The following is a 72089-nucleotide window of genomic DNA, read 5'->3' as shown; positions in this document are numbered from 1 at the left end:
CCATATGCTTAAGTCTGAATTCAGTTGAATGGGGTCAACTTTAGAGCTCTATATCTCAGAATTCTTGAGGATTTTGCTTTTGGTCGATATAGCAAACTTGTAGAGCTATGTAAGGAGAACAAATTTTATCAAGTAAGTAAGCCCTAGTGCTACATGAAAGTGGGAGAAAAACAGACCTGAAGTTGGTCTGTCAGTCGAGTACAACTCTGAAACTGGACTGATAGTGAACTAGGACCAAGTTTGGGAGCTATTTTGAGTATGATTTAGTGAGAATTGAAGTATGGTTGCTATAGTAAGATTAAAGCTGGATTATAGGACAACAACTTTTGTTAAAGGTGGATTACAAGTTATTACATGAAAAATGGAGATCTAGGCACTGCAAACCGCTCTGTCAGGCGTCCTGATAGAGTTTCTGATGGTACAGTGAACTGAATGAGATCATAGGTGCAGTGCACCTTCCCGCCGGCGACCCCCACGATGCGATTCGTGCCAGCAATGCGATTTGTGCCCACTGGTGCCCGGATAACGCCTCGGGGTAAAAAGATCTTCACCACGGATGAGACCAAGGGCTGGCCATCGTATCCACTTGCCTCACGGTCGGTTTGATAGCCTCGCCGGAGTTGGCCGCCTGTCGTGCGATGGCCACGTGCCTTGAAGCTTTACCACGCCACAGTAAGCTGCTTTAGATAGCTGGTTCGTCGTCGGTAAGCTTGCCACGGTGAAAGGCACGCATCCCTTGCACCAGTGACCTCCCCTCTCTCCGGCCTTCGCGCGTCTTATCAAAAATTAGCCGCCACCGCCGATGGAACCTATAAATTGCCGCCCGAGTGAGCTCTGCTAAGTAGTTTTGCACCCAGTGAACCAGCCCTCACCTCTAATCGTCCCCCATAGCTCCCCAATTTGGGATTTCCCCCAAATCTATCAAGAACACCGCAGTGTGTGAGCTCGCCGTGGCTAGCTCTCCACAGGTCTGATCACGCCCTCCTCGCTCTTGCTTCAGCACTCTTGTGTGCTCTTGATGCTTCTCGACCCGGCCAATTGAGCTAGAACACGTAGGATCACCGGAAACGCCTCGGTTCATCCGTAGTTCGCGCCATCACCGTGGACAGAGATATTAGGAGCTAGAACTTTGCGATTGAGTGAGGGGTTATGGTCATTAAGGGTAGAATTCGGTGTCAGCCACACCGGAGCACCGGTCGTTGCGTTTTTCGGCCGGTACAGGCTCGCCGGAGCCACTGCTCCGTCGTCCACGGTCGGGGACCTCACCTTGCGAAGGAATAGAAAGGAGAGGGTCTATATGCAATTGTCAGTGACACAAAGAAATAGTGCAATGGCCTCTTTAAAGGTTTTTCAAATACCTAGGTCCTCTGAGTAAACCTGACACCGCGGGCGTGCTTTCATCTGTATGTGGGCCGACTCGGGCCAGTTTCAGCCCACCACTGTTCACCATTTCTCTTTTTCTTTTTCTGCCAGGATTAGAGAAATCATAGAAAATTATAGAAAAATGCTAAAAATATAAGACCAATTTTTCTAGGTTCCTAAATTCCTCTAGTATTGAATAAAAATAGTTCCAAAATTTTTAGTCTGAACCAGGAATTATGTAGTATTTAAAAAGGCCAAAACCTAGACTTTTGGAATTTTAGAAATTATTTGAAGACTCCAAAAATCATAAAACTTTTTGGATAAATTTAATTTGATAATTAGAACCCATGAGTGAAGTTTGACTTGTTTTGAACATTATTTGATTTCCAAACCCAAAACCCTAGTCTTCTAGGTAGTATCTGCCTTATGAAAATAAAGTACTGACTCTGAAAACCCTAGTTTCCCTGGTGCGCCGTGAAGGAAAGTAGTATTCAAGATACAACTTAGTGTATCTTTATTATCAATGCATTTTCATAAGCATCATATGAGCATTCATGGTTATATATGGTGATGTATAGAAAACGAAGAAGAAGTAACTGTTGAAGAAGAGGAGACTGCTCCATCAACAGAAAATCCACCTGCTGGGAAATGTTTTTATTTTGATATTTGTGGAACAGAGCCCGACTCTCCTACAAAACAAGGCAAGCCCCGGTGCATTTGCCACCTCCTTGCTGTTTTAAATCTTTATCACCTTATATGATGCATTAGGTGATAGGAGTTGTGTGTTAAACCAATTGCTGCATTTCCTTCCTTGGAACTGTTTACCATTCCTGGATTACCTGTTTTATTAAAAGGTTTTCTGATGCTTAGTCCTGCTTTAGAAAAACAAATGTTTCGTTTTAAAACAAAAGGTGATGCTTCACAGTGGATGGGATGTTTTCAAAAATAAAACTTGATGGGGGATCCATCATGGCCGTGATGGGTTCAACATCAGAAAAGATGTACCTCTACCAGGTACCAAACTTTGGGTTTAAATGATAAAGCTGAGACCGGGTGGGTGACTTGCACGAGAAGAGAGTCTCGGTGTAGTGTCTCTATCTGAGTCGATTAAGGACCGTCTCGATGTAGGCTTGATGATTGAGGACCTTTTAACTGGTCACATGCCTCATCATGGGTAAGCTTTGCCTCGGGCAGACTAATACCAGAAAGGCCAACACGCAATGGGAGTGGAGAGATGGCGAGAGTAGCGTGTACCCTCTGTGGCAAGAGGCTGGACGGTGGTGTATATGTGCTCTCGGTTGGCGTGAACCCGGTCTGGTATTAAGAAACCTGGTGGTGAGTTGACATATGCAAGGGTTAAGTGCTGCATATGTCGTGTGATTGGAGATCCCCGACTGGGTATTAATCGATTCGGATCGCCGTTACTTCTCGGACATGAAGACTTGGTCACTGCCCTACACGTAGCATTCCAGTGAACTAAAAGGGGATGATAAAAGATGGCTATTATAGGCCAAGTGCTTGAACTAGGGTAGAAGGAACTCTAGATTCAGGTAATGACTTAACTTGCTAATAAAACTGGATTTTTAAGGATACACTTTTAGTAAGCATTTTTGCAAACAGAGTCTTTGCTACTTGATCAGCCTCACCTTGACTCCCTTAAGCCAGCATTTCCCTGAGAGTCTTTTATTTTGACGGGTAAGACTTGTGAAAGTACACTCCGTACTCAGGGTTTTCGAACCCATGTTGTTGTAGGTGAGGAAACATCAGACTTTTGCTGTTTTTGCTCTAAGGTGGTGCCCAAAGAAGAACCTCAGCAGTGAAGCCGCGGGAGGATGTTGGCCTCCCACTTGAAAAACAATATACTTTTATGCGGGAGGGGTTTTTTCCTCCCAAGTCTGTAATAATATTACTCTATGCACTCTTATAACCTGGTAATGTAATAATTACACTCTCTCTATATTTTGATGAATGTAAATTAAGTTATTGTAATTTGCTTCCGCTTATTCGTCCCTCCGATGTGTTGTAATATCTGCGTGACGGGTGAAACGCTCTTGGGCGAGGAAATAAGATACAGATACTGAACTTGTCAAGTGATTATGTGCATCTACCAGGTTGTCTAAGGTCCGTTGGACAAAGACAACTGTAGGTCGGCCCAATAACTTGGGAGGTTCCGTCACAGCTGGTATCGGAGCGAAGCCCATCTCTTCAGATATTACAAAGCATTTCAAAAAGAATTTTCAAATACTTATCCAAGAAATATTCTTTCCTTCTTACCTTGCCACTTTCTAGAAGCTCTCATCTTATAAGACCAGGTAATAGAGTGCAATATATAGGAAGTTGGGAATCAACGGGGGTTGATTCCGTAATTATTGGGTTATGCATGCATCATGTTTAAAAATTATACTAATAAATATTCCCCTCTTATGGAGATATGGCACGTATGAGGAAAACTGCACGCAAGTCCATTGGACCTATTGGCGTGCCTCGCCATCAGTTGGCTCCAAGACATGAAGGCAACAGTAGCGGCAGCAACGATCTAATCAAAGACTTGGAAGCCCAAGTGGAACAGCTTTGAACGGAGCTACGTCACAAAAACAGGGTGTGGGCACAAGACGATCAGCGTATTGCTGAGTTGGCAGCTGACGTCAGACGCCTGCAAGACGAGCTTGCTGAACGGGATTTGGCGATCGATTGGGCCGTCAACTCACGTTCAGTTGCTTGGGAACGTGAAGCCAAAGCTCGTTCTCGTGTGGCAGAGCTTAGTGCGGCCCTCGACAACTTGCAGCTGTCTTGCAATACTTTACATGAGGAAGTACATGTATTGTATGCGCGACTACACCCGGACATGCCTGCTGACCCTGTTGCAATGGGAGCCGAACCATCAGGGACATCAGGTGAAGAACCTGATGGGGAGTTGGACCTTTTTAGGCCTCCTCCTTCCATGAACCTGGCTAACGATCGGTCTCCAGCAGCAGAGAATGAAGAAAGCAAGGACGACGAAGACTAGACTAGTATAGTTTAGAGACTATACCTATGCAAAATAAGTAATGAAGTCATGTTGTACACTTGAGTCTGTATCATTACATTTTGGTAATATAAAATGATGGTGTGTATCGGCATGTTATATTTTTCCCAAATGTTTCTTTGCCTCAGATGCCATCACGGACTCATGTGCATGACGGTGTGGGGACTTCCCATGGTCGGGAAGATACTCCTAATCTGCCACCTGTACCACCAACACTGGCCGAGGCTATCGCTGCCTTGGTCAATGCTACTACAGATAATACTGTGACACCCCAGGTGTCAGTTTCGTGTTAAGTCAGGAGATTTATCCTAATCTCGGATGCTCAGTGAAAAATTCTATTTCTCGATCGTGTCTATCTCTGTTTATCAGGCTTTCTCATGGAAGTTCACCGAATTCGGAGTTATTCGATCGCGAGAAACAACCCATTTCGGAGCGTGTTAAAAACTTTTATTCTCGGAACGAATGCAAACTCGATAGTCAATCTCGAATTATAAATCTTATCTGAAGCTCATTTAATCAAACTCTCGACGACTGTTATTTGATCTGAGCCCTAGTCTAATTTCTCGAACTTCGATCGATGTCTGACTATTTTAATCCGAGTCCGTACTCTCAAAAATAATGCTCAATATGTCGTCCTCTAATCAATATTATCTGACTCGGCCAAATATCTCATGTGCGAACCAAATTCAAAATCCCGTATCGACAGCGATTTTAAAATGTCACGATCCGATTTCCCCGACTAAAAATCCAAAACCGATCAAATCTCAGGACGATTTATTTTTGAATCATGCGCGAGGAATTATTTCCGAGCAAAGTCAAATCCAACTCTCGGCCGAATTAATCGCTCAATCGTCCGTTCGTCCGAACTCTAGTTCGCTCTGTTTTGCGTACAGACGAAATCCGCAGGAGCATTTTTATTCCGGAAAATAAATTAGCGCAACCCGATAACGTGTTTGGGCCAGCCCAACCCAGCCCATTTGGCCCACTAAGGAAACCCTAACCCTAGCCATCTTCTATAAATAGGAGTGCTCACATGGAAATTTTCCACTCCCACCCCTCAAAAATTTCCAACCGCCACTCTCTTCTCCTTTCTCCTCTCACGCACAGCTTCCTTCTTCCCTGTCCCTCCTCTCCCACGGTTGCAGCCGGGAGCGCAGCCCCTCCCCGCGAGCTCTCTCCTCTTGCTGCCTGGCCGAGCTCGCTGTTCTCCCTGCTCCACGGCGAGCAGCAGCAAGGACTCCACAGCAACAGCGAGCTCGCCGGCTTCCATGGCGTGGCGCCTCTGCTCGGCCAGCCGCCATGGACGCCCCCTGCCACTGCTGCAAATGGTCGAGCTCCCTTGGAGCAGGCGCTCTCCAGCCAGGGCGCGACGCCCTGCTCCTCCATGGGCTCGACCCTTCCTGCGCCCTCCCTGTTTCCCCTGGACGAGCACAAGTGCAGCCGACGACCTCCCTTCCCCTGCTGTTCCTGCGTCCTTTTTATTTTTCCATGGACAGCAGTAGGAGCCATGCCGCCCCGGCCCCTCTCCTCCCCTCTTCCCCATAAAACAGCAGCCCTCCCTCCATGGCGCCCACCCTCTCCAATGGTGGTGCTCGCCCCTCCCTCCCTCCTTCTCCGTTGCTGCAGCTCCCCTTCGTGATGGCTGTCCCTCCCCCTACAGGAGCCCCTCCTCTGCTCTCCTTGGACGCCGGCCATGGCAGCCCCCTGTGCTGCTGCGTGATGGCTGGAGGTGGAGGTAGAAGAAGACCCCCCTGAGTCTATGACAAGTGGGCCCGAGGCGAGATGTGAGTGCACAAAGCTGCAGATTTTTGTGTTGTGTTCAAAAATTCATAACTCGAGTTTTAGAGCTGCTAAAATCGCGAAACTTGTTTTGTTGCCTTCCTTATGAAATTCTCTGTCTAATAGATCTATAGGTTGGCATGTTTTAGTGAAAAAGTTTTTCTGTAGAAATTCGTATTTAAAAACTGGTTTAGAGAGTAAATGAACTTGCTTCTCTCCATAATTTTATTTATAAAAATCCAAAAATGATGAAACTTGTTTTGTTAGTTAGATGTTGTCATACGCCATCTAGGAAAAATATAAAACTTACAGGTTGTTCACTGTTTTCTTGGTGTGTTAATTAAAACATGTTAAATAGTAAAAAGATGATTGTTTTGATTGTTATTTTTGGATCTGTAGCTCTGGTGCTCCAAATAGGTTGAAAGTTTTACAGTAGACTCTTGGTGTGATGTTTGGTGATTGGTAAAAAGTTCATGAATTGTTGTGCATGTATGATTAAGTTATTGATTTAACTTGTTTAATGCACCTTAGGTAGCTTTAAATGATTTAAAAATGATGTATAGATGCAAAAATGTAAAATGGTGTTCCACTGTCCTTACATGATATTATAGTAGCCTAAAGAAACTTAATATGGTCATGCATCCACAGAAAATAATTAATTTTAGATTTAACTTGCTCTCACATGCTTTATTGCATTAACAAATTGTTATTTTTGTAGTAAATAAAATATAAAACCTGGGTATGTGAAATTTATACCTTAGTCATAAATTGTTATTACCTATTCCTCATAAAAATGTCAGCCCCAAATTAGATAGTTTCATATGGTGCTAAAATAACACCTATTTTATAATTGCAAGACTTAGTGAAAAATTAGGAGTAAATAAAATCATGCATGTTCATGGAATGCTTGAGTTATACCTTAAAACTAATTAGATATTTAATGGTTATGTCATGGTGTTCTAAAAATAAATATTAATATTGCTTCATTATGATTTTGTGTGATGTCGGACATGTGTGCAGAAGTGTTTTATTTTGGTGAATGTGTTTGTTAATTGTGTGGTAATTCTAGCGCACGAAATAAATTGGATAAAATTTGTAAGTCTACTTGTTAGTGCTCATTTGGTTAATTTAACTCTAACAAATGGTAAAGTGTTAGAATAACTCAAGTCTCTAAAACATGGCAATTCTTGAATTATATAGAAGCTGAAATTTAGTAATTGCTGTTTTGGACTGCACGCACTGTTTTGGTTGTGCTGTATGTTTGATGAACCAAATTGTGTTTTCTGTAGATATGTGCTATAGAAAAGTGGTAGATAACTTTATTATCTTCCTGGTGTTAAAATTTGGCAGCCATTGGGTCTGACAGTTTAGGAGTTATGCTGTTTACAAATTCAGTAACTGAATCTGTCCAAATTCTGTACAGATTTCAGAAACTGCATTGTTTGCCTAATTTAATGTTGCAATCTGTTTATGGTCGTTATAAGAAAGTTGAAGATTCTTTTCTTATCTTGCTTGTGTTAAAAATTTCCTAACTATAGGCCTGACGGTTTAAGAGTTATGAATTTTACAAACTGCTTGCTGTGTTCTGTCCACCGTCAGAATAGATTTCGAAAACTGTGTTGTTTGATTTAGTTAAACATTGAATAACTTCTTAGTGATTATAAAAGTTATTTAGTACTTTTGCTAAGCTTTCCAAAAAGTCTTAGATCACTCTTTTTGGTGGTCTGAATCTTAAGTTATGAATGTTTCAAATATGAAGACTGAATCTGTCCAGTTCTGGGCAGCAAAGTCTTTTAGTGATGTTTATCCTTAGTTAAATATTGAATCACCTTGAGATGTTTATAAATAATTTGTAGAGCATTTAATTAGCTTTCCAGAAAGTCTAAAATCACTTTGTTTGGATGTCTGAATCTTCAGTTGTGAATTTTTGAAGTTGCAAGCCTGAATCTGTCCAAATCTGGACAGAGCTGCTGTGTTTGCACAATTCAACTTTGCTAAGTGTTGAATCATGTTGTGATGAAAATACCAAAATTGTAGAGCACTTTCTAAACTTTCTAGAAAGTCATAGTTTACTATTTTTGGATTAATATTTGAAAAGTTATGATTAAAACAAGTAACTGCTGTGCTGCTGTCCTAAAAATCTGCACGTGCTCAAATGAATGTTTAGTTCACCATTTTGGCTAAAAATGCTTAGTTAGCGCTTAACGGACATAGACTTGTGATGGCTAAACTTAGGTTAACATGTGTTCCGTGATTAATGTGCTTGCTTGCTGTAGTTGGTTGTGGATAGAAGTTTTGTAGTTATTGATGCCTATGTCCTGTTTAAACGTACGTTGTCTTGGTTGCTCTTGCGTGGTCAATAGGAGAACTAAGGAAAAGCCGTAACAAGTTAAATAAATGTTCATACGTGTGATGTCCTGTTATGTTGGTTAATTAAAAGTCGTGATCGTCGTCTTTCCAGTGGTAGTGTTTACGTGTGCCCAATGACACATAAATAACTAGTGTTTGAGTATAGTTGTTGCAGTGTCTTACTAATTAATGTTTAGTTCGCCACTGTGTGTTGATATATCTTGTGCTATTTTCGTGCTACTTTCATTATATTCATACATATGCATCTTGCACCTCATATAGGACCGCGAGATGATGATTGAGCCATTGATGTGGTGCCACCCACAAGATGCAGTTGGTGGACGACCCAAGGAAGGATGGACATAACCAGTGGATGCTCGCCAAGCGAGTACCCCCAGCAAACACTATCTGAGTGTTAAATTAAAGGCAAGCTCCGGTTTTATGCATAACCGTTATATATGCTATTTTACTGCACTTAATGTTTGTAGGCTTGTACTGTGCACTTAAGTGTAGGAGTTGCCTGAAACCCTAGTTGCATGATCTCAGGAATCCTTTTTGTGATGGATACTAGTATGCTAGGTCGAGTAGATGCTTTATTAATTAGGGATCTCGGTAGAAGTCGAGTGATTTTTCTAGCACTCGCTCGAGGTCAGGATTTGATTGTATCCATTTTGATATCATAATGATGGTGGTCTGTGGACAACGGTCCATGGGGATGCGTTGTCTACGAGACGGAAATTGGAATAAGGATTAAGGTGTGGTACCGTGTGTCAAGCGTTTGAACGTACTAAACACATACCGAGAAATATGGTAAATCGGTAAGCCTAGTACCTGAGTGAACCTGCCCGCAGACTTTACCCCTCACGCGACCTGAGACGTGGTCTCCCATTCCGGTTATGGTGGGTACAAGTGCAGTCACTGCACGACGGCAGTCGGGGTCAGTGAGGCATTGTACGCCAAGGCGGTGAGCCCTGATCTGTTGCCAGGGAATCGATGGGGACGGTTGATGTGTGTGGGGACGGAGTGCCCCTACATGTCGTGTGTTTAGGTTTACCTTGCAAGGTTTAAAAACTCGATTCGAATCGTCTGCTTCTCGCAGCTAATGAGACTGCTTGATCCATGCTGCTACATTGAGTAATAAGTGGAAATCAGTTGACTGCCAAAAGGTTGATTGCTTAAAAATGTTTGATATCATGTATGAGTAGCTAGGTACTCATCTAGTTTAAAAGGATCATACTAAAACTTGAAAAGCTAAAACTTGATTTTAGACTAAGCTAGTACTTTTGGCAAACCAAACCCCTCAGCCAAACAGCTGCATGTCTAGAGGTAGAGGAGTAGACTCCTCACACCGGGTAAGTCTAGCTGAGTATTAGTATACTCAGCCTTGCTTGTGGCACAATTTTTGCAGGTACTCCTTAGGATGATTGGTTGATGGTGTGACTTGGCCTCCATCCCTGCCACCGGGATAGATGGTCGAGTGGGTTACTGCTTCCGCAGGAGAGGACCAGGAGGAGTAGCTTGGCCAGGCTTCGCCATGTTACTCGGTTTCCTCCGTTAGTTATTTCCGCTGCATTAAAACTTATGGTTATTATTTCTGAAACTCCGATAATGTAATCACTAATTATACTTATTAAATTTGTGGTATTATGTTTTATTGTATTTCTCTGTGCCTCACCTTCGAGTGAGCTAGTGGTATTCGATCCTGGTAAGTGGATTTATCGGACTAGATCCGAGGGACTGACGGGTTATTCCTGTTTAAGTGCGTTGCTGCCCTGAAAGGTGCGACTTGGGCACTTAAGCTGGAATAATTCGGGCGGTTCCGCCACAGCTGGTATCGGAGCGAATACCATTACAGAGAAGTCAATAAGTCATGATTACCAACCTTTTCTAAAAGTAAAACTTGCTAGAAACCAATGTTGGATAGATCGTCAGGACGATAAGTTAGACCTAGGACGTGAAGCCTTAGGAAATAGATGGGTAGCTAGGTGGCTATGTATATAGGCCATAAAGGCTACTACTACTATTAATAAGGATGTTGTAGAAGCATCCGAACAATTAGTCAGGTCTGAGAAGACGACTAGAATGAGCATGCATCATGATTGTCGCATTATAATTTTCTCTTGTGCATCAACATGCTTCTCTCACCTTTATTCCAATAATAAGAACTTGTGAATAATGTGATGTACTGTTATGTTAGGAACTATAAGAAATGTTTTACCTTGTGCCAGATTGGTAAGTCTTGACTAGGTCGTGTTATGTGTTTCCCTTGCCATGCTGTCTAGGAGGTATGGTAACTATTTAGTACATTTTCCCTCTAACCAATAAAAATTGTTGCCTGTTTTCCCATAAAAGACCCCCACCCAAACAACCTTGAGTTTAGCAAGTGAAACCTCTTAAAAAATCATTCTTGTGTTGGTGTTTTCTAAACCTTGTGTGTTTTACCCTTGAATTTACACCTGCACATCTTATAGAACCCCACAACTTGACCGCTAGACCAACCCAAGTCTCCTTGTGCACTTATGTGTCAAAAAAAATTGTTGTTGATGTCTAGTTGCGCAAACCCTATCAAGGCCATGTTTCTTTCCCTAAATCCTTGCCCCTAAAACTTCATAGCACTTTTGTTAATCATCCTAGCTGATCCTATTTGCCTACCTCTCCTTTTGCCTGGATCTGGTAATCCTTTTTCTTGTGAATCGTGTTGGCCTTATCATCCGAATCTCGGGATCCCCTATGATTCTGCCCTATTATCTGGTTATCCTCTATAACCCATTCTCAAGTATCGGATGTCGATCAATCTAATCTCTCATTTCTAGTCTTTCCGATGCTCTTTCTCTAGGCATCATGACGTTGTTTTTGCCAACCTTATCTTTAAATGGCATATCCATGTGGATTAATGGATTTCGCTGTTGTCCTTGGTTCTCTCATGTCTCTAAAAGCTCAACAATATATTTTGATCTCATGGTCGGTTCATCCTCATATCAAATCTCGTGCTAATATCTGATCTGATAATCTCCATGTTGATCCTAAAATAGTTCTCTGAGTTGAAGAAAATTCTCATGTGATGCCCTTTTGCCAAAAATCTATGTTTCAACTCCTGTCATGATCTTATTTTTCTGAGCCATACTCTCATGGGCTCCATCTAATTATGCCACGTGAATTTTTCATTGGTTACGTTTGGTAATGGTGTCATGACTAACGACTGATGGTGCCGCGATGAGACCGAGAGCCTACTATGGTGCACACATGGTTGAGCTGCTCGGCACACGCTGGTATCGCGGTTAATAGTCGTAATCCATTACGAGACTATACTGATGTGCTATCTTTTGTGGACCTTATCTCAAAGTGGTCGCGACATTTTGTCTCGATATGTCGCGATATTCTAACCAAATCTATCTTCAAGTATCTTGTCAGATACCCTCTCATGAATTTGCATCTATCTTCAGTCTGGGAGTTACATGCTTCTCCACCCTTAAATATCCTCATTCGAATCTCGGGACGAGATTCTTTTTAAGGGGGGAAGGCTGTGACACCCCAGGTGTCAGTTTCGTGTTAAGTCAGGAGATTTATCCTAATCTCGGATGCTCAGTGAAAAATTCTATTTCTCGATCGTGTCTATCTCTGTTTATCAGGCTTTCTCATGGAAGTTCACCGAATTCGGAGTTATTCGATCGCGAGAAACAACCCATTTCGGAGCGTGTTAAAAACTTTTATTCTCGGAACGAATGCAAACTCGATAGTCAATCTCGAATTATAAATCTTATCTGAAGCTCATTTAATCAAACTCTCGACGACTGTTATTTGATCTGAGCCCTAGTCTAATTTCTCGAACTTCGATCGATGTCTGACTATTTTAATCCGAGTCCGTACTCTCAAACATAATGCTCAATATGTCGTCCTCTAATCAATATTATCTGACTCGGCCAAATATCTCATGTGCGAACCAAATTCAAAATCCCGTATCGACAGCGATTTTAAAATGTCACGATCCGATTTCCCCGACTAAAAATCCAAAACCGATCAAATCTCAGGACGATTTATTTTTGAATCATGCGCGAGGAATTATTTCCGAGCAAAGTCAAATCCAACTCTCGGCCGAATTAATCGCTCAATCGTCCGTTCGTCCGAACTCTAGTTCGCTCTGTTTTGCGTACAGACGAAATCCGCAGGAGCATTTTTATTCCGGAAAATAAATTAGCGCAACCCGATAATGTGTTTGGGCCAGCCCAACCCAGCCCATTTGGCCCACTAAGGAAACCCTAACCCTAGCCATCTTCTATAAATAGGAGTGCTCACATGGAAATTTTCCACTCCCACCCCTCAAAAATTTCCAGCCGCCACTCTCTTCTCCTTTCTCCTCTCACGCACAGCTTCCTTCTTCCCTGTCCCTCCTCTCCCACGGCTGCAGCCGGGAGCGCAGCCCCTCCCCGCGAGCTCTCTCCTCTTGCTGCCTGGCCGAGCTCGCTGTTCTCCCTGCTCCACGGCGAGCAGCAGCAAGGACTCCACAGCAACAGCGAGCTCGCCGGCTTCCATGGCGTGGCGCCTCTTCTCGGCCAGCCGCCATGGACGCCCCCTGCCACTGCTGCAAATGGTCGAGCTCCCTTGGAGCAGGCGCTCTCCAGCCAGGGCGCGACGCCCTGCTCCTCCATGGGCTCGACCCTTCCTGCGCCCTCCCTGTTTCCCCTGGACGAGAACAAGTGCAGCCGACGACCTCCCTTCCCCTGCTGTTCCTGCGTCCTTTTTATTTTTCCATGGACAGCAGTAGGAGCCATGCCGCCCCGGCCCCTCTCCTCCCCTCTTCCCCATAAAACAGCAGCCCTCCCTCCATGGCGCCCACCCTCTCCAATGGTGGTGCTCGCCCCTCCCTCCCTCCTTCTCCGTTGCTGCAGCTCCCCTTCGTGATGGCTGTCCCTCCCCCTACAGGAGCCCCTCCTCTGCTCTCCTTGGACGCCGGCCATGGCAGCCCCCTGTGCTGCTGCGTGATGGCTGGAGGTGGAGGTAGAAGAAGACACCCCTGAGTCTATGACAAGTGGGCCCGAGGCGAGATGTGAGTGCACAAAGCTGCAGATTTTTGTGTTGTGTTCAAAAATTCATAACTCGAGTTTTAGAGCTGCTAAAATCGCGAAACTTGTTTTGTTGCCTTCCTTATGAAATTCTCTGTCTAATAGATCTATAGGTTGGCATGTTTTAGTGAAAAAGTTTTTCTGTAGAAATTCGTATTTAAAAACTGGTTTAGAGAGTAAATGAACTTGCTTCTCTCCATAATTTTATTTATAAAAATCCAAAAATGATGAAACTTGTTTTGTTAGTTAGATGTTGTCATACGCCATCTAGGAAAAATATAAAACTTACAGGTTGTTCACTGTTTTCTTGGTGTGTTAATTAAAACATGTTAAATAGTAAAAAGATGATTGTTTTGATTGTTATTTTTGGATCTGTAGCTCTGGTGCTCCAAATAGGTTGAAAGTTTTACAGTAGACTCTTGGTGTGATGTTTGGTGATTGGTAAAAATTTCATGAATTGTTGTGCATGTATGATTAAGTTATTGATTTAACTTGTTTAATGCACCTTAGGTAGCTTTAAATGATTTAAAAATGATGTATAGATGCAAAAATGTAAAATGGTGTTCCACTGTCCTTACATGATATTATAGTAGCCTAAAGAAACTTAATATGGTCATGCATCCACAGAAAATAATTAATTTTAGATTTAACTTGCTCTCACATGCTTTATTGCATTAACAAATTGTTATTTTTGTAGTAAATAAAATATAAAACCTGGGTATGTGAAATTTATACCTTAGTCATAAATTGTTATTACCTATTCCTCATAAAAATGTCAGCCCCAAATTAGATAGTTTCATATGGTGCTAAAATAACACCTTTATAATTGCAAGACTTAGTGAAAAATTAGGAGTAAATAAAATCATGCATGTTCATGGAATGCTTGTGTTATACCTTAAAACTAATTAGATATTTAATGGTTATGTCATGGTGTTCTAAAAATAAATATTAATAGTGCTTCATTATGATTTTGTGTGATGTCGGACATGTGTGCAGAAGTGTTTTATTTTGGTGAATGTGTTTGTTAATTGTGTGGTAATTCTAGCGCACGAAATAAATTGGATAAAATTTGTAAGTCTACTTGTTAGTGCTCATTTGGTTAATTTAACTCTAACAAATGTTAAAGTGTTAGAATAACTCAAGTCTCTAAAACATGGCAATTCTTGAATTATATAGAAGCTGAAATTTAGTAATTGCTGTTTTGGACTGCACGCACTGTTTTGGTTGTGCTGTATGTTTGATGAACCAAATTGTGTTTTCTGTAGATATGTGCTATAGAAAAGTGGTAGATAACTTTATTATCTTCCTGGTGTTAAAATTTGGCAGCCATAGGTCTGACAGTTTAGGAGTTATGCTGTTTACAAATTCAGTAACTGAATCTGTCCAAATTCTGTACAGATTTCAGAAACTGCATTGTTTGCCTAATTTAATGTTGCAATCTGTTTATGGTCGTTATAAGAAAGTTGAAGATTCTTTTCTTATCTTGCTTGTGTTAAAAATTTCCTAACTATAGGCCTGACGGTTTAAGAGTTATGAATTTTACAAACTGCTTGCTGTGTTCTGTCCACCGTCAGAATAGATTTCGAAAACTGTGTTGTTTGATTTAGTTAAACATTGGATCACTTCTTAGTGATTATAAACGTTATTTAGTACTTTTGCTAAGCTTTCCAAAAAGTCTTAGATCACTCTTTTTGGTGGTCTGAATCTTAAGTTATGAATGTTTCAAATATGAAGACTGAATCTGTCCAGTTCTGGGCAGCAAAGTCTTTTAGTGATGTTTATCCTTAGTTAAATATTGAATCACCTTGAGATGTTTATAAATAATTTGTAGGGCATTTAATTAGCTTTCCAGAAAGTCTAAAATCACTTTGTTTGGATGTCTGAATCTTCAGTTGTGAATTTTTGAAGTTGCAAGCCTGAATCTGTCCAAATCTGGACAGAGCTGCTGTGTTTGCACAATTCAACTTTGCTAAGTGTTGAATCATGTTGTGATGAAAATACCAAAATTGTAGAGCACTTTATAAACTTTCTAGAAAGTCATAGTTTACTATTTTTGGATTAATATTTGAAAAGTTATGATTAAAACAAGTAACTGCTGTGCTGCTGTCCTAAAAATCTGCACGTGCTCAAATGAATGTTTAGTTCACCATTTTGGCTAAAAATGCTTAGTTAGCGCTTAACGGACATAGACTTGTGATGGCTAAACTTAGGTTAACATGTGTTCCGTGATTAATGTGCTTGCTTGCTGTAGTTGGTTGTGGATAGAAGTTTTGTAGTTATTGATGCCTATGTCCTGTTTAAACGTACGTTGTCTTGGTTGCTCTTGCGTGGTCAATAGGAGAACTAAGGAAAAGCCGTAACAAGTTAAATAAATGTTCATACGTGTGATGTCCTGTTATGTTGGTTAATTAAAAGTCGTGATCGTCGTCTTTCCAGTGGTAGTGTTTACGTGTGCCCAATGACACATAAATAACTAGTGTTTGAGTATAGTTGTTGCAGTGTCTTACTAATTAATGTTTAGTTCGCCACTGTGTGTTGATATATCTTGTGCTATTTTCGTGCTACTTTTATTATATTCATACATATGCATCTTGCACCTCATATAGGACCGCGAGATGATGATTGAGCCAGTGATGTGGTGCCACCCACAAGATGCAGTTGGTGGACGACCCAAGGAAGGATGGACATAACCAGTGGATGCTCGCCAAGCGAGTACCCCCAGCAAACACTATCTGAGTGTTAAATTAAAGGCAAGCCCCGGTTTTATGCATAACCGTTATATATGCTATTTTACTGCACTTAATGTTTGTAGGCTTGTACTGTGCACTTAAGTGTAGGAGTTGCCTGAAACCCTAGTTGCATGATCTCAGGAATCCTTTTTGTGATGGATACTAGTATGCTAGGTCGAGTAGATGCTTTATTAATTAGGGATCTCGGTAGAAGTCGAGTGATTTTTCTAGCACTCGCGCGAGGTCAGGATTTGATTGTATCCATTTTGATATCATAATGATGGTGGTCTGTGGACAACGGTCCATGGGGATGCGTTGTCTACGAGACGGAAATTGGAATAAGGATTAAGGTGTGGTACCGTGTGTCAAGCGTTTGAACGTACTAAACACATACCGAGAAATATGGTAAATCGGTAAGCCTAGTACCTGAGTGAACCTGCCCGCAGACTTTACCCCTCACGCGACCTGAGACGTGGTCTCCCATTCCGGTTATGGTGGGTACAAGTGCGGTCACTGCACGACAGCAGTCGGGGTCAGTGAGGCATTGTACGCCAAGGCGGTGAGCCCTGATCTGTTGCCAGGGAATCGATGGGGACGGTTGATGTGTGTGGGGACGGAGTGCCCCTACATGCCGTGTGTTTAGGTTTACCTTGCAAGGTTTAAAAACTCGATTCGAATCGTCTGCTTCTCGCAGCTAATGAGACTGCTTGATCCATGCTGCCACATTGAGTAATAAGTGGAAATGAGTTGACTGGCAAAAAGGTTGATTGCTTAAAAATGTTTGATATCATGTATGAGTAGCTAGGTACTCATCTAGTTTAAAAGGATCATACTAAAACTTGAAAAGCTAAAACTTGATTTTAGACTAAGCTAGTACTTTTGGCAAACCAAACCCCTCAGCCAAACAGCTGCATGTCTAGAGGTAGAGGAGTAGACTCCTCACACCGGGTAAGTCTAGCTGAGTATTAGTATACTCAGCCTTGCTTGTGGCACAATTTTTGCAGGTACTCCTTAGGATGATTGGTTGATGGTGTGACTTGGCCTCCATCCCTGCCACCGGGATAGATGGTCGAGTGGGTTACTGCTTCCGCAGGAGAGGACCAGGAGGAGTAGCTTGGCCAGGCTTCGCCATGTTACTCGGTTTCCTCCGTTAGTTATTTCCGCTGCATTAAAACTTATGGTTATTATTTCTGAAACTCCGATAATGTAATCACTAAATATACTTATTAAATTTGTGGTATTATGTTTTATTGTATTTCTCTGTGCCTCACCTTCGAGTGAGCTAGTGGTATTCGATCCTGGTAAGTGGCTTTATCGGACTAGATCCGAGGGACTGACGGGTTATTCCTGTTTAAGTGCGTTGCTGCCCTGAAAGGTGCGACTTGGGCACTTAAGCTGGAATAATTCGGGCGGTTCCGCCACAAATACCCGCTTCTTACGTGAGATGGCAGGTAATCAATTCCAGTAGCATGGCGGAAGAGCTCCTCCACAGGGACCGCGTGAAACCTCGTATCAGAAATTCTCTGAGATGCGTCCTCCACTCTTTGTTAAAGTAGAAGACCCTCTTGAAGCTGATGAGTGGATAAGGGTAATGGAGAGAAGTTCGGATTAGTCCGTTGCACAGAAACACAAAAGCCGTTATTTACTGCCCAGCAATTGAGAGGCCTTGCCAAGACCTGGTGGGCGAATTTTGTAGCAGTTCAACCAGCTGGACACCAGGTCACTTGGGATGAATTCAAGCTAGCATTCCGTGAACACTATGTTCCAGAGGGAGTACTTCACATGAAACAAGAGGAGTTCATTCAACTAAAGCAAGGAGGAGATACTGTGATGCAGTATCTCAACAAGTTTAATCATTTATCCCAATATGCTATTGACTAAGTAAACACTGACCTAAAGAAGAAGAATTGCTTCATGAGGGGACTCCACGACCGGCTCCAATGGAAAATGGCCACCTGTCTAGATCTTACTTACAACAGAGCTGTCAGCACGGCGCTGGCAGTAGAAGCCAAGAACACATGCCAGGGAAAATCAAATGGATTTAGAGGTGACAGGTCCAATCAGGGACCTGAGAAGCAAACCAGGTTGGTAATCTGACCTTTTAATCAGAATCGTTCTTCGCCTCGTCCACCCTCCTATCCGTTCAAACAGTCTGTTTTCATTCGTCCTGCCACTGCCCCCACTTCTACAAATCAGTCGAGTGCCCCTGGTGCTCGTTTCCCCACCCTCCGTAGTTCTTCTACTGGCTGCTTCAACTGTGGAAAGTCTGGTCATTTTATAAAAGATTGTCCATATCCGAAGCAGAATAAGTTCAACAATCAACAGAACTTTGGGAGCTCCAATCAAGGCAAAGGAAACATGGCTAATAATTCAGCAGACAAAAATGTCAAGAAGACTGGGCGAATTTATTATACTCAAGTGGCCACTACACTGGAAGGAGAGCCGATAATGATGGGTACGTTCCTTGTGGCCAATCACCCAGCAGTTATTCTCTTTGATTCTGGTGCTTCACATACATTCATAAGCAAGAAATTCGTGGAAAAGCATTGCATTCCTAGCACTGAATCAAGAGAAGGATTTATTATCCATTCACCTGGGGGACAAATATTTACTAAGGAAGTAGTCTTCCATGTGCCAGTAACATTGGCTGAATGGGAATTTCCCACCAACATGATTATTTTGAAAGGCCAAGACATAGATGTAATTCTGGGCATGAATTGGTTAGCCCAGCATAAAGCTATCCTCAACACTGACTTAAGGACTATCAAGTTGAGCCATGGTCATGAAGAGGTTCTCTTATCCATCCCTGTAGCTGTCCCAGCCAAACCATTTGGACGGGTCTATGAAGCTATCATCCCAGAAATCCAAGATATTCTGGTAGTACGTGAATTCTCGCATGTCTTTCCTGAAGATTTGCCTGGATTGCCTCCAGAAAGGGATGTAGAGTTTGTGATTGAACTGAAGCCCGGTACAACTCCTATTTCTAGAAGGTCGTACCGAATGCCACCAAATGAATTGGCGGAGCTCAAGACTTAATTACAAGACTTGCTTGAGAAGGGATTCATTCGGCTCAGTTCATCACCTTGGGGATGTCCCGCAATTTTTGTCAAGAAGGATCAAACACTTCGAATGTGCGTGGACTACAGACCCCTTAATGAGGTCACCATTAAGAACAAGTACCCTCTTCCCCGGATCGATATCTTGTTTGATCAACTTACTTGAGCTCGGGTATTCTCCAAGATTGACCTCAGGTCAGGTTATCATTATATCCGTATTCGACCCGAAGATATACCTAAGACTGCATTTACTACGCGGTATGGATTATTTGAATATTTGGTTATGTCCTTAGGATTGACAAATGCTCCAGCCCACTTCACATATCTAATGAACTTGGTGTTTATGCCCGAGTAGGATAAATTTGTGGTGGTCTTCATTGATGATATTTTGATTTATTCCAAGAATGAAGAGGAGCATGCTAAACATTTACGGATCGTGTTAACGCGCTTAAGGGAACACCAATTATATGCTAAATTCAGGAAATGCGCATTTTGGTTGGAGGAAATCCAATTTTTGGAACATGTATTGTCTGCAAATGGGATTGCGGTTAACCCCAGCAAGGTCAAGGATATTCTAGAGTGGAAACCGCCAACCACTGTACATCAAGTTCAGAGTTTCCTTGGGTTGGCTGGTTATTACTGCAGATTTATTCCAAATTTCTCCAAGATTGTGAAACCAATCACAAGTCTGTTGAAGAATGATACAAAATTTAACTGGTCCTCAAGATGCAACGAAGCCTTCGAGCAGCTGAAGGTATTATTGACCACTGCTCCGGTATTGGCTCAACCGGACATTGAAAAGCCTTTTGATGTGTACTGTGATGCGTCAGGCAGTGGTCTCGGATGTGTCTTAATGCAGGAGGGTCGAGTTATAGCATATGCTTCAAGGCAGCTACGCCGACATGAGGAGCATTATCCAACTCATGACTTGGAATTAGCTGATGTGGTTCATGCCCTTAAAATATGGCATTATTATCTGCTGGGAAATATCTGCCATATATATACAGATCATAAAAGTCTGAAGTATATTTTTACCCAGTCAAAACTAAACATGAGGTAGAGAAGATGGCTTGAGCTGATTAAGGATTATGATTTAGAAATCCATTATCACCCAGGAAAGGCCAATGTGGTGGCAGATGCACTGAGTCGCAAGGCTTCCTGCCATTGTCTTACAGTGAGAACCCCTGACATCACATTATGTCAAGAAATGGAGAAGTTAAACCTGGGAATGATTCAACATGGAACCTTGACCCAAATGAAGCTTGAGTCGATTCTTCTAAAATAATTATTGATGCCCAAAGGAATGATAAGGGTATGAAACTTATTCATGAGAAAATAGAAGCCGACAAAGCTAATTGCTTCAGAAAGGATGATCAAGGCATAGTATGGTTTAATGATCGCATAGTTGTGCCTAAGGATGCTGATGTCCGCCAGCAAATTTTGGATGAAGCTCATCTTAGTCGATATTCTATTCATCCCGGAAGTACTAAGATGTATCAGGATTTAAAGCAACACTATTGGTGGACAAAAATGAAGATAGAAATTGCACGCTATGTGGCAAGATGTGACACCTGTAGACATGTCAAAGCCATACATATGAAGACCGCTGGACCACTGCAACCTTTGCCCATCCCAACATGGAAATGGGAGGACATTAGTATGGACTTCATTGTGGGATTACCCAGGACAGTTAAAGGTTTTGACTCCATATGGGTCATAATTGACCGGCTTACGAAAATTGCTCACTTTCTGTCCGTCAAAACAAAATACACAGTGGTCGCATACGCGGAACTTTATATTGCTAATATTCTTAGTCTGCACGGAGTTCCAAAGATAATAGTGTCGGATCGCGGACCGCAATTTGTATCCAAGTTTTGGGAAGAACTACATAAGTCCCTCGGTACTAAGTTGCTCCACAGTTCAGCATATCACCCGCAAACAAGTGGACAAACTGAGAGAGTAAACCAGATACTTGAAGATATGTTGCGGGCATGTGTCCTGGAATTTCCGCAGAAATGGGATGACTGTCTACCCTTGGCAGAATTTTCATATAATAACAACTATCAAGAGAGTATCAAGATGGCACCATTTGAAGCATTATACGAACGACGATGTCGAACACCCTTAAATTGGTCTAAACCTGGAGAACGGTGGTACTTCAGGCCTGACTTAGTTAAAGAAATAGAAGCAAAGGTTCAACAAATAAGGCACCACTTGAAAGAAGCTCAAGCTCGGAAGAAGAGTTATGCAGACAAACGACGCCGACCCTTGTACTTTCAAGTCAAGGATTATGTGTACCGGAAAGTGTAACGCCCCGAATTTTGCAGTTGAATTTTTTTTCTTTCTTTACTCGCCAAAATTCGAGCGTTACCTTTTCTTTTTCTTTTTGCCCTCGCTACACCTTGACCTTTTCCAAAGTTCTAGCGGGAATCGGTTTGGATTTCCCGTGTAAGAAAAACCCTAAATACTTTATGTTGTTTGATGCACCATGCCGAACCTTGCATTTCTTTTGATTGCTTTGAAATTGCAAATGCATTCATGTAGAAAGATCGGATTTCGAAAATGAGGAGAAGATCTTTTCTTTCTTTTTCTCTCTCTTTCTCTCTCCTCTTTTTCTCTCTCTCCCGCGCCGTGGGCCGACCCCGGCCGGCCCAGCCGCCCCTGCGCGCCCCCCCTTGGGCCCAATAGGCCCAGCCGCCCCCCCCCTCTTTCCCTTATTCCCTAACCCTCTCCCTCTCCCCCCTCATTTTCTCCCTCCCCACCTAAGCCGCCGCCCCTACCCCCTACCCGCCCCCTGCCCTAGGTCGCCGCGCCGCCCCCTGCCGCCGGCCGCCCCTCGCCGTCGATCCCCGACACCGGTGAGCCCCCCCCTCCTCCCTCTCCCTCCTCCCCCTCTCCTCCCTCCCCTTCCCCTCGCCGCTCGGCCCCATGGCCGGTTCGGCCGCCCGCCCCACCCCGCCGGTTCGGCCGCCCGCCCCACCCCGCCGGTTCGGCCGCCCGCCCCGCCCCCCTGCTCGGCCGGCTCGGCCGCCCCCTGCGCCGCCCGCCCTCGCCAGCCCGGCCGCCCGCCGCCGGCTCAGCCGCCCCGGCTCGGCCGCCCCTGCGCGCCCCGCCTAGGGCCGGTTCAACCGCCCTAGGGCCGGTTCAACCGCCCCCCCCCCCTTCTGTTTTTTTTATTTTTTTTATTTTATTTTATTTACTTTCTGTGATCATAATTACTGTATTTTAAGTAGGCTAATCACTGTTCATGCTATGGGAAAATAGGAAGTTTAGTTTAAAATTCCGTTATGTTATTGATTCACATAGTTAATTGTTTACCCTGTGCAATGTTGATCAACTAAAAGTGATTAGGTTTCCATCAGTATATATAAATATATATAACAGAATTATTTTGTTAAAAACCAATTGTGTCATTAGTGCATAAGATTTAACCCCCTGCGAGACCTTTCCCGTTTCTTTCTAACCACAACAAATGCGTTATCGAATGTCATACTTGATGCATATTCGCTTTATTGGTTATCTTGTATGGTGTACTGTTCTTTTGTATTAAATATGTGGATGGATGTATGTATGTTTGCGCTCGCATAGAGAACGATCCGGTCGAAGAGCCCGAGGAATTCGCAGGAGAAGCCCCTGAGCAGCAGTCGTTTGGTGGAGGCAAGTGTCCTTTGACCTATCTATGTCCTATTCATTCTTTAATTCACCTCCCGCATTACACGTTTATACCTAAGGATTGACTAGCTTTTGTTATCCATGTCCTTGTTTACCTATTTGGGTCGGATTATTACTACTTAGTCTGATGCTATTGCTCAACTCTAATCAATGAACATGATGTGATTATCTATGATACGCTGTTTTCCCGTTCTTCTTTATGATTATACTTGTGGTTTTCAAGGGGACTCGAGCGGTTTCTCGAGTGCCTCTCCGTAAGGACCTGTTCTATGGATGACCGCCCGGGAAAACAGTGCAACCATGAGGGTGGAATGGGGTGCCCTTAGCTGAATAATTAGAGGATCCGGGATGTAGTTCACTTAGCCGTCGTGCCGTCAATGGGGCTCGGTGTATGCGGCTCGCTCTGCCAAGTTTGGGTTCGCCCCTTGGGGAGGAGTGCGGTGCATTTAGGAAACCTAACGGGTGGCTACAGCCCCGGGGAATCTTTGTAAAGGCTACGTAGTGAAACCCTGCCTATTCACCTTGGTAGTGTTTAAGGGTTTGATCGGCCCGAGGCAAGAGGGAATCACGGCTTGTGGGTAAAGTGCACAACCTCTGCAGAGTGTTATGAAACTGATATATCAGCCGTGCTCGCGGTTATGAGCGGCCAAGGGAGCTCCAGAGATTAGTGGTACTTGATCAGAGACATTGTGGTACAGGTGGTTATGAGATTGATGGTTTTGGTCATGCCTATGGTGCTGGTAAGTGGTATTCTTTCCGTTTGGAAAGGGTACATCGGGTTAATAACTTGGGTTAATGCTAAAACTTGGCTTTCTACTAGTAAATAATAATCTGACCAACTAAAAGCAACTGCTTGACTTATCCCCACATAAAGCTAGTCCACTACAGCCAAACAGGATACTTGCTGAGTATGTTGATGTGTACTCACCCTTGCTCTACACACCAAACCCCCCCCCCAGGTTGTCAGCATTGCAACCACTGCTCAGGCGAAGATGAAGCTGTGGAAGGAGACTTCCAGGAGTTCCAAGATTACGACGAGTTCTAGGTGTGGGTTAGCGGCAACCCCCAGTCGGCTGCCTGTGAAGGCCGCGTTATCTACGTTTCTTTTCCGCACTTTGATTTATTGTAAGAACTATATGGACGTCTCAGACGTATGATGTAATCGACTATTTTCCCTTATTAATACTATTTTGAGCACTGTGTGATGATGTCCATATTATGTAACTGCTGTGTACGTGAATAACTGATCCTGGCACGTACATGGTTCGCATTCGGTTTGCCTTCTAAAACCGGGTGTGACATAAGTGGTATCAAAGCCGTGCTGACTGTAGGACCGCTAACCTAGAGTAGAATGGTCGTTCTAAGGATTATAGACCTCTGTCTCTTCCTTGACTTTGATATCCCTTCAAAAGTTGGTCTTACTGACCAAACCTATGTTCTACTACATATTATACCTTGCTGAAAATTATGTTTTATTCTAATCCTTCATTTACTTATGATTCATTACTTGCTGGTCATATTAATTCTGTTCTCACCCTTTTGCTTGCGATGTCTTTTGTAGATGGCTCGACTTAGACACACTGCACGAAAGTCAGTCATCCCCTTCTTACCCTCCCGCCTTGCTGAGCGTCCGCTTCGCCGTCCTGTGGCCGGACAGTCCAGCCACTTGGAGAGACTACACCACCGCCTGCGTGAGGAGCAGGAGCGTCGACGACAGGAGCAGCAGAGCTCTTCTTTCTCGCTCCACCAGGAGATAGAGTCTGTGAGGAGCTGCTCTCCTGTGCTTCCTCTGGAGCCGCCCCCTGCACCACCACTGGGCGTCCCAGCCTCTGGAGTAGCTGCTGGAGGAGACCCAGACGACGGAGATGGCGACGACAGCTCGAGCCACGACACCGACTTCTCTGCTAACCCTGAGCCGGAAGGATGGGTTGCTCGACCCATCACTCGCGACGCTGCTCGCGGGTGTCACTTCCATGATGCGCTCGACACCCTGCTACGTCGGGCATTTGACCGACATACTTGGTCCGTCGAGTATCGCTGTGTGGTCTACCAGCATAGTCGCGGGGTCTACCCGGACCGCTGGGAGGCGACTTGCTTGGTGCGCTGCCCGGAGGACAGTCTCCAGGGTGCAGAGGCCTGTTCAGAGCACTATTCTATCTCTGAGCGGGACTCAGCTGAGGCAGCCATGCAAGATGCTGCACGGCGTGCGCTTTCGCACTACTGCTCGGTTTTCGGTGGGGCAGCTGACGGTCTTGACCTGAAGTATTACCCCCGCCGTTCATCTGGCAGCACAGGAGGCGTGATTGTCTCACCTGTCGGTGAGGGCAATCCTAGGTTGAGCAGCACAGTCAACCTAGCCGCCGTGCTAAACACGGAGCTGGACCATGCATTAGACGAGCTGAGTAGGGCTCGTGCTGAGATCGCCTAGCTGCGGGCTGAGCGCGCGGAACGTCGTTATCTGGACGGTGGTTCCCCCGCTCCCGTTGGGACTCAGCACCCGTACCGCTCACCTCAGCGTGGACACCAGTCTTATGGCAATCCCGCCTGCAAGACCAAGATAAATCTAGAACCATAGATCGTTAGAGTTGGATCTTGTAATTAATACGAAATAAATATATACATGGAAGCTTCAGTCTTAGCGTTAGTCTCGGTCTTAGTTAGTTTTAGTTAGACAGGGTAGTCTGCTATATCCTGTGCATTTATGTTTGTCATGATGAACTATGTTTGATTTGGATCTTTGTAATGATTGTCACCAGAGTGTGGGTATCCCCTGCATTTTGGTTTACATACTATGTCAATAAAGTTAGTTATATAGTTGGGAAACCCATTATTCTCCTTTCCTCTTTATCTGAGAAGCTGTGTGGTCTGTGTTGGAGATCAGTGAAGATGCTCATCTGTTCAGTGCTGTTGGAGAATTCTATACTCTTTTCTTATGCTGCAAGCTTTGCCAGATCAGTTCTGATGTGTGGTTGCGTTCTGCAGATGTCAGAGAACAGGCGTAGAGGAGGAAGGCGTGCTCAGCAGGAGCGAGCCGCTCCGCAGGATGAGGTGCCCCAGCAGCAGCACCTGCCGCCCCCGCCCCCGATGTCGATTGAGCAGATGTTTCTGATGCAGACTCAGGCAGTTCAAGCCATCGGTCAGACTCTGGCCGCCATTCAGCAGCAGCAGCAGCAGCAGCAGCAAGCACCACCCCAGCCTCAGATGCCTCAGATGCCTAGAGACAAGCGTGCTGAATTCATGAGAGGTCATCCACCAACGTTCGCTCACTCTTCTGACCCCATGGATGCTGAAGATTGGCTGCGCACTGTGGAGCGGGAGTTGCATACCGCTCAGTGCGATGACCGGGAGAAAGTCTTGTATGGTCCCCGTCTGTTGAGAGGAGCAGCCCAGTCATGGTGGGAGTCTTACCTCGCCACCCATGCCAACCCCGACACCATCACCTGGGAAGAATTCCGAGGCAGCTTTCGTCAGTACCATGTGCCTGCAGGTCTGATGACAGTGAAGAAGGAGGAGTTCCTGGCCCTTAAGCAAGGGTCATCGTCTGTCAGTGAGTATCGAGACAGGTTTCTGCAGTTGTCTCGCTATGCTCCTGAAGATGTCAACACCGACGCCAAGCGACAGTACCGTTTCCTGAGAGGCTTGGTTGACCCTCTGCAGTATCAGCTGATGAACCACACCTTCCCGACATTCCAGCACCTGATTGACAGAGCAATCATGACGGAGAGAAAGCGCAAGGAGATGGAAGACCGTAAGCGCAAGATCAGTGGACCCCAGCCTGGAAGCAGCAGCCGTCCCCGTTTCTCAGGCAATCAACCTCAGCAATTCAGGCAGAACCAGCGTCCACCTCAGCAGCATCAGCAGCGTCAGCAGTATCAGCAGTTCCAAAGGCAGTATCCTCAGCATCAGTACCAGAACCGTCAGAGCAATCAGTCAGGAGGTCAGTTTCAAAAGCAGAATCAGCAAACACCTCGTCTTCCTGCCCCAGCAAATCAGCAGAACAGTCAGGCAGCACCAGCTCAGGTTGGAAACAGGGCATGTTTCCACTGTGGAGAGCAAGGCCATTGGGTGATGCAATGTCCGAAGAAGGCAGCCCAGCAGCAGTCAGGCCCCAATGCCCCAGCAAAGCAGAATGTGCCTCAGCCTGGAGCAGGCAATCGCTCTCAGCAGCGCTATAATCATGGAAGATTGAATCACTTGGAGGCTGAAGCAGTTCAGGAGACCCCCGACATGACAGTAGGTATGTTCCCAGTCGATTCCCATATTGCAGAAGTGTTATTTGATACTGGAGCAACACATTCTTTCATTACTGCATCATGGGTAGAAGCACATAATCTTCCAACTACTACCATGTCAACCCCCATTCAAATTGACTCAGCCGGTGGTAGAATTCGAGCTGATAGCATTTGTTTGAATATAAGTGTGAAAATAAGGGGGATAGCGTTTCCCGCCAACCTTATAGTAATGGGTACTCAGGGAATAGATGTCATCCTAGGGATGAATTGGTTAGATAAGTATCAGGCAGTTATCAGTTGTGATAAAAGGACAATCAAGTTGGTGTCCCCACTAGGAGAGGAAGTGGTGACCGGGTTAGTCCCGCCTGAGCCAAAGAAAGGAAGTTGTTATCAGATGGCTGTCGATAGCAGTGAAGCAGACCCAATTGAGAGTATCAAGGTTGTGTCTGAATTCCCAGATGTGTTTCCAAAGGATTTACCGGGTATGCCACCAGAGCGGAAAGTTGAATTTGCTATAGAGCTTCTTCCTGGAACCGCCCCTATCTTCAAGAGAGATTACAGAATATCTGGACCAGAGTTGGATGAACTTAAGAAGCAAATTGATGAGCTGTCAGAGAAAGGTTACATCCGGCCAAGCACCTCGCCTTGGGCCGCTCCTGTCTTGTTCGTAGAAAAGAAAGATGGCACCAAGAGGATGTGTATCGATTATCGAGCTTTGAATGAGGTCACGATCAAGAACAAGTATCCCTTGCCCAGAATAGAAGATCTGTTCGACCAGTTGAGAGGAGCCAGTGTGTTCTCCAAGATTGATCTGAGGTCAGGTTATCATCAGCTCAGGATCCGACCTTCGGACATTCCGAAGACGGCATTCATTACCAAGTATGGTTTATATGAGTTCACAGTGATGTCTTTTGGTTTGACCAATGCGCCAGCATTCTTCATGAACTTGATGAACAGTGTATTCATGGATTATCTTGATAAGTTCGTGGTGGTATTCATTGATGACATTCTGGTTTATTCTCAAAGTGAAGAAGAGCATGCAGATCATTTGAGGATGGTATTGCAGAGATTGCGAGAGCACCAGTTGTATGCAAAGTTGAGCAAGTGTGAGTTCTGGATCAGTGAAGTCCTGTTCTTGGGTCACATAATCAACAAAGAAGGATTGGTTGTGGATCCGAAGAAAGTGGCAGACATTCTAAACTGGAAAGCGCCAACGGATGCTCGAGGAATCAAGAGCTTCATTGGAATGGCCGGATATTATCGGCGATTCATTGAAGGGTTTTCGAAGATTGCGAAACCTATGACAGCGTTGCTAGGCAACAAGGTTGAGTTCAAGTGGACCCAGAAATGCCAAGAGGCCTTTGAAGCGCTGAAAGAGAAGTTGACTACAGCGCCCGTCCTAGTCTTGCCTGATGTGCACAAGCCCTTCTCGGTGTATTGCGATGCTTGTTACACAGGTTTGGGATGTGTGTTGATGCAAGAGGGAAGAGTTGTGGCTTACTCGTCCCGACAGTTGAAGGTTCATGAGAAGAACTACCCAATCCATGATCTAGAGTTGGCAGCAGTGGTTCACGCACTGAAGACATGGAGGCACTATCTGTATGGACAGAAATGCGATGTTTACACAGACCACAAGAGTCTGAAGTACATATTCACTCAGTCAGAATTGAACATGAGGCAACGAAGATGGTTAGAATTGATCAAAGACTATGAGTTGGAGATTCATTACCATCCAGGCAAAGCAAACGTAGTGGCAGATGCTCTGAGCAGAAAGAGTCAAGTCAATCTGATGGTTGCTCGCCCGATGCCTTATGAGTTGGCCAAAGAGTTTGACAGGTTGAGTCTCGGATTTCTGAACAATTCGCGAGGAGTCACAGTTGAATTGGAACCTACCTTGGAGCGCGAAATCAAAGAAGCGCAGAAAAATGATGAGAAGATCAGTGAGATCCGGCGACTGATTCTAGATGGTAAAGGCAAAGATTTTCGAGAAGATGCGGAAGGCGTGATATGGTTCAAAGACCGCTTGTGTGTTCCCAATGTCCAGTCTATTCGGGAGTTGATTCTTAAGGAAGCTCATGAGACAGCTTATTCGATTCACCCTAGCAGTGAGAAGATGTATCAGGATCTGAAGAAGAAATTCTGGTGATACGGAATGAAGAGGGAAATCGCAGAGCATGTGGCTATGTGCGATAGTTGCCGAAGAATTAAGGCAGAACACCAGAGACCTGCTGGATTGTTGCAACCGTTGCAGATCCCTCAGTGGAAATGGGATGAAATTGGTATGGATTTCATAGTCGGATTGCCTCGCACTCGAGCCGGCTACGATTCCATTTGGGTAGTAGTGGACCGCTTGACCAAGTCAGCCCACTTCATACCTGTCAAGACCAACTACAACAGTGCAGTATTGGCAGAATTGTATATGTCTCGGATCGTTTGTCTTCATGGTGTGCCAAAGAAGATAGTGTCAGACAGAGGAACGCAGTTCACCTCTCATTTCTGGCAGCAGTTGCATGAAGCCTTGGGCACGCATCTGAATTTCAGTTCAGCTTATCACCCGCAGACAGATGGTCAGACTGAAAGAACCAATCAAATTCTTGAAGATATGTTGAGAGCCTGTGCGTTGCAAGATCAGTCCGGATGGGACAAGCGATTGCCTTATGCAGAGTTTTCCTATAACAACAGTTATCAGGCCAGTTTGAAGATGTCACCGTTTCAAGCGCTGTATGGAAGGAGTTGCAGAACTCCGTTGCAATGGGATCAGCCTGGAGAGAAGCAGGTGTTTGGGCCAGATATTTTGCTTGAAGCCGAAGAGAACATCAAGATGGTCCGAGAGAATCTGAAGATAGCGCAATCAAGGCAGCGAAGCTATGCAGACACAAGAAGAAGAGAGCTGAGTTTCGAAGTCGGAGACTTTGTCTATCTGAAAGTGTCACCGATCAGAGGAGTCAGAAGATTCGGAGTGAAAGGCAAGCTAGCACCCCGCTACATTGGTCCGTATCAGATTCTTGCAAAGCGAGGAGAAGTGGCCTATCAGCTCAGTTTGCCCGAGAATTTGTCTGCTGTGCATAATGTCTTTCATGTGTCTCAATTGAAGAAGTGCTTGCGTGTGCCAGAAGAGCAGTTGCCAGTGGAAGGTCTTGAGGTCCAGGAGGACTTGACCTATGTTGAGAAGCCAGCTCAGATCCTTGAGGTTGCAGATAGAGTCACCCGAAGGAAGACCGTCAGAATGTGCAAAGTCAGATGGAGTCACCACTCTGAGGAAGAAGCAACCTGGGAGCGTGAAGATGATCTGATGGCCAAGTACCCGGAGCTCTTTGCTAGCCAGCCCTGAATCTCGAGGGCGAGATTCTTTTAAGGGGGATAGGTTTGTAACGCCCCGAATTTTGCAGTTGAATTTTTTTTCTTTCTTTACTCGCCAAAATTCGGGCGTTACCTTTTCTTTTTCTTTTTGCCCTCGCTACACCTTGACCTTTTCCAAAGTTCTAGCGGGAATCGGTTTGGATTTCCCGTGTAAGAAAAACCCTAAATACTTTATGTTGTTTGATGCACCATGCCGAACCTTGCATTTCTTTTGATTGCTTTGAAATTGCAAATGCATTCATGTAGAAAGATCGGATTTCGAAAATGAGGAGAAGATCTTTTCTTTCTTTTTCTCTCTCTTTCTCTCTCCTCTTTTTCTCTCTCTCCCGCGCCGTGGGCCGACCCCGGCCGGCCCAGCCGCCCCTGCGCGCCCCCCCTTGGGCCCAATAGGCCCAGCCGCCCCCCCCCTCTTTCCCTTATTCCCTAACCCTCTCCCTCTCCCCCCTCATTTTCTCCCTCCCCACCTAAGCCGCCGCCCCTACCCCCTACCCGCCCCCTGCCCTAGGTCGCCGCGCCGCCCCCTGCCGCCGGCCGCCCCTCGCCGTCGATCCCCGACACCGGTGAGCCCCCCCCCTCCTCCCTCTCCCTCCTCCCCCTCTCCTCCCTCCCCTTCCCCTCGCCGCTCGGCCCCATGGCCGGTTCGGCCGCCCGCCCCACCCCGCCGGTTCGGCCGCCCGCCCCACCCCGCCGGTTCGGCCGCCCGCCCCGCCCCCCTGCTCGGCCGGCTCGGCCGCCCCCTGCGCCGCCCGCCCTCGCCAGCCCGGCCGCCCGCCGCCGGCTCAGCCGCCCCGGCTCGGCCGCCCCTGCGCGCCCCGCCTAGGGCCGGTTCAACCGCCCTAGGGCCGGTTCAACCGCCCCCCCCCCCTTCTGTTTTTTTTTATTTTTTTTTATTTTATTTTATTTACTTTCTGTGATCATAATTACTGTATTTTAAGTAGGCTAATCACTGTTCATGCTATGGGAAAATAGGAAGTTTAGTTTAAAATTCCGTTATGTTATTGATTCACATAGTTAATTGTTTACCCTGTGCAATGTTGATCAACTAAAAGTGATTAGGTTTCCATCAGTATATATAAATATATATAACAGAATTATTTTGTTAAAAACCAATTGTGTCATTAGTGCATAAGATTTAACCCCCTGCGAGACCTTTCCCGTTTCTTTCTAACCACAACAAATGCGTTATCGAATGTCATACTTGATGCATATTCGCTTTATTGGTTATCTTGTATGGTGTACTGTTCTTTTGTATTAAATATGTGGATGGATGTATGTATGTTTGCGCTCGCATAGAGAACGATCCGGTCGAAGAGCCCGAGGAATTCGCAGGAGAAGCCCCTGAGCAGCAGTCGTTTGGTGGAGGCAAGTGTCCTTTGACCTATCTATGTCCTATTCATTCTTTAATTCACCTCCCGCATTACACGTTTATACCTAAGGATTGACTAGCTTTTGTTATCCATGTCCTTGTTTACCTATTTGGGTCGGATTATTACTACTTAGTCTGATGCTATTGCTCAACTCTAATCAATGAACATGATGTGATTATCTATGATACGCTGTTTTCCCGTTCTTCTTTATGATTATACTTGTGGTTTTCAAGGGGACTCGAGCGGTTTCTCGAGTGCCTCTCCGTAAGGACCTGTTCTATGGATGACCGCCCGGGAAAACAGTGCAACCATGAGGGTGGAATGGGGTGCCCTTAGCTGAATAATTAGAGGATCCGGGATGTAGTTCACTTAGCCGTCGTGCCGTCAATGGGGCTCGGTGTATGCGGCTCGCTCTGCCAAGTTTGGGTTCGCCCCTTGGGGAGGAGTGCGGTGCATTTAGGAAACCTAACGGGTGGCTACAGCCCCGGGGAATCTTTGTAAAGGCTACGTAGTGAAACCCTGCCTATTCACCTTGGTAGTGTTTAAGGGTTTGATCGGCCCGAGGCAAGAGGGAATCACGGCTTGTGGGTAAAGTGCACAACCTCTGCAGAGTGTTATGAAACTGATATATCAGCCGTGCTCGCGGTTATGAGCGGCCAAGGGAGCTCCAGAGATTAGTGGTACTTGATCAGAGACATTGTGGTACAGGTGGTTATGAGATTGATGGTTTTGGTCATGCCTATGGTGCTGGTAAGTGGTATTCTTTCCGTTTGGAAAGGGTACATCGGGTTAATAACTTGGGTTAATGCTAAAACTTGGCTTTCTACTAGTAAATAATAATCTGACCAACTAAAAGCAACTGCTTGACTTATCCCCACATAAAGCTAGTCCACTACAGCCAAACAGGATACTTGCTGAGTATGTTGATGTGTACTCACCCTTGCTCTACACACCAACCCCCCCCCCCAGGTTGTCAGCATTGCAACCACTGCTCAGGCGAAGATGAAGCTGTGGAAGGAGACTTCCAGGAGTTCCAAGATTACGACGAGTTCTAGGTGTGGGTTAGCGGCAACCCCCAGTCGGCTGCCTGTGAAGGCCGCGTTATCTACGTTTCTTTTCCGCACTTTGATTTATTGTAAGAACTATATGGACGTCTCAGACGTATGATGTAATCGACTATTTTCCCTTATTAATACTATTTTGAGCACTGTGTGATGATGTCCATATTATGTAACTGCTGTGTACGTGAATAACTGATCCTGGCACGTACATGGTTCGCATTCGGTTTGCCTTCTAAAACCGGGTGTGACAGAAAGTATCACCAATGAAGGGTGTGAACCGTTTCGGGGTAAAAGGAAAGCTTGCACCCCGATAAATTGATCTGTTTCCTATTCTTGAACGATATGGACCGGTGGCATACCGACTCCAACTGCCAGAAACACTGTCTGCAGTGCACAATGTGTTCCATGTATCCCAATTAAAGAAGTGCCTTCGGGTTCCTGATCGAACCATTGATTTTGTGGATGTTACCTTGGAACCAGACTTAACATATTCAGAACATCCCATTCGAGTCCTAGATTAGAAGGACAGGGTCACCCGAAGAAAAACTCTTAAATTCTATAAGATACAATGGAACCAACATACTGAAGATGAAGCTACATCGAAAACCCATGACTTCTTAGAAAAGAATTTCCTTGGCTTTTTAACTTCATGTAACTTGTAAGATGTGTATATTGGATTGTAAAGGAGAAGTAAACCCCCATACTACCCCTGCCTTGTAAGACAAATAAGGAAATAAAGATGTGACATGTTTCCTTTTCCACTACTTGCCCTAGGACTTTAAATCTCGGGATGAGATTCTTTTATGGGGGGAAGGATGTAACATCCTTGGTGTTACTATCACTAAAACTTGAGCATAACATCATGAGCATTATCATATCATGTGTTTGTTACACTTAGAGTGCATTCACTAGGAAAAAATTTCAAATAAGTTATAATGATGTGATTTGATGTGTGATTAACCCTAAGGTAGAGTGCTTAACCCTAGATCATGGCTTATGGATGTGAGTGAGGCCCAAATAAGTTAAAACCTCAACAGACATGAGAAATGATCATAAAGTATCACATTTGATGTACTTTGGTGGCATCAAAACCCTAATGTGCCCAAAACCCTAAAAACAAACCCTAGAAACACTACTAGAAAACCCCCTTGTAGCTATGCTTTTTTGGACAATAGGCACGCTTTAATTCGTCTCTATATGAATGTACGCACGCTTTCCAAAAACGTGTTAGAAGCGTCTTCGTATGGACCGTATCAGACTTTGTAGAAACGATTATTGTAAGCGTATATATTAGATGAATAGACGTTTCATAGACACGTTAGATGCATGTTTAGACACATTGATACGCTTTTATAGATGCGCATATAACATGTGTCTATTATTGTTGTTACGTCATATAGTAACGTTTCATTATGTGTGAAAAAATATAGATACGATATTATAGATACATTCATAATTCATGTGTATTACTATAGTCACGTTTTATAGTGACGCTTTATTGCGCATTAAGGAGTATAGAGACGATATAGTAGGTGACACGAATGATGACATGGCAGGTGATGTGGATAGGTGACATGGCAGGTGATGTGGAAAAATGACGTGGTAGGTGATGTGGAAAGGTGACGTGTCAGCTGAACTGGCGAGTGACACATTTTATAGTAATGCCAAAACGCGTGTTAACAAAAATAGAAACAATAATATAGCCACGTTTGTATTGTGTGCCTACGCATATCAATACGTTATATAGTAACGTCAAAGTGTGTATTAAGACCTGTAGAAACGATTTTGTACATACATCTATATTTGTTTGTAATAATATAGACACGTTATACTGTAACACTTTATTACGTGCCAAAAAAAGTTGTTTTCATTTATATATTTATATATATAAATGTGCATCGAGATGAATGTTAAAAAAATCAAATTATAAACCCTCAATAATATTGCTTTTGGCCTTGGCAAAATATCAAGAAGCTAACTAACTCGATAGGAAACATGTTCAGTAACTGCCAATTGTGTTCACAAAGAAGCAAAGCCAAAGTGGCAATATCATACAAATATCACTTAAAATTTTTAGTAACTACTAGAATCTAACTGATTCACTTTGCAATTATACTAGGCTTCACATCTAGCTTTGTCCACGCCATCTAGCTTTGTCCACGTGCTGCAGGTACCAACTTGTTGCGGGTACAAGATGAGCTTCTAGCTTGCTTCACCTATGAAGCATGTGTTAGATCAATAACTCAATTTGAAGTTCTTATGGGGACACATGTACTATTTCAAATAAAAAAGAAACTTACATGTGTAATTGGCCAAGGAATAACATAGCCAATAGCATCAATTAGTGTACGAATCTGATTAGATGGTCTAGGTACCTCCTCATTTGTAATATTGCCAAGTTCAATATTTTCAAGGCCTTCAACAAGAACCCCACAATATTCTGGTCCAAGCTTTGCTCCTAATATTTCTCTTTGGCTATCTGTAGTCACTAACTTCCCTTTGGCCACAACTCTGCCTTTGTTTATGAGTGAAATAAGGTAGACTTGCTTTTGTCTCTACAAATTACAAAACATGAACATATGATCTTTTGGTAAAACAACGTCATAATTGGAAAGAAATAAGGCAAATAAAACCACATACTGATTCTGATATGCCCATGCTGGCAGCTTGAACCCTTCGAGTTCTCTATAACAAACATCAAATCATAGCATCACTTAATCAAATTATGCTTTATATTTTAATTGAAACAATAATACAATTAGCTTAGTCATACCATGTTGTGCAATATAGGATCACTTGGCAAATCTGTGACTACATTGCCATCAAGTTGTGCCTCCTATAGGCATAGTTTCACTCAATTATTATAGAAAAAGAAAATTATAAATATTAGATTTTAACAGGGAATGTAGACGAACAGGAACCAATTACTGAACCCTAGAGTTGCAAAAGAAAGCTAATTAATTAGGCAACTAAACTAAAAGGGAGTTTTTAATGCTTTTCACTTAAGTTTATATAGGCTAAATGAGACGGATTAACAACTGAATGAAAGCAGAGTACATGCTACTTCAGTACTTCTTAAAAAACTACACAAAATCAAAGAGCAATAAATCAACAGGTGAAAAGAAACTTTGCAAAAACGGACTTGTAGATTTTGGAAAGTTGAACAACTTTCATGTATGGAGAATTCCAAGTTTTAGAGGAAAAGTTGGAGTAAAAAGCTTAATTCAGTTTTGAATCAGACTTGAAGTTTGCTGAAAATAATATCAACTAGCTGTTTTTGGGTCTTCATAACTTTTGATTTATAAACAGTTTGAAGATGGTCATTATAACAAAGTTATAGGGCCACATGAGGAGTACAAGCTTTGTTAAGTCACCTAGCTCTAAAGTTATATGGAACCTGGTGTAAAATTAGTCCAAAGTAGAGCTAACAGAGTTTCTGGATTTCAGACTTAGTAGATTTCAGAGGCTGAATTTCAGTATTTGGATCCAACTTTGGGCCTTGATATTTTGGAATCCAGGGGGTTGTGGTTAATGAACACTATACCAAACTCGTAGAGAGATGATAGAAGAACAATTCTTATTAAGTGATATAGCCCCAAAGCTATATACTACTGGTAGAAAAGATAGTCCAAAGATTGATTGGCAGATTTCTGAGTTTTCAGACTTACAACAGTAACTGAACCTGAAGTTAGTGTTTGATAGCAGTTTTGGGCGCTTGTTTGTGACTAATCCCTAAGTATTTGGGCTGAGAGATCCATAAAGGGATTGAAGACCGTATGTTGGTGAATCACTTTCCTTAAGTGAGCTTGACATAACCCCATGCAAAATTTGGAGTATAGCTTGCCTAAAAATGGACTGTCAGTGTATTGGGGACTTAGTGGTTCAGAGCTGAAACTCTGAAAAACAGCCAATGGTGCTCTGTTTGGAGCTCAGTTGTGATTAATCCATATGGTTTTAGACCAAGAGCTGTATAGCAAAATGGAAGACCATATATAGGAGAAAAAATTTCTTTAAGTAAGATTGGTTTGGTGCTACACAAAAAAAGGAGTAACAGTGGCTCAAATTAGGACTAGGTGGCTGAATTCTGAATTTTCAGATTTGGAATTGTATAAGTCTGAATACCTGTCTGTCTGCTCCACTTTGAGGGCTTGTAAGGGCTGTTCTGTGTAGCTTTGTGCCAGAATGTCTTAAGCAAAGTTGAAGAGGTTGTATCCATAAGCAAAGTTTATTAAGGAACCCTGGCTTGACATTGTGTAAATTTGAAAGATTTGGGCACCCCAAAAAGCCTCTGTCGAAAGGGGGATGAATCAACTGAACAAAGCTGAAAATGGGTTCAGGAAAACAGAAATGGTAATCAGATTTTGTAGTCAACTTTTGGATGCCATAACTTCTATTCTAGGAGGTTTGGGTCTATGAAATCTATAGACTTGGTAGACCTTGGACTAATAAACAAGTTCTATTAATAGTGATTAATCTGTCTTACTCAAAAAATGAGAGAAATGGCTAGCTGAAGATGGGTGGATCAGTCAAGAGCTGTAGATCCAAAATTGCAGAAATATCTAGCTGTGATCTTTGTTACTCGAATTTTGGATAATGGTAAAGTAGAGATATTTAACTGAAGGTCTAGAGACCTCACTAGCTGCTGGGAAAATATCTAGTTTGGACTAACTTGGGAGCAGTGGCAGTGAGGTATTTAATTGTGTTGTTTTGCTGTCTGCAGTAGGGGACAAAAGAGATACATGTATGTGTATAGTTCAGATAAGTGTGGAGGGTATAATTGAGGTCTAGAACCCATCTTCAGCTAGAAAGAATATCCAGTTCTTGGACATATTAAAGCATATCCCCAACAGATATTTGGCTGGATTGGGGCATGGAAGCCACGTTGGTCAGCCCATATGCTGCTAGCACCTCAAGAATACTTCCTCACTGCATTCTAGGTATATCAAGCAGTTAATGCAAATGCTTATGATGATATGTTAGAGTTTTAGTTAACGTAACACCAGGGGTGTTACAAAAATCCTTTATATCTCTTCTATTCCGCAAGAACAATCTATATCCAACTACAAGTATTCAGATTTGCAAAATAACAACTTTGAAGCAGGTAACAAAATACAAAAAAATACAAGATACATGTGCATTGGTAATTGAGTAGGCCTTTCTAACATACCTTTGAAGATGTTTGCTCATGTGGTGTACATGTATGGACTTGAGTTCGTCCAAGACTTCTATGGACAGATTGTTGTTGCTGCTGCTCGACATGAACCATGTTCTACAAGCCATTAGCAAGAGCTTGAATATTATTATATAGTAGCTAATGATATTTAATAATTGAAATAAAGGAAGTATACATGCACTTCATTTGTTCGAGAGGTCACGTCAGCATTTGAATCTTCTTGGATACTACTCATATCTTTGGCAGCATAATTTTCAGATTTGTCATCTTCAGTGCATTGGTCATAACTATCACCACCCTGAAATATTTGAACCAACATACTGTTAAAAATATGCTCTTATTCTAGAGAGGGAGGGGGGCCATGGTTGAATGCAAGCTTACTTCATTTTGTAAAGCTTCTCTCATCTCTGGGGTTAAATCTTCTGGATACTTTTTTGACATAAAAGTAAGCCAATGCTTCATGAGACCACTCACGGATTCCATTTTATTGTCAATTTCATTTACTTTCTCTTGGTACATTCTTTCTTCCTCCGTTTGAATCACAAACGGTAAACCTTGAAAAGCTTGTACTTGACTCCAGTACTTATCATCATAGTACCCACGTGCTTTGAAATCCTTGGCAACAATATCATTGAACACTTCATTGTAATCTTTAGATGAAAGATGATTACCATCGTTGTTCCTTCGCCTTTTTTTAAATTCCTCATAAGATGCAGCCTATTGAAACAAGTATATAGGAAGGTTAAGGAACTATAAGCTGATTTTTAGATCAAGCATAAATCATTTATACCAGAAAATGTACGTACCATCAGTGTCTCTGCCTTTTCTGTTGTGTATCTACCATTCTTCTTTTTATGAGCTTCCTCCCATAGTTATATCCTATGAACCTTTCGTTTAGTTCTGGTTTCCTGCATAATTGAGTTATTTGGCTATCATTTCAATCCTCAGATAGATGATAGTGAAATTTAAAAAATATGGATGAATATTTATCACCATCTCTTTTTTTAATCTAGCAAGGCTTTTCCTCCCACATGTGTGTGCAGTCTTCTGTTCTTTTGCACAATGAGAGTTTGTGGAACATAATTTCTGCAAAGACAGGCAATGATTAAGCAATAATGTAACATTCCTTGATTAAGAATTGATATAAACGTGTTGAGTAAATAGATGGCACCTTATGTTGCTCTTGGCACCAAATTCCAACTAGAGATCTCCATTGATGTTCATTAGTCGTTAGTGGCTTCTCTCTTAGGATTTCTTCTAGAGTTCTCTCGTCACGATTGAAGTATTGTTTCTTCAACTTAGATTTGTACGCTCGCCACCTATTATTAACTATCCTTAAGATCCAGTCCCTTGTAAGATGTATGGTTTGCCTTGGGAAGGCAAACTTTAGCTATATACAGGAAGGTAAATGTTAGTACATATATAAAAAATGAAGGTACATGCTTGCACCGATAACAAAAAATTACCTCTACATCCTTTATTATTTGTTCCTTGTGTGAATTAAACCTGCGATTGTCAAATCTTGGGATGTCTAAAGGGGCTAAGGTTGGGCTTTCTGCTACATGGCCAAGGTGCTGCCCAAGAATGGAGGCTGACCTTTCATTTAGGACACCATTTTCATCTGTCTCTACAATTACCTTTCCTCCTTGTAATGCTAGTAAATTTGAAAGTGTGAATTCCCCTATAATCTGTCTAACCTCTCCATTTGGCCCTGCATATATGAAAATGTAAGATTTCACATTGTACCAAGATATACAAGAACAAACCTGAAACTTACATATGATCTTAATTGGACTTCGAGGTTGGTGTGGCAGGCGGACTAATAAACCATCAACATCAGGAGGGGACTGTAAACTTTCATTGTTCTCATTATCTGCCACATTTTCGTGCTCCTCCTGAGGAGCTTCTGCACCATCTCCATCAATGTTCAAATTCTTTAATCTTCGAAGTCCTCTTGTCATGATTGATTCTGTTTATTACATATAGGAGATCAACAAAATCCATTTATCCAAACCAGTTTAATTTATCTGTCCAAATCCCTACAAGCAATCTATCAAAAACTCCAATCTATAATACTTGTTATCTGCCTGCTATAGTGGTGGTGCAGTCTCATCTGCCTACAACGGTGGATCGAGCTGCTTTATTGGCTCAGATGCAGCAGGCTATAATGGAGAAACAGAAGCAAAAGATGTTGAGGTTTTCAGGCCAATCTCGGTCCTATGGGCAAGGAGGGAGGACTGAGGTGAAATTATCTTCTGGAGTCGATTTGTCCAAGGAGAGGGCAGTCAAGGAGTATCGAAGACAGCACGGTTTATGTTATACCTGTGGTGAGAAGTTTGAGGCCGGTCATCAAAGCAAGTGTCCCAAGAGATTACAAATGCAGCTTAATGCTCTGACTACAGAAGAGTTGGGTATGGCTTTGACTGATGAGGTCCTTTCTCAGTTGAAGCAGGATGAGTCGGAAGGAGCAGATGGTCCCAATCTTTCTCTGAATGCCATCAGAGGTACTGCTAAGGAAACATGTATGAGGGTCAGAGCTTTGGTGGGTAATCAGACCATGTTGATTTTGGTCGATTCCGGTAGCTCCACCAGTTTTATTAACAAGATTTTTGTGGAGCGTGGTGGAGAAATATGGAGTCAGCACTTCAAATAGTGTGTGTTGAGCGCCATATTGAGCGGCCGGACGGTCCGGCCTTGAGGCCGGACGGTCCGCGGTCCGAACAGTCCGCGCCTGTGGCCGGACGGTCCGCGCATGCGCAGAGCAGTTTAGGGTTCCGAGTTTTGTGCTATGTTTGTTGGCTAGATTTGCGGAATTAACCCGGAATCCAGTCGTGTAAAGGGTCCAGCCCCCCTCCTCTATATAAAGAGAGGTCTACGGCCGATTTGAAGTAAAAACGATCGAATCAATACAACTTCTATTCACATTTATTTCCAGTACAATTAGGAGTAGTTCTAGTCTAGTTCTAGTTTAGCCTCTCAATCCCCAAATTCTTCGCCTCTCTTCGACTCTACGCCGATTAGAGGAGTCTAGGTCGGCCGGCCCGAGCCTAGACAACCCCTAGGATCTCTCCTCCCCGACGGGGTCCCTCCCGGGAGCGAGATCCAGGCGCCGTCGGCGATCTTCCGCCGCCCCTGCACACGCGCGGACCGTCCGGCCCCAGGGCGCGGACCGTCCGGCCGTCAGGCAGGAAACCGTAGCCCCTGCGCCAGGTCGCGGACCGTCCGGCCCCAGGCCGCGGACCGTCCGCGCCTAACCAGAGAGCACCGCCGCCGGTTTTCTTGAGTATTTGGCGCTCCAAAAAAGCGTCAACATACTTTTTGGCGACTCCGCTGGGGATAACACATCTAGGCTCATCAAATCGGCCCTCAAATGGCCGGTTCAAGGGAGAGCTCTGATATTTCTCCAAGCAACATCATAGAGCCGACTTGGGAAACCTTACCGGCTGACGAGCAGCTCCAGTTTGAGGAGCACAAGGAGCGGATGATCCAGGAGGCAAAAGCAAAATTCTTGGCCAACTTCAAAGTGGACAGGAACAACAAGGTCGTCCGACATCGGGCGACGGATCCGGCTTCGCTCCAACCCACGCCAGATATCCCCAATGTAAGTGATACCAACGAGCTACAATCTCTTAGAAATTATGAAGAAGAGCAGCGTGAACAAATGCAGAACATCATAGGGGGTATGCAAAGCAATGTTAAGAGACTAGTACGTGCATTCGATAAATCTAACATCGCAAATTTTCCTTCACACGAGGTTGAGTTAGGAGGTAACACGCGTAACACATCGGCTACAGGTTGTCACGACCAGTCACAACCCCTTTATGGGATGTCGATGGACACATACCCTGAACAACCGCAAATCGGCAGCAAATCAGTCGATCTGCACATGCCCGGACCATCCGCACGTGAGCGCGGACCGTCCGGGCCAACAACAGTTAGGCCTATTTTTAATGAGTTACCTAGATATGCGCTCGAACCACCACACGCGACACAGAATCTAAACTACCCAGTTGAACCATCCGCGTACAACGACGGACGGTCCGGACATAATCACGGACGGTCCGGGCCAATGTCCGGACAGTCCGCACATGACCTTTTTGAGGAGGATTGCTACCTGAATCCTCACCCGTCCCAGCAACACTTCCCATCGCACTATACAATGCATCAACCTATTAATTCGAGATCTAGAGCCCAGGAAAACTTTCCGGCCCCACCTAGAAGGCCGGAAAGGAACGATCAAACACACGAACCATATAGGGCAAGTGGCAATGCACCACGTAGCTCAAACCAATGGGGGGAACGACAACATACCAACATGCAACCAATCCCACCTATGTTTGACCAGAGAGTCGGTGGTCTTGCACCGGCTGCCATTGATATAGTTAGGGAAGAAATAGCCAGTGCGTTCTGAGATAAGCTCGGAGTAAGCATGGTCCCTGGGGGGCACTCATATCGGAAACCTTATGACAGCCGATTTGATCACCACCCATACCCACAGGGAACTAGAATACCCGAATTCGCAAAATTTTCGGGTGACCAAGGGAAAAACACGCGTGAACATATAGGCCAGTTCTTAGCACAATTGGGAGAATTGGCCGACACAGAGGCATTTCGCGTGCACTTATTTTCATTATCTTTAACAGGAACCGCGTTTGCATGGTATGCCACTTTACCTCCTAATTCCATTTCATCATGGGGGGATCTAGAACAAAAATTTCATGATCATTTTTTCTCTGGTGACTATGAGTTGGATTTGGTAGATTTAGTGTCATTGCGACAGACAAAAGATGAATCGGTTAATGATTACATCCGGAGATTCCGAGATACAAGAAACCGATGCTTTCAAATTCATTTAGCAGAAAAACAGTTAGTAGGATTAGCCTTTAATGGTCTACGATATTATTTAAAAGAAAGATTAGAAGGCATCCAATTCTTTACACTAGCACAATTACACCAGAGAGCTTTGGCTTGTGAAAGCCGAAGCAAAGAAACTGCTAAAACAATTCGTCACAACGTACATGTAGTAGAATGCGATCAAAGTAGCTCAGAAGACGAATCAGCAGAGGTGTATGCTGCTGAAATGGTTTGGCCAAAGCAGGCCAAATCTTCGGCTTGTGCCTCCTTACAGCCGGTTCAAAAGAAACGGCAAGAGGAGGTTAAGTTTACATTTAATGTTGGTAAGTGTGATAGAATATTTGATGAATTACTCAAAAATGGCAACATTAAAATAAATCACACTGTTCCATCCGCCGACGAGCTAAAACGTCGTGCATATTGCAAGTGGCATAACTCATTTTCTCATGCCACTAATGATTGTAATGTATTCCGTCGACAGATTCAATCGGCCATTAACGAAGGACGATTGAAATTTCAGGAAATGCAGGTGGACACGGAGCCCTTTCCAATGAACATGATCGACTTTGAGGGCAAGAAAGTCCTGACTCGGCCAAACACAGCCGATGAAGGCAAAGGCAAAGAAATAGTCATCGGCAATGCAAGAGAGGCCGGTGGGAATCATAAAACTTCTTGCAGAAAAGTGGTGGCCGAGAAGACTCCTGATGGAGGAGAGACCTTGAAGGTGACCATCACAGCCTCTGGCACTGGGGGGCAAACACAGACAGGGAGACAGGCGCAAGAACCCATTTTGCGCATCGCGGACGGTTCGCCATCCAAACGCGGACGGTCTGACGCTTCTCCGGACGGTCCGGCGAACTCCAGCGGACGGTCCGGCCGTGCTCAGGACCCGCAGCAACCACGTACCTTCAAACCACGACGACCCGAGATAGGTACGTGGAAAACAAATACATTTAAAGCAGCTGGTCGGCTGATCAAGCCTGGCCCGACTTTCGATCAATTGTTGTCTAAATACGTGAAAAAGAAGGCCGGCCCTAGTGACCGGCCACCAAAGCGACCCCTCTCACCCATTCATGAGCAACGTCAGGTCAGGCCGATTGGACCACCTCACCAATCGGAAGAAGTGAAAGGTCCTATTGTACAATTGAGACCTAACATACCGACATGGACCCCTCCACCCCCTTATCCATCTATGCCATATCCATACACATACTTACCTCCACCATTTGTCCCAAATCAAATGTGGGGCATGCCACCATATCCATTTGGGATGCCACAGTACCCCGCCTGGGGGGCACCCCAAACATCCGTTTTTGATAGGTTGGCGCCGCCAGTGCAAGACCGATTGAGCGCTGCTAAATCTGGTCACCAGGCACAGGCCCAACAAGATTGCCGGACTACTCGGCCTCCTAGGCCGACCAATCCGGCAGGGGGGCATATGCCTGCAGCAACTCAAAAAACAACAAAAAAGGACATCATCAAAATAGGCACTGCAGATGTTGTCATACAAGAAGATAATAAAGGGCCGATGATTTTCGGCGAATCGGCCAACACAACCGAAAAGGATACGGCTACCATCAAAACAGCCGATCCAAAATACTCCATGCCTCGATGGTGCCCAGCGGGATTGACACGATCCCAAAAGAGAAATTTACAGCGCCTAAGAGCAAAGGAGAGCCAGGAGAAGGAGGCGGAAAATACATTTAATGACACACATCCACTATACCCGCCACCACAAAAGAAATGGAGACCGAAGGCCGTTGAGAAAAAACAAACGGCCACAAAAATAGAAAGTCAATCTGCACCAGGCGCGGACCGTCCGGCCGCTGCGCACGGACCGTCCGCCGTTCACCAGGAAGTCTCTGGACAACCTGCACCAGGCGCGGACCGTCCGGCCCCCGCACGCGGACCGTCCGCCGTTCACCAGGAAGTCTCTGGACAACCTGCACCAGGCGCGGACCGTCCGGCCCCCGCACGCGGACCGTCCGCCGTTCACCAGGAAGCCTCCAACGACACGACAACATCAATGGAAGAGGACGACCTGCTGGGAGAAGACCTGGTCGACTACGAGGCTTCTCCAGAACACCCAGGTATGGATGTAAATATTATTACATTTTCTGCCGATTGTACTATTATCGGCGACGATGAACCTGTTGTTGCCCAGTTTGATTTTGGTCCTAAAGAAGCCGCCTTTACTAAACCAAAAGAATCGGTAAATCATTTAAAGTCGCTCTTCGTGCGTGGCCACATTGATGGGATACCGATTGCTAAGATGTTGGTAGATGGAGGGGCGGCTGTAAATCTAATGCCTTATTCATTATACAGAAAATTAGGTAAACAAGATGACGAACTTGTCAAGACCAACATGACCCTCAGCGGTGTTGGAACTGATAGTTCGATCAAAGCCAGGGGAGTCACGTCCGTTGAATTAACCATCGGGACTAAGACCCTTGCTGCTGCATTCTTCGTCGCTGATGTAGAAGGAAATTACAGTTTAATCCTAGGCAGAGATTGGATTCACGCCAATCAATGTATACCTTCTACATTATATCAAATGCTGATACAATGGGTAGGCGATGACATAGAACAAGTACATGCTGATGTATCGGCCTGCATCGCTGTGGCCGATGCCCCTGTACTCTGGACTTATGAGACTGCTACATGTCTCACAGGAGTAGACTTTTCTGATTATCAATTCATAAGTATAGATAAGAAAGGTTTCATTCCTGTAATGCTAGAGCCGATGGAGAATCGGCTAAATCCTAAATGAAGTTAAATGATGAATACACACAAAGATCATGAGTCTTTGGTCACGGACAGTTCGGCCGCCAAGGCCGGATGGTCTGGTCTTTCACAAAAGAGTTCGGACTTTAAGACCGAACATCTACCACAGCGAAAAAACAGTATTACGGATGATTCGGTCCCCGAGACCGGAAAGTCCGCCATCACACAAAGATCATCTAATTCCTCTGTGGGGGACATGATAGAGGAATTCAGAGATCTTGATAAACTAGGACAGGGTTTACATCGGCCGATCCTTTGGAGGAGATTGACATAGGAGATAGTAAAACTCCAAGGCCGACTTTTGTAAACAAGACCCTGGAGACCGATTCTAGAAATGAGATGATCGGTCTATTGAAGGAATATTCAGATTGTTTTGCTTGGAATTATACTGAGATGCCTGGATTAAACCGAGAGATCGTAAAGCATCGGCTGCCTATTAAATCTGGTTTCAGACCTTTCAAGCAAAGAGCTAGAACATTTCATCCGGATCTTCTCCCACGCATCAAGGACGAAATCCACCGGCTGCTAGAAGCTGATTTTATCAGACATTGCAGATACGCAGAGTGGGTCTCCAATATTGTGCCGGTGGAGAAGAAGGAGACAGGTAAACATAGAGTATGCATTGATTTTCGCAATTTAAATAGAGCAACTCCTAAAGACGAATATCCCATGCCCATAGCCGACACATTAATCAATAATGCATCAGGAAATAGAATTATTAGCTTCCTTGATGGTAATGCCGGATATAATCAGATTTTCATGGCCGAAGAAGATGCGTCTAAAACGGCCTTTATATGTCCAGGCTTCATTGGTTTATTTGAGTGGGTTGTCATGACATTTGGTCTGAAAAATGCTGGTGCTACTTATCAGAGGGCTATGAATTTGATCTTCCATGAACTGTTAGGAAACACTGTGGAAGTTTACATTGATGATATTGCAGTCAAATCGGCTGAGTTTAGTTCTCATATAGCTGATTTGCGCAAGGCCTTTGATAAAATGCGTCAGTATGGTTTGAAAATGAACCCACGTAAATGTGCTTTTGGAGTGTCGGCTGGTAAGTTTTTAGGATTTGTCATACATGAACATGGTATAGAGATAGACCCTGACCGAATCAAGTCTATTCGGAATGTGGGGCCTCCGACCTGTAAAGTCGAGGTACAGAGGTTCCTCGGCAAGGTGAATTATTTACGAAGGTTTATTTCTAACCTAGCCGGGAAGATTGATGCGTTTACCCCTATTCTTCGGCTTAAGAATGATGCCGAATTCGCTTAGGGGGCAGAACAGCAAGAAGCATTTGATCTCATCAAAAAATACTTATCTTCGGCTCCCGTATTAAAAGCACCACAAGCAGGAGTGCCATTTCGATTATACATTGCAGCTGAGGATAAGGTCATTGGGGCTGTTCTGACACAAGAAACTGAGGGGAAGGAGCATGTGTTGGCATATCTAAGCCGAAGGTTGGTGGATGCTGAAACAAGGTACACTTTTATTGAAAAGTTATGCTTATGCTTGTTTTACGCATGCGCCAAATATAGATGTTATTTACTGTCTAGTCATTGCACTGTTTCTGGTCAAGCCGATGTGATCAAATACATGTTGCATAACCCAATTATGAGTGGTAGAATTGGTAAGTGGGCTTATGCACTAATAGAATATGACTTGGCCTATGAACCATTGAAATCTATGAAAGGCCAAGTCGTAGCGGATTTCATTGTAGAACATCGGGTTAATGATATTCATGAGCTAGACATGTCATACCTCACTATTACTCCTTGGACTTTATATTTTGATGGATCGGTTTGCAATGAAGGGCAAGGAATTGGCATTGTACTTGTTTCACCAAGTAATGTCTCCTTTGACTTCTCTAGCCGATTGAAAACTTATTGCACTAATAATCAAGCTGAATATGAGGCCCTCCTATTCGGTTTAGAACTTTTAAATGGTATGGGAGTAAAACATGTGATGGTATTTGGTGATTCTCAGCTGGTTGTCCAACAAGTGTTAGAAGAATATCAATGTTTTGATGGTACTCTAAATAATTACCTTGAGAAATGTTGGAGCATAATCCATTCTTTTGACGAATTCAGTATTCGGCATATCTCTAGAGTTGAGAATCATAGAGCTAATGATTTGGCACAAGATGCATCAGGTTATCGGATAAAGAGAGGGAAGTTTCACAAAACTGAAAATCTGATAACCAGTGCAAAGCCAAATTCCCAGGTCGCGGACCGTCCGCGTGATGACGCCGGACCGTCCGGGGTTACCAGAAATGTTCTTTTCATTAATTCGGCTGACAATGAAGCCGATGCAAGTGATTGGAGGACACCTATACTTAATTATTTACGAAATCCCAATATCAGGATAGATAAGAACATTCGGCGAACAGCTTTCAAGTATGTTTTGATGAGTGATGAACTTTACCGCCGAACAGTCAATGACATCCTGCTTAAGTGCTTGGGCCCAGATGACGCTATATTAGCCATGGCCGAAGTACATGAGGGAATTTGTGGTACTCATCAATCAGCTCCAAAGATGAAGTGGTTGTTGCGAAGGTCTGGTTTTTATTGGCCTAGTATGATAGCTGATTGTTTCAAGTACTACAAGGGTTGCCAAGTGTGTCAAAAATTCGGCGACCTACAGTTGGTCCCTGCAGCCGAATTACATCCTATCATCAAGCCTTGGCCGTTCAGAGGATGGGGATTAGACTTTATTGGGGAAATTCATCCTTCATCATCAAATGGGCATCGGTTTGTGTTAGTTGCCACTGACTACTTCACCAAATGGACTGAAGCCGTTGCTCTAAAGAACATGACACACAAGGAGGTAATTGATTTTATAATTGAGCATATCATTCATAGATTCGGCATTCCCCAGACCTTAACTACAGATCAAGGTACTTCTTTTATGTCAAAGGAGGTACGTGAATTTGCTGAATTATACAGAATTAAGCTGCTTAATTCATCTCCATATTATGCTCAGGCCAATGGTCAGGCCGAGTCTAGCAATAGGACATTGATTAATTTGATAAAAAAGAAAATATCTGATAATCCTAAACATTGGCATAAGATTTTGTCTGAGGCTTTATGGGCTCATAGAATATCTAAACATAGGGCTACTAAAGTATCTCCTTTTGAGCTTGTCTATGGGCAGGAAGCAGTGTTGCCTGTGGAAATAAGTTTGAACGCTATCAGGTTCGCCAAACAAAATGATCTAACTGCTACCGATTATTATGATTCAATGATGGATAATATTGATGAGGTGACTGACAAAAGGATGATAGCTTTGGGAGCTATAGAAAAGGACAAAATCATGGTAGCCAGGGCCTACAACAAGAAGGTCAAAGCAAAATCATTTCAAGTAGGGGACCTTGTGTGGAAAACCATTCTGCCTCTAAGGAGTAAAGACCGGAAGTTCGGGAAATGGTCACCAAGCTTGGAAGGCCCTTATAAAGTAAAACAGGTGATGTCTGGCAACGCCTATTTGCTACAAACATTACAAGGCAAGGACTTGCCTAAGGCTTTGAATGGGCGCTTCCTCAAATAGTACCATCCTAGTATGTGGCAGGATGCCTAAGAGAACCGATGTAATCACATCGAGTTAGTTGCTTTTGGTTTTCTCAGCTCCACCAAAAGGCAGGGGGCATATGTTGAGCGCCATATTGAGCGACCGGACGGTCCGGCCCTGAGGCCGGACGGTTCGCGGTCCGGACAGTCCGCGCCCGTGGGCCGGACGGTCCGCGCATGCGCAGAGCAGTTTAGGGTTCCGAGTTTTGTGCTATGTTTGTTGGCTAGATTTGAGGAATTAACCCGGAATGAAGTCGTGTAAAGGGTCCAGCCCCCCTCCTCTATATAAAGAGAGGTCTACGGCCGATTTGTAGTAAAAACGATCGAATCAATACAACTTCTATTCGCATTTATTTCCAGTACAATTAGGAGTAGTTCTAGTCTAGTTCTAGTTTAGCCTCTCAATCCCCAAATTCTTCGCCTCTCTTCGACTCTACGCCGATTAGAGGAGTCTAGGTCGGCCGGCCCGAGCCTAGACAACCCCTAGGATCTCTCCTCCCCGACGGGGTCCCTCCCGGGAGCGAGATCCAGGCGCCGCCGGCGATCTTCCGCCGCCCCTGCACATGCGCGGACCGTCCGGCCCCAGGGCGCGGACCGTCCGGCCGTCAGGCAGGAAACCCTAGCCCCTGCGCCAGGTCGCGGACCGTCCGGCCTAGGCTGCGGACCGTCCGCTCCTGACCAGAGAGCACCGCCGCCGGTTTTCTTGAGTATTTGGCTCTCCAAAAAAGCGTCAACAGTGTGACCAGGAGAATTTTTTTTACTGCATGTTGGACAACACTTGAAACAGTTCAAGCAGCTGAGTCATCACTAGATGGTTCTCCAAGTTGTGAGCTGCATCTTCAGTAAAAAAAGGCTACACCAGATGGAAAATATCCCCCCTTCAACCCCATCTATTCAGGCCTATGGCTGCACACCAGAATCACCTAGAAAACTAGTGGAGCTAAATAATTTACCAATATGTACTCTTCAGCTTTTCTATAAAGAACCCAGATTCAAACTGTCCAAAACAGCCACTTTTTATGTAGTACTGAGTCCATCTCCCTTCAACAAAGTTGCACATTCATAGATCCTCTACCATTTTGATATCATGGTCCTAAGCTAAAACCCAATGGACTGAATAATAAAAGGACTTCAAAGTTGGCTTAGGCATAAAAGTTCAGAACCCAGAATTATCACTAAGTCTGAAAATTCAGATTTGAGGATAGGAATTTTGGGTCAAGTTCTCTAACAGATTCCATATGGATTTAGGGCTTCAACAATTTGGTATTTTGATTTTTGGCAAATTATGGTCAGATCTTAGATTTCACCCTTTAGACCAAAACTTGACAGTCTGAAATTCTGAAATTCTGGGTTCAGTTTTCAGTAGAGTGAAACTATGGTCCATGTGTGATATGCCTCACTTTGGGGCTCTATAACTCGAAACCTGTAAGGTATTGACTCTGGAAGTTTACAACAAATTGAAAGATCAATGTTCAGTGAATAGGTTTGATGTGGGAGGGTAGCTCTATTCTTATGGAGAAATAGGAGAAAAGGGAGGCTGAATCTGGGTCTGCAGTCGACTGAACTAGATTTTTTTAGTTTCGGGGTCCTGCTTCTTGAGATTATAAGTGGAAAGAGGAGCTTAGGTTTTCAGCACAATGGAGAGTTCTACAACCTTCTTGAATACGTAAGCAACCAAGGACTCGAAAATCTGTAGAATTGGTAAAACAGATATGTTTTCCCTTATAACAAGATTGCATTATACTAACAGATCAGTAACTATTAATAGTGTATCTGTATGGTGTTGTACATTATTTATTTCCATGAAGTATAGGGCTCAAAGCACAGGGTGTTTTCCTGTACCTCCATGTTTTATTGCTATTGTCTAGCACTAGGAGTTGTAGATACATCTAACAGCTAAAGCTATACCACCATACACATGCGAAAAATAGCTCTCGTTTCAATAAAATATAAAAGTAATCATATACGTTAATAAATATGTCTGCTCATAAATCATAATGATCAGATGAGCAAACACAACTATCTTTTATTTTAACTAAGCAAATACATCCATCCTGCAAGTCAGTAATAACTAATACAATAGTCACTACAAGCACATGCTAGCCAAAAACTGGATGGTGTTTGGAAGATGCGGACATAGTAGAAGAGCCTATCCAAGCAGCAGTGTAGTGTAGAGGGAAGATCAGCACTATGATGGGATTCGAACTATGAACAAGAATAATCACAGCCAATGGAGATCGGAAATACTAGTTTTAGACCTTTCAGGTTTCCTAGTCGTATGCTCTATAAGATATACCAGAGCCACTGCACCTAGCATTCAGCTGTCAGGACTCCCCCTGGCGTTCCTGGACTCCCCATACGAGCGCGGATCCCTGGCATTCCCGGACTCCCCCTACGGCGCGCGCGTGGTTCGGCACGTACGACAGCGCCGAGGACGCCGCCGTGGCCTACGACAGCGCCGCGTACCTCATGCCTCACCCATCGGCACCCTCCCCGACGGCACCATCGGAAACACGAATTGGGGAAGAGGAAGGAGGAGGCATCACCTTGCTGGTTGGTGGCGCCGCCGGCGAATCGGGCGGATCGGACCTGATGCGACGACTCGGAAACCGCCCTCTCCTCCCCAGATGGACCGCCGGTTGGTTATAAAATGAAGCGTATCCTTGTGCAATGGAGCGTATCTTTGTCTGCTTGGGCGAACCGCGGAACAGGTACCGCGGAACAGAATTAGGTGTTGTCACGGTTTAGGCCCACTAGCAGCTGAGGCTTGCGGATGCCCGAGCGTCGCTTGCTGAGGTCCGACTGTCCAAGGCTCTGAGCGGCTAACCGACTGACCAGTGACCGCTGAGGTGATGCTGACTGCCTTCTCTGTCCCTCTGGTAAATTTGTGTTTCGATTGGAGTTGTTGACAGATTGCTAGTAGGGATTTGGACAGATAAATTAAACTGGTTTGGATAAATACTTACGGGTTTTATTCAACTTTAATAGGTCATAATATAAAGATTGATGGATCGAAGTTGGATGAAAGAATCAAGATTGGACACTGCATACAAAAATGGTGTTGAGGAGTTTTTAGCATTTGCTTACCGGGACCTTCCACAAGGTAGCGAGATACTTTGTCCATGCATAAACTGCAAAAATAGATATAACCACAGCTGTGATGAGGTCAGGACACATCTGAGATGTGATGGTATTATTAAAGGTTATACTATCTGGGTTCATCATGGTGAAAAATATGACATGCCATCTATAGAACTTGCTGATGTACCAAATATCAGTGCAAATTTGACTACTTCAGGTCCAATACGAGACCGCCAGGATGGAAGATTGGATGACATGCAAGAACTCTTGCAGACTGCATTTGGAAGGGCTGCAAGTATAATTGGTGCTGAAGCAGATGATATTCAGTCTGGATCTGTAGATGTGGAACATAATGCCACTGAGGATAATATGAATCTAGCGGAAGGAGATACTTTGGGGAGGCAACAGAATATATATGCAAGCTTATTGAAGGATGCAGATGCAAGAATGTTTTCTTCTGGGTGTAAATATTCTAGGCTGTCATTTTTAGTCCACTTATATCACTTGAAGTGCTTACATGGTTGGTCACAAGAATCATTTACAGGACTAATGGATCTGCTATCTGGTATTCCTGGAGCTAATCTACCCAAGACATACTATGAAGCGAAGAAAATCATCCGTTACTTAGGTCTTGATTATGAGAGAATCCATTCTTGCCCCAAAAATTGCATTCTTTTTCGAGGTGATTTTGCCAAACAAGATTTTTGTCACGTGTGTGAGAGCTCTCGTTGGAAAGTTGATAAGAAGGATTCAAATGCCTCTGTAGTGAAACCTAAGGGGAAAAGGAAACCAGCAAAAGTGTTGCGTTACTTTCCATTGATTCCTAGGATCCAAAGGTTATTTTCATCTACCAAAACTTCAGATGACATGCGTTGGCATGATGAGGGGCGAACAAAGGATGGAAAACTACGCCACCCAGCAGATGGTGATGCTTGGAAAGACTTTGATCGTAGATATCCTGACTTTAAAGAAGATGCTCGTAATGTACGCCTTGGTCTAGCTAGTGATGGATTTAACCCTTTTGGGAACAAGAATTTAAAGCACAGTACATGGCCAGTAATGCTTGTTCCCTACAACCTTCCACCTTGGATCTGCATGAAGCAAACATCTTTAATTTTGTCAATGATCATACCTGGACCAAATTCTCCAGGTAATGATGTAGATGTGTATTTGCAACCCCTTATCGATGAACTATTACTTTTGTGGGCGGGAATAGATAGAACACCTGATGCCTCCTCAGAAAAGAATTTTACTCTTCGAGCTGCATTATTGTGGACTATAAATGATTTTCCTGCACTAGCTTACCTATATGGATGGACCACGAGCGATAGATATGCATGTCTTTCTTGTGGTCCAGCTACAAAATCATTTCACCTGAAGAAAGGTAAAAAGATGTGCTATATGGGACATCGTCGCTGGCTGCCAATAAATCACAAATACCGAAGGCAAAGGATGCAATTTGATGGCTTGGTAGAGACTGGACTTTCACCTGAAAAAATGAGTGGAACTACTATTTTGAAAATGTTGGAAGGCAAAGAGTTCGTGTTAGGGAAAGGGGAGAGAACATCCAAGGTGTGTAAGAAGAAAGGCAAGAATAAGAAAGTCCAAGATAAAAGTGGTCAGAAACGCAAGCGTAGAAGACTGGGAGAAAAGAAGGAATTAGATGGGGGTTGTGGTAAAGTGGAGAAGAAACCAGAAGATTGGCTGAAAAAGAGGTCAATTTTCTTTCAACTACCATATTGGGAACACAACAAACTAAGACACAATCTAGATGTAATGCACTTAGAAAAAAATGTGTGTGACAACTTTATCGCCACTCTATTGAATATTTGTCATAAAACAAAGGATGACCTGAATGCCCGACTAGATTTAGTTGAACTTGGAATTCGAGAGGATCTTCATCCTATTGTAGATGCTCAAGGAAAGCAAACAACTCCTGATGCACCTTTTACTATGTCTAAAGATCAAAAAGAGATTTTTTGCTCAGTAATTCAGAACCTCTGGACTCCAGATGGGTATGCATCAAATATATCTAGGTGTGTAAATATGAAAGATTGTACATTGACTAGACTAAAGAGTCATGACAATCATATTTTACTGCATGATATTCTTCCAGTGGCACTGTTGTCTTGTTACCCTAGCAAGGATGTCATGAAAGTAGTTGTTCAGTTATCTAACTTCTTCAAGAAGTTGTGCTCCAAGGTCATAGATGTTGCTGAGCTGGAGCAGCTTCAAGACAGTATTGTGATGACACTTTGTGATATGGAGAGAATTTTCCTGCCATCATTCTTTATTGTAAGTGTGCATTTGATGGTGCATTTGGTAGAAGAAGTTAAACTAGGCGGTCCGGTTCAGTACCGGTGGATGTACCCCATGGAGAGGTATGTAGTCAACTTTAATTTGCACAATGATAATCAATAATTCAGGTTTAACTTACATGTGTCAATTATTGCATTTAGATATTTTGTTAAGCTGAAGGCACTTGTGAAGAATAAAGCTCAACCAGAAGGATCAATAGCTGAAGGATATTGCATGGAGGAGTGCTTGACCTTTTGTTCCAGATTTATAGAAGGAACTACACGTTTTACAAGGCCATCTAGAAATCCTGGACCATCTGATGAAATAGCAAACATGTATTTGTTTGATGCTGCTGGTGAACCTATTGGAAAGAGTACTGCCATCAACCTTGATAAGTAGCTTCTTATTCAGGCTCATCGATATGTGTTGCGGCATTGTGATGAACTTGAAGATTTTCGCAGGTGCGTTCATATAGTGTTGTCTCCTTCAAAGTGTGATGTTGTTTATTCGATACTAGTCTGTCCGTGTTTGAGTTTCTTTTCTGGATTGGCTGGAACGCAGAACGTTAATAAGATGACTAGTAGAGGGGTACTGATTTCATTGTTTAATAATTTATTTTTTGTGATGTTGGCTGATTTGATTTGTTTGTGTGTTTTCTTATTGATTAGAGTGTAGGGCTTAAGGCCTTAGGAATCTAAACCTAATTTTTTTCAGTATTAATGACCAAATTTTTTATCATCACTAGTGTGGAAGGAGTATTTCTACAGTTTAATTGATCAAACAAAGCTTAAATTTGAAGTCTTATGTTCAGAAGTGGTTAAGATAATGACTAATAAAGGAGCAATACTGTTCTATAGGAAATTACTTAGAATTAAACATGGTTTAGAGATAAGATCGCATGCTGCAAGATACATTTTTTATAATTAGAATGTCCAGAACTTGCTTCAAGCTTGCAATATGCAATAGTTCAGTATTTCTAAAACACACAACATCACATTTATTATAACCAGTAACCTATATTTATTTTTTACTGCTATTTGCTGACATGATACTGATACTATTGTTGTAGAGAATTCTTGGATGAGGAGAAAAGAAAATTACATCCCTCAATTAATCTAACACCTTCCTCCATTCAGAATTTGATGGATCAACACTTTCCTGACTGGTTGGAGCAAAAGGTCTGTACATCTAAAATTGTTGCAAATTTGGTATGGAACTAATAAAAGAAATGTACGTGAGCGTTTTTCCTTATATACAGGTTATATTAGGTGATGGAACAGGGATCACGACAAAGGTCCGAGCTTTGGCTGCAAAACCAAACAGATACGGAGTGACATACAATGGTTACATTATTAATGGTTTGAGGTTCCACACTTTGAGTCGTGAGGCTGCACGGTTGACACAAAACAGTGGTGTGGTCAACATTGCTGATGATGGGGTTAATTATTTTGGCAGATTATTAGATATAGTTGAATTGTCATATGCAAACTACAAGGTAGTGCTTTTCAAGTGTGAATGGTATGATGTTCATCATAAAGCTGGGTTGCGACAAGATGAGTTCGGATACAGCCATGTGAATTTTTCCCGGAAAATACACACTGGTGATAAACTAGATGATGATCCTTTTGTATTTTCATCACAAATTCAGCAAGTCTTTTATGTCCAAAACCCAAAAGCTGAACCATGGAACACTGTGGTGAGAGTTAGCCCAAGAGATAATTTTGACATGGGTGTATAACTCGATGAAGAAAGTTAGACAAGGCTTAGGTTTTCCGGTCATCTAATGCTATAGAAGAATATTGTGGGTTTTTTTTACTTGCACTGAATCAGAATGAACTAATATGTGTTACTTTAGATAGGAGGTGCCAACTTGTTGGGTTAATGTTGTTTAGTGTACAAATTTTCCTATTTGATTAAATACTACAATCCATGAGACTTGTAACATGGCTTATTTAATTATTCTTAGCTTTGATGTTTTCTGGTTATGAGTGTGCCCAAATCAGGCGCTTTTTCTATTTATTATTATTGAGTGAGTGACCATACTTTTTCCCATTTCAAGTGGGCATGACCATATATTTTTTCTGATTTATTATTATTATTATTATTATTATTATTATTATTATTATTATTATTATTATTCGATGCGCTTTATGACGTATCTTCATGTTAGTCACGTATTGAAAGCATGTCTAACTATGCCATTTTTATACGTTTTTAATTGCATATCAAAAAGCGTCTTAAGGTTCCTATAGACGATTTTAATACGTGTTTTGCAACGTGTCTATAGGTTACTGACGATTGAAAGCGTGTCTAATTTCGTGTCATTCTAATACGATTTTAATAGCGTGTTAAAAATTGTGTTTAGGTATCTCTTCACGTTGAAAGTGTGTCAAATACCGTAACATTTTGATGCGTTGTTAAAATTGTTTCAAATAACGTCTTTATGTACCGCCGTAGAGACGCTTTTGTGTGCGCTACAACTAAAACGTACATACAAGGGGGGTTTTCTAGTAGTGAAACCCTAATTAAAACCCTAGGGGGGTAGATGCAAATTTTGTGCACTTTTGGACCCAAGTGCAAATACCAAAGTAATAGAACACCACAAATCATGTGCTTTTCACATTGGAGGATTTGCAAGTTAAAAAGTGGGATTTGGACTTATTTGCAAAAAGTACCCCATGAACCCCATATGCTAAAGTCTGAATTCAGTTGAATGGGGTCAACTTTAGAGCTCTATATCTCAGAATTCTTGAGGATTTTGCTCTTGGTCAATATAGCAAACTTGTAGAGCTATGTAAGGAGAACAAATTTTATTAAGTAAGTAAGCCCTAGTGCTACATGAAAGTGGGAGAAAAACAGACCTGAAGTTGGTATGTCAGTCGAGTACAACTCTGAAACTGGACTGGCAGTGAACTAGGACCAAGTTTGGGAACTATTTTGAGTATGATTTAGTGAGAATTGAAGTATGGTTGCTATAGTAAGATTAAAGCTGGATTATAGGACAACAACTTTGTTAAAGGTGGATTAGCAAGTTATGTGACACCCCAGTGTCACCTAGGGTTTCTTCTTTAAGCTAACTTAAACCATTATCACATATGAACCAAAAAGAGGCATGAACACCAAAAAAATTAATAACAAAGGTTTAAAGTGAGTCTTTTTCATCTTAAGAAATTCTCCTTAATCATGTCATGAACCTCAAGGTAAGAAGAACTCTCAAACCCTAATTAATCCTAAGTGAACCATTAAGCACATAAAAGGGAATTTGGGAAAAGACTTGGGAAAAATACAAAATTTTGGTAAGAATCAAATAATGAAGTTTTACTACAGTAAATGACCAACAAAATATAGTTAGAACGTTTTGCCATTTGGTTTTTCCAAAATCCCCAAATCAGCCTTTGAACCAAGGTCCCATGGGGAAATTCAGAATTCTGAATTCTGAATTTCAGAACCCTTTTTCAAGATCAAATGTGTTCCCTATTTTCCAAAACTCGAAACCAAAAGGTCCAAATATCAAAGTGGTGCCAAATTTTCTTGAACATGCTCTGAAAAAATTTGAACTCAAACAAAAATCGTTTGGCACGACTTTGGCACCGTTTGTCCTCAAGACCCGACCATCTGACACTGGCACCTTGGTGACGCTACAACTCTCTGTCCCTAGCCTAAAACCGCACAACATCCACACACAAACGACAAAGCACAGTCAGGGGAACAAATCCTTCACATCGATCTTGCCCAAATTCACGAAGATTTGCACCCAATCGGCGTTAGAACTCGGGCAGAAGCAACAGTTCCACGTGTTCGACCGTGGCTGACACGCCCGGTTCACGCCCGTTTGCGCACCCGCGCTCCGCGGTGCACGCCCGCGCGCGCTCGCCGGTCCACGACCGCCCGTGCACCGCGCCGTGCCTATAAAGCAGCCCCAGGCCTCGGCCGTACCTCCCCGCGCGCTCTCAAGTCCTACCCGAGCCAAGTTCACCGGACTTCGCCTCGAGCACGCCGCGCCACCGCCCGCCATCACCACCCGAGCCTCGGCCACCGTGTCCAACTCCCCCCAGTCATTTCCAAGCTGCGCCAGCCACTCGGTTAGCATCGCCAATAGCCCGTGAAGCTTTCCAAGTCCTCGGACCCGACAGAACTTCACCGGAGACCCGAGATCGTCCTCGCCGGACTTCGGTCGCCCGTGGCCGCGCGTAGACCGAGCAATCCGGTGAGCCTTTCTCAAATTCTCCGTGCACATACCTTCCTTGACCTCTGGTGAAGCTCCCTGACCCATTCAATCGGATTATGGCACCGTCAGCAAGCCAAATTCCTCGCCGCCGACGAGCTCCCCCGCCTGCGCACGCGGACCGACCTACTCCGACCACCACAGTCGATGATCCGCACCTCGACGTGATCGCCAGAGACTCCCGGACCTCACCCGACCCCTTACCGGAGCAACCTCGCCGCCGGTAAGCCCCTCCGCCTTTTTCTTCCGCCGCGGTCACTATTCCATTAGCGGAAGGATCGTAGGTTCGATTTCGTGAAACCCTAGGGGGTTTTCTGCAGAGTTATAGACTCAGATGAATAGTGATACGGGGACCTGTCTGTAATACACTTAAAACCTTTAGCCAGGGACCCTAGTGCAAAACCCCTTTTCCTTTATCCATTTTCTGTTATTCTTTTTAAATTCAGCAGAGAACTTAGGAAATTTATAACTTGAGTTATATTCAACCAAATTTAGCCAAATTAATTTTGCTGGATTCAAATATTATGAACTTTCACATAAAAATACTGAACCCTATGCTTTCTGTTTTAAATTTTAGAGCTTGAAATTAATTAAAGAAAATGACCAAACCTTTTTAAAAGGAAGAAAATTAGTTATGCTTCTGTGCTGAACTTAATAAAATTTGTAGAAGTTCAAACCTCACTTAGACACTGTTTAAAAATATTGAACACCCCAGTATTGAAGATTTAAGCAGGGTTATCTATTAAAAGCCAATTTGCCCAAAACTTAAGAAAATAAGAAAGGTATTAGAAAATAATGAGCAGTGGATGCAAATATTTTTCCTAGTCCACTTAAGTAATAGAGAGCCTAGGAAAAATAAAGGGAACCCTAGTCCAGAAAAGATTCTAGGTGAAATGTTTTATTAAGCACTAATCAAACTAGAAAGATAATTATTAGAATTATGAAAACAATTTCAAAATTGTTAAGAAAAATCCAGTGGACTTTTAACCACTAGGACACCACTACCAAAATGATAAACACCCCAGCCCATCATTTTAAGTAGGGTAAACAAATAGAACTTGTTATTAAGCCATATTTCAATTAAATCATAGGCAAGCCAAAAAGTGTGTAATAGTGGACAAATAAATTTTTACCAGATTAATAATAAAGTAGGCCACGAGAGAAAAATGCAAAACCTAATTGAAAGCTACAAATAATACCCATTGCCAATACTTCATGAAAAAGACCATTTAGTTTAAGAAATTCCTACCACCTTTCTCTTAAGCAAAAAGCTACCAATTTTCAGAATGATTGCTCTTGCACAAAGAAGAAGATAGGAAAAATTAGAAATCTGTTGTTCGATATTTTTCAAATATAATGGTAGTAGAAAGCACGCCTATGACTAGAAACTTTGGAAAATCATAATAAAATAACTAATAAGTATTATTCGCTGAAAATTTGTACAAGGTCACGTTATAACACCTAAATGCCAGCAAAAATAAGTCTTGGAAAATAACCCCCTGTTAAAAGAAGGTTGTAATTCAAAACACTCCCTCTACCCTAATATTTGATAATTTTATACAGAGAGAATCACTCACTTTTTGAGACAGAGACTTATACACCAGTAAGAAGCCACTGTAATTTTTGCAGAATTTTTGGAAACCCACCTTAAAAGCATAAAAGAAATAGAAAAGAAGAGAGGGAATAATAAATCTCACTCCAATGAATTCAGCTAGAAACCTTAATAAACTCTCACTAAGACATTAAGAAGAAATCAGTGGAACACCAAAATGAACTTACCAATTAGCTTAACCAAGCTTGACCCTAATTTGCTAAGTGTACCACACAAAAACCTTCAGTAGCAAGATTAAGCTCTACCTTATTAAATTGATCATCCCCCATCAAATTTTAATTGCAAAATTGCATATCATGCCATGCATATATCTTTTTCATTGCATTCATTAGATTGCAACCTCGCTGACGGAGAGTACGTGCTCATCCCCGAGCAAGGAGCTGTCCACGAGGATTCCTTTTTGACGGAGACCAGGAGCAAGCTCCCGAGACTGCCATCGAGGATCTCCCCGCAGCCCTAGCATTTGAAGGCAAGCGCCGGTTTTATGCATAACCGTTTATATATGATACTTTACACTTAATGTTTGTAGTCTTGTAATGTGCACTTAAGTGTAGGAGTTGCTTGAAACCTTTAGTTGCATGAACTCAGGATTCCTTTTTGAGATGGATACTAGTATGCTAGGTCGAGTAGCTGCTATGCTAATGAGGATCTCGGTAGAAGTCGAGTGATTTTTCTAGCACTCCCGCGAGGTCAGGAATTAATTGTATTCATCTTGATAACGGAATCTATGATGGTCCAAGGACTTGGATCAAGGGAGGATGCCTTGTCCATGAGACAGGAAAAGGGATTAAGGATTAATGTGTGGATACCTGAGTCAAGCGTTTGATCGTACTAAACACATGTCGGGAAATATGGTAACCGGTAAACCTAGTATCTGAGTGAAGCCGGGCGTGGACTTTTCTCCTCACGCGACCTGAGACTGGGTCTCCCATGCTAGCTATGGTGGGTACAAGTGCGGTCACTGCACGACGGCAGCCGGGGTCAGTGGAGCATTGTATGCCAAGGCGGTGAGCCCTGGCCGCGAACAGGGGATCGATGGGGACGGTTGACGTGTGTGGGGACGGAGTGCCCTGACATGTCATGTGTTTAGGTTTACCTTGCAAGGTTTAAAACTCGATTCGAATCGTCTGCTTCTCACAGCTAATGAGACTGCTTCACCCCTTGTACTACATTGAGTAAGAAGTGAAATGAGGTTTACATGAGACAACTGGTTGATTGTACTAAATGCTTGTTACCATGTATGCCTAGAAGGAGCAAATTTAGCTAAGATAATGATGCTAGAATTGGAAAAGCTAAAAAGTGATTTTAGACTCAGCTACTGCTTTTGGCAAACCAAACCCCTCAGCCAAACATCTACATGGTCTAGAGGTAGAGGAGTAGTTTCCTCACACCGGGTAAGTCTAGCTGAGTATTAGTATACTCAGCATTGCTTGTGGCATAATTTTTGCAGGTACGCTTTAGGATATGGTTGATGGTGTGACTTGGCCTACAACCCTACCACCGGGATGCTGCTCCAGCCGGAGAGGAGAAGGAGTAGTGGGCTAGGCCTTGCCCAATTCCTCGCTACCGACGATATCGATTATCCGCTGCATTTTATTTTGTGAACTTATATCAGCTACTTGGAAAACTCTGATTTATGTAATAACTCCAGTACTTTAATTTGAGGTTTTTCCTGTTTTATTGTATTTCTTCTATGACTCACCTTCAAGTGCGTTTGTGGTATTTGATCCTGGTTAAGTGGCTCTATCAGACTAGATCTGAGGGACTGACGGGTTATTCCGATTTAAGTGTGTTACGGCCCCTGAGGCGTAATTAAGTAGGCCCTGTGGGCCAGTCCTTAACTTTTTTAAGGATGCCCTAAGAGCACCCTTTTATTCAGAGAGGAGACGTTATTTTCAGCATGCATGCATTATAAAACAAAAGGGATTAGACGCTAAAAAGTAAAAATTTGAGCTAACCTGCTTCCTTTAAAACCACTCAGGTTCTCTTTTTTTTATTTTCCTCTTCCACCATAATCTTTACATCTGATACCCTTGCGCAGATGACCTCACCTACCCCTGCCAGTGGAGGAGACACTCGTTTCAGCTCTGACTTCCTTTCGCACGATGGCTTTCCTTCCATCTTGTGGGAAGTTCTTAACTCCGCCGGTTACCCTACGCCCCCATTGTACACAGTGCAGCTGTACGAGGAGCATCGGGTACCACGTTGCCAAGTCTGGCTAACTTTGGAGGCTCATCCCCTTCAGCCGGGTTGGCGTTCTCTTGACTCGGAGACGATTGGATTCTGGACGGATGACACCACTGAAGCAGCAACCATGAAGACTCTGACGACTTTCTGTGGCTACCATCCTCTGGAGATGGTGATGCACCCCTTGGGACTCTTCCCTGCTGAGAAGAAGGATGACCCCATGTGGTGCAACTGTGTGAGCCATGTGAAGGACGTATGGGCGATGTATCCTGACTTGGTTGGGAGGGTCACTATTCAGTGCATGAGTGCGTTGTACCGCCTTCAGGCCCTACAGAGCGACGCTATGGCACATCTTGCTAACCTCGCTCAAACCACCAAGCTCACCCTCGACAGCCAAGAAGACTTTGTGGTCGACTTGTCCTCTGAGCTGGTAGAGAAGGACCTACAGGTGGAAAGGCTGAGCCAGTGCATCACCACCTTGGAGTAGCAAGTGGAGATCCGAGACAACACTATTGATGTCTTGGAGAACCAGCTCCATGATGTGCAGTGGGAACTTGAAGAAGCTAATGACCACCTAGACATGCATCACCTGGAGATGGAGGCTAATGAGGCCGGAAGCGAGGGAGAAGAGGATCCTGAGGAGTTAGGACCAGCCCCTGGTGCCAATGTGACTGCCTCCGTGATGCCCCCTTCGCCCGTATCCAGTGTCGCTTCCACTACCCAGGGTTAATCAGTCGTTTTGATGCTTTAGGCGGATAGAAACCTACATAAGCTTAGTAATGGCAGATTTTGGACTAGGCTTACGGGTACTTTCCCCCTAATTGATGTAACCCTTGTGAACTTTTGAGATATGTGGGATGTTTGTAACCATGTTATCTTTGTTCGAACTTAATGTTATGATTATGGCTATTCCCTTCCATATGAGATAATAGCATGACGTTCAAAATTGTGAATTGATATAACAATGGCGACAATCTCTGTTTTCAGATGGCAGCTAGGCAGCGTCGCGTGCAAAACAAGCAAGTTCCCCTGCCACCTCCTCCAGCTCCCACAATGCAGGAGCTGATGGCCCAGTAGAATGAGATTCTGTGACAGCTTTTGCAGCGCCAGCCCCACTCTCAGCAGTATGGTGGGGGCCAGCCGCAGCGACCTCCGGCAGCGGCAACCTACCAGGAGTTCCTGAGCACACAGCCACCTTTATTCAAAAAGGCAGAGGATCCGTTGGATGCCGACGTGTGGTTACGCATCGTGGAGTCCAAGTTTCCCCTCCTCGTGGGAGACTGCCCTAATGATACCAAGGCTCACTTCGCCGCGCAGCAGCTTCGTGGCCCTGCTCGGACTTGGTGGGACCACTTTCGTGCTATGCTACCTGCTGATCGTGAAGTGTCTTGGGAGGAATTCAAGACTCCTTTCAGAGGGCACCATATCCCAGCTGGAATTCTTGATCGCAAGTTGAATGAATTTCTGCACTCAGTCAAGGAACCCGCATGGTATTGCAGTATGCTCAGGCATTCAACGACCTGTGCCAGTACGCAGGATATCATGCTGATTCTGATGAGAAGAAGAGAGACCGCTTCCGCAGGGGTCTTAATACCAAGTTGCGTGAGCATCTCAACACTGTCCGGGCTGATAGCTTCGATGAGTTGGTCAACCTGGCCATCTCCCAAGAGGACTGTATTGTAGCTCACCGGGCAAAGAAGAAGAGAAAGGCACCAATGGCAGCACCATCCGCTCAGACCCAGAGGTTCAGGATTGTTTCTCACAATTAGAGCAAGGGATTTCAGCAGCATGCAGGCAGACAGGTGATAAGGCCACCTCAGCAGCAGCAGCCGACACCCGCTCATTTTCCAGCCCCCGCCCCAAGGAACAATCAGCCTCCGCAGCAGCAGCAGTTCCGCTAAGGTAATGGGAACAAATGCTTCACTTGTGGCAATGTGGGCCACTATGCTAAGAATTGCCCAAGAAATCAGTAGAGGCAGATGCCAGCATCAAATCAAGACAAGGGAAGAAAGCAGAAGGTGCAAGTCAGGCAAGGGAAGCTCAACTTCACTACTCTGGAGGAGTTACCTGAGGGAGTCCCCATCATGACTGGTATCTTTTCAGTTTTTAATCAACCTGCATTAATTCTGTTTGATTCTGGTGCATCTCATAGTTTCATTAGCCAGAAGTTCAGTGCTAAGTGTCAATTGCCTTTCTATCATGCAAAAGGGTCATTCATGATAGCCACACCTGGGGGTAAAATTGCAACCAACCAATTAGACCGAAATGTGCCTATCTCAATGGGAAGTAGAATCTTCAAAACCACACTCCTGATTTTGAGATTAGAGGGTATGGACATAAGTCTCGGAGCTGACTGGATGACTCAACACCGAGTAGTGTTGGATGTAGCTGTCAGGGCTATGGAGATTCGTTCCCCTACATCCGAAGACCTTGTGTTGTATCTACCCCACCAAGGTTCTACTCAATCATGTGCTTTTGCTATGATGAAGTCACCTGTGAAGAAGATTCTAGTGGTCTATGAGTATGCAGATGTCTTTCCTGATGAATTGCCAGGAATGCCCACAGACCGGAATATCGAATTCGCCATCGAGTTGCAATCGGGAATGGCACCTATTTCCAAGAGGCCTTACCGGATGCCACCCTCTGAGTTGGCAGAATTGTAGAAGCAATTGCAAGAATTGCTAGACAAGGGTTTTATTCGCCCAAGTACTTTGCCTTGGGGATGTCCAGCCTTGTTTGTAAAGAAGAAGGATGAAAGCTTGAGGCTGTGCATAGATTACCGCCCACTTAATGCGGTAACTATCAAGAACAAATATCCTTTGCCTCATATTGATGTTCTTTTTGATCAGTTGGTCAGAGCCAAAGTATTTTCCAAGATAGACCTTTGCTTCGTCTATCATCAGATCAAGATACGAGCAAGTGATATTCCAAAGACCTCCTTTTCAACCAGATATGGGCTGTATGAATTTCTGGTGATGTCATTTGGGCTGACCAATGCACCAGCATATTTCATGTATCTGATGAATTCTGTTTTCATGCCTGAACTAGACAAGTTCGTAGTGGTTTTCATCGATGATATCTTGGTGTACTCGAAAAACGAAGAAGAGCATGCTGGTCATTTGCATGTAGTGCTTCAACGTCTGCGAGAGCACCGTCTTTATGCCAAATTGTCAAAATGTGATTTTTGGCTGAAGGAAATAAAATTCTTGGGTCACACTATCTCTCAGGCAGGCATAGTTGTTGATCCTGATAAGGTGCAAGAGGTGATGAACTGGAAGCCACCAACGACTGTCCGTCAAATTCGAAGTTTTCTGGGATTGGCTGGTTATTACCGAAGATTCATTCCGGATTTCTCTCGAATTGCGAATCACATAACTAAATTGTTGAAGAAAGAAGCCAAGTTTGTTTGGGGTCAGAAGTGCGAAGATGCCTTCCACACATTGAGGCATCATCTGACAACAGCGCCGGTGTTAGCGCAACCCAACAGCAGCAAGCCATTTGATGTGTATGGTGATGCCTCTGGCACTGGACTAGGTTGTGTCTTGATGCAAGACAACCGAGTCATTGCTTACGTATCAAGAGCACTCAGGCCTCATTAGCAAAATTATCCCACTCATGACTTGGAGTTAGCAGCTGTGGTCCATGCATTGAAAATGTGGAGACACTATTTGATGGGAACCCACTATAACATCTTCACTGATCATAAGAGCCTTAAGTACATCTTTACTCAGGCTGATCTCAACATGAGGTAGAGAAGATGGCTAGAACTGATCAAGGACTATGACCTGGAGGTACATTATCACCCAAGAAAGGCCAATGTGGTGGCAGATGCCTTGAGTCGGAAATTGCAATGCAACTGTGTCAGGATGGATTCTCGCATTGACACCCTATGTGATGAGTTGAGCAAAATAAAGATTGAAGTGATTCCTTCTGGTGCTTTGTCTCACATTTCCGTTGAGCCAGCTTTGCAAGAACAGATCATCATGGCCCAGCTCAGTGACAAGGGAGTACAAATCATTAAGGAGAACCTCCATCAGAAGACTGAGAAGTATAAATGTTTCCGCCAAGATGGAAAGGGTATATTGTGGTTTGAAAGAAGATTGGTGGTTCCTAAAAATAAGGATCTCAAGAAGAAAATATTGGATGAGGCCCATCTCTCCAAATTCTCCATGCATCCAGGGAGCACCAAAATGTACCATGATCTGAAGCCCTTGTATTGGTGGACTAGAATGAAGAGGGAGATAGCCCAATATGTATCAGAATGTGACACATGTCAGAGGATAAAGGCAAGCCATTTGAAATCAGCTGGAGCTTTGCAGCCCCTATCTATACCTTCGTGGAAATGGGATGACATCAGCATGGATTTCATTGTGGGTCTGCCCAACACCTCTCAGAATCATGATTCGATTTGGGTTATTGTGGACCGACTGACGAAAGTGGCACATTTTCTCCCAGTGCACACCACTGATAAGGCTCAAAAGTATGCAGAGTTGTACATTGCCCCGGACCATTATCTCTGACCGAGGATCCCAATTTGTTGCCATATTTTGGGAACAACTGCAAGAGTCTTTGGGAACCAAGCTAATCAGAAGTTCAGCTTACCACCCACAGACTGATGGTCAGACCGAGAGGGTAAATCAAATTCTTGAAGATATGCTGAGGGCTTGTGCGATCGAATGTGGCAAGAACTGGGATAAGCACCTCTCCTTGGCAGAGTTTGCTTATAACAACAGTTATCAAACCAGCCTAAAGATGGCACCCTTCGAAGCTCTATATGGGAGAAGGTGTCGAACACCCCTCAATTGGTCTCAACTTGGAGAAAGAGAAGTTTTTGGACCTGACTTAGTGACTGAAGCCGAAAGGAAGGTCAAACTAATCAGGAAGAATCTAGAAGCTGCTCAGGCTAGGTAGAAGAGTTACCATGATAAGAGAAGGAAACCTCTCCAGTTCGAGGTGGGAGATTTCGTATATTTGAAGGTATCACCCACCAAGGGAGTGCAGAGATTTGGGATCAAAGGCAAGTTAGCCCCTCATTACATTGGACCTTATGAGATCATAGAAGCATGTGGACCCATGGCATACAAATTGAAGTTACCTCCAAAAATGTCTGCCATCCACAATGTATTCCATGTATCCCAACTGAAGAAGTGTGTTCGATTGCCGACTGAGATCATAGCAGAACCAGAACTGGAGATAAAGCTAGATCTATCATACCAAGAGTACCCTTCCAAGGTTCTGGATTGCGAAGAAAGATCAACTCGGGCTAAATCGATCAAGATGTATAAGATCCAATGGAGTAATCACTTAGAAGAAGAGGCTACTTCGGAGATTGAGGAATTTCTGCGTTCCAACTTCCCCGATTGCCTACCTAAGGAAATTGGTACGTAATCATGCCCAACCCCTCCTCCTGCCCTTTGAATATAAATTTTAGAAAAATGATCTTAATATAAAAAGAGTTAATGGTAAGACAAGAATTAAAAGGACTTCCTTCTAAAGTTGCAAAGAGAATGCATTCGAAGAGCAGTTGCCTTAATAAATTAAGCACCCACTTCAAGCAAGCCTTAACCCTTCGCTTCACCTCGGGAGGACTCCGACCCGAATCTCGGGACGAGATTCCTTTAAGGGGGGAAGGTTGTGACACCCCAGTGTCACCTAGGGTTTCTTCTTTAAGCTAACTTAAACCATTATCACATATGAACCAAATAGAGGCATGAACACCAAAAAAATCAATAACAAAGGTTTAAAGTGAGCCTTTTTCATCTTAAGAAATTCTCCTTAATCATGTCATGAACCTCAAGGTAAGAAGAACTCTCAAACCCTAATTAATCCTAAGTGAACCATTAAGCACATAAAAGGGAATTTGGGAAAAGACTTGGGAAAAATACAAAATTTTGGTAAGAACCAAATAACAAAGTTTTACTACACTAAATGACCAACAAAATATAGTAAGAAAGTTTTGCCATTTGTGTAACACCCCAGGTGTTACTTAGGGTGTTCACCCAAGACTACACTAATAAACCCATCATCACATGCGATTTAATTTGAGCAAAATACACCAAACTTGGGAATCAAGATCCTAAGTAAGTGCAACCCATCTTAGAAGTCATGCCTTGGCTTTATCATGCACATATAGTGGGGAGAATTGCCCAAACCCTAAATCAAACCCCTTTGGACAATTGGAGCCCTAGAAGTGAGTATGACCAAAAGGCTATGAAAACCACATGATCATGGCTTGGGCCAATTATAAAAGTTGTAGTACACTTAATACCCTACAAAAATAGTCAGAAAGTGACCCCAAAAAGGTTTCAGAAAAACCCCAAAAGGTTCACCAAAGGGAAAAACCTAAGAGAAAAATCAGAATTTTTCTAAGTTCAAAACCAACCCTCTTCCAAAGATCAAACATGTTCACCCTTTTTCAAACTTCAAAACCACTTGGCTTAATTGACAAAGTGGCGCCTAAAGACATCTAGAACACCCTGGAAAAGTTTGAACCCAACCCTAAGTCGTTTGACACGACTTGGCACGGTTTTTGTCTCGGTGTGGACAACTCGGATAGAGCCAACTTCCCACCCCCATATCTCTCAAACCGGACCACGTCTCCCCTTGGAACTCACATGAACTAGGTAGCCCTAGGTGCAGGGAAGAGATCTCTCAAAGGTCTTAGGGCAAGATTTTGCATGTTTGGCTGCACAGCAGGAGATAGAACAAGAGCAGAAACAAACCTCCACGTGTTCGTCGCGCACTGAGCTCGCCAGAGCACGCCCGACGCCCACCCCCGTGTGCACCACGTCGCGCCAAGCCGAGCCCATGCCATTGCCTGCGCCCGCGCCTATAAAGCCACCAGAGGCTTCGACCGTACTCCCCCGCACGCTCTCGACCTCACCGGAGCACTAGATCACCGGCATTGCCCCGCGCACGGCGTGCCAGCGGCCGCCCGATTCCCCGCAACCGTAGACCGGCCAGCAGTGCCTTTCCCAACCCCATCCGACCCTCGGAGTAGACCCTGCGTGCCTCGGTGAAGCTCCCCGAGCGAGGAATCAAACTCTGCCTCGCCGGAGAAGCTAGATCACGGTCGCCGGACATCACCCGACCGCCGGCAAGCGTGGACCGAGCTCCACAGTGAGTTGTTCTCTGATTCCTTGCACGAGTCGATTCCTTGAAACCCCGTGAAGCTCCCCGTGCCCTTGGATTGACCGGTATCGCCGTGGATAGGCCAGAGCACTCGCCGCCGATGAGCTCGCCCACCTGCGCACGTGGACCGGCCGATTCCGACCATCACCGTCGTCGAGCCGTACCTTGTTGTGACCGCAAGGACCTCCCGGAGCCAACCCCGCCCTTCGCCGGACCTCCCTCACCGCCGGTAAGCCGCACCGCCCTTTTTCCTTTCGCGGGTACTGTTCAAACGGGGGGGAGGGACCTCGGGGAAGAAGAGATAAAAGCCAGGGGGTTTTTGAAGTGTCAGCGACTCAAAGGAATAGTGGCGTAGGGGTATAAGTGAAGGGATTGTTTTAGGAAAAGCCCAGGGTCTTCGATGCAAATTGGTTTTTCAGAAAACCTTTTTAATATTTCTGATTTAAATACAAACAGAACTTGAAAAATTCATAACTTCAGTTTTGTTCACCCAAATCGAGTCAAACCAATTTTGCCAGATTCTAAATAATGTAAACTACTTAGGAAAAATACAAAACCCCTAAGTGTAGCAGAAATTTTCAAAGTTTTGATTTAAATGATTACCTGGCCAAAAGCTAAATGAAATGGGGAACTGTTAGACTGAGGTTAAGATAATTCAGAGAAGTACTTAATCACTTCCTAATCTGTTTAAAAATAGTAAACCCCTCAGTACACCAAATTAAGGTAGAGTTTGCCATTTAAGTCATTTTCAGCTTAAAGTTAAAGAAAATATAATAGGTAGTTTAAAATAAGAACCAGGGAGCAACCATATTTTTGTTAGCTCCCTTATCCAGTATAGTTCACTAGAAAATTTTGTTAAACCTTTGTTTAGTACAAAAGAAATGAGATACCCTTTTATTTTATGAAAACAAGGAAAACTTAGAAAAACCCTAGGAAAATAGCCCTGAGGAGAAAACACCGCAAACCTTGGGATAACTAATGTTTTTCTATTATAAACATAGGAAAATTTTGAGTTCTGTTGTTTGACATTTTTCAATTAACAAGCTAGTTATGAGGATCTGTTTGGCATTAAACTTTAGAAAATCATAACTAAATAACCACTAAGTATCTCTCTGTGATTTTTGGCACAGAAGCAGGTCATTACCCATAGATACCAGAAAAAATAACTCTTAGTACAAAACCCACCCCTAAATGGGAGTTGTAGTGCAAAGTGACCCACGGAAGTGCGTCCGCTTACCCACGAAAGTGCTACCTGAACCAGAATTGGAGATAGAACCGGATTTGTCCTATCAGGAGCACCCCGTCAAGGTATTGGATCAAAAGGAGAGATCAACGCGGGCAAGGTCGATCAGAATGTATAAGGTCCAGTGGAGTCACCATTCAGTAGAAGAGGCTACATGGGAAACGGAGGATTTTCTACGTTCTTGCTTCCCCGACTTTTTGTCTAAAGGAGTCGGTACGTAATCCAAAACCCCACCCCCACCTGCCCTTTGAATCTAAATATAAGAAAAACTTAGATGTTAAAGGTATTGTAAGCTTTGAAAATGACTCTAAAAGGACTTCCTTCTGAAGTTGCAAAGAGAATGACAGTCGAAGAGCAGTTAACTAGAGAAGCTCGGATAAAGGAAAGAGCAACACACCAGCACACCTTCATGGCACCCCTCCAAAGGACTCTACCTAAAATCTCGGGACACGATTCCTTTAAGGGGGGAGGGCTATAACACCCCAGGTGTTACTTAGGGTGTTCACCCAAGACTACACTAATAAACCCATCATCACATGTGGTTTAATTTGAGCAAAATACACCAAACTTGGGAATCAAGATCCTAAGTATGTGCAACCCATCTTAGAAGTCATGCCTTGGCATTATCATGCACATATAGTGGGGAGAATTGCCCAAACCCTAATTCAAACCCCTTTGGACAATTGGAGCCCTAGAAGTGAGTATGACCAAAAGGCTATGAAAACCACATGATCATGACTTGGGCCAATTATAAAAGTTGTAGTAAACTTAATACCCTACAAAAAGTAGTCAGAAAGTGACCCCAAAAAGGTTTCATAAAAACCCCAAAAGGTTCACCAAAGGGAAAAACCTAAGAGAAAAATCAGAATTTTTCTAAGTTCAAAAC

General features: G+C 43.7%; 1 protein-coding gene across 1 annotated transcript; it reads right to left on the bottom strand.

The window, feature by feature from the left end:
* Positions 1 to 34976: 34976 nt before the first annotated feature.
* LOC103650234 (uncharacterized) lies at positions 34977 to 52037 on the bottom strand. The gene is made up of 5 exons (XM_008675846.3): positions 51973 to 52037; positions 35826 to 35888; positions 35693 to 35737; positions 35353 to 35607; positions 34977 to 35268 (listed from the first exon to the last, which is right to left on the bottom strand). Exons 2-5 carry the CDS (start codon positions 35826 to 35828, stop codon positions 35200 to 35202), a joined length of 372 nt encoding a protein of 123 aa, XP_008674068.1. The 5' UTR covers positions 35829 to 35888; positions 51973 to 52037; the 3' UTR covers positions 34977 to 35199.
* Between the last annotated feature and the right edge of the window lie 20052 nt (positions 52038 to 72089).

The sequence above is a fragment of the Zea mays genome, chromosome 3 (genome assembly GCF_902167145.1).
Source record: "Zea mays cultivar B73 chromosome 3, Zm-B73-REFERENCE-NAM-5.0, whole genome shotgun sequence".
Taxonomy (NCBI): domain Eukaryota; kingdom Viridiplantae; phylum Streptophyta; class Magnoliopsida; order Poales; family Poaceae; genus Zea; species Zea mays.
The sequence above is the reverse complement of the archived record's forward strand: the minus strand, read 5'-3'. Positions and strand labels throughout refer to the sequence as shown.

What these genes read in the sequence shown, in the direction of transcription:
- LOC103650234 (XM_008675846.3), bottom strand. An exon ending in GCATGGGCATATCAGAATCA is followed by an intron (nt 35,608 to 35,692) that starts GTATGTGGTTTT and finishes TGTAATTTGTAG; the next exon opens with AGACAAAAGCAAGTCTACCT. An exon ending in TTCCTTGGCCAATTACACAT is followed by an intron (nt 35,269 to 35,352) that starts GTAAGTTTCTTT and finishes CATGCTTCATAG; the next exon opens with GTGAAGCAAGCTAGAAGCTC.